The sequence below is a fragment of the Malus domestica genome, chromosome 04 (genome assembly GCF_042453785.1).
Source record: "Malus domestica chromosome 04, GDT2T_hap1".
Lineage (NCBI taxonomy): Eukaryota > Viridiplantae > Streptophyta > Magnoliopsida > Rosales > Rosaceae > Malus > Malus domestica.
This window is the reverse complement of record NC_091664.1, coordinates 9,710,790-9,771,737: the sequence shown is the minus strand read 5'-3', so window position 1 is coordinate 9,771,737 and position 60,948 is coordinate 9,710,790. Positions and strand designations below refer to the sequence as shown.

The 60,948-nt window shown below is 38.4% G+C and overlaps 3 protein-coding genes across 5 annotated transcripts; 1 reads left to right on the top strand and 2 right to left on the bottom strand.

The window, feature by feature from the left end:
* Nucleotides 1-9,259: 9,259 nt before the first annotated feature.
* LOC114824351 (nudix hydrolase 14, chloroplastic) lies at nt 9,260-20,024 on the top strand. Its single transcript, XM_029101038.2, has 7 exons — nt 9,260-9,575; nt 9,771-9,876; nt 9,968-10,045; nt 10,140-10,232; nt 10,374-10,466; nt 11,088-11,186; nt 19,627-20,024. Exons 1-7 carry the CDS (start codon nt 9,322-9,324, stop codon nt 19,861-19,863), a joined length of 960 nt encoding a protein of 319 aa, XP_028956871.1. The 5' UTR covers nt 9,260-9,321; the 3' UTR covers nt 19,864-20,024.
* Nucleotides 20,025-20,332: 308 nt separating this feature from the next.
* On the bottom strand, nt 20,333-30,099 carry LOC103429462 (copper chaperone for superoxide dismutase, chloroplastic/cytosolic-like). Of its 2 annotated transcripts, XM_029101036.2 has the most exons (6): nt 29,674-30,099; nt 29,479-29,505; nt 29,214-29,286; nt 28,969-29,103; nt 28,243-28,460; nt 20,333-20,813 (listed from the first exon to the last, which is right to left on the bottom strand). In XM_029101036.2, exons 1-6 carry the CDS (start codon nt 29,932-29,934, stop codon nt 20,550-20,552), a joined length of 978 nt encoding a protein of 325 aa, XP_028956869.2. In that variant the 5' UTR covers nt 29,935-30,099; the 3' UTR covers nt 20,333-20,549. The 2 variants fall into 2 exon arrangements, with proteins under 2 accessions (XP_028956869.2, XP_028956870.2); XM_029101037.2 differs by lacking the exon at nt 29,479-29,505 and having other exon boundaries at nt 29,674-30,071.
* An 18,567-nt stretch (nt 30,100-48,666) lies between these two features.
* Nucleotides 48,667-50,369, bottom strand: LOC114824552 (uncharacterized). 2 transcript variants are annotated; one of them, XM_070820328.1, is made up of 3 exons: nt 49,963-50,369; nt 49,802-49,894; nt 48,667-49,414 (listed from the first exon to the last, which is right to left on the bottom strand). In XM_070820328.1, the coding sequence occupies exons 2-3, from the start codon at nt 49,874-49,876 to the stop codon at nt 48,959-48,961; spliced, it is 531 nt and encodes a 176-aa protein (XP_070676429.1). In that variant the 5' UTR covers nt 49,877-49,894; nt 49,963-50,369; the 3' UTR covers nt 48,667-48,958. The 2 variants fall into 2 exon arrangements, with proteins under 2 accessions (XP_070676429.1, XP_028957560.1); XM_029101727.2 differs by having other exon boundaries at nt 49,802-50,369.
* Between the last annotated feature and the right edge of the window lie 10,579 nt (nt 50,370-60,948).

Sequence of the window (60,948 nt, the reverse complement as noted above, 5' to 3'; positions counted from 1 at the left end):
TCCTGTTGGGAGTCTGGCTCTCGAGATTCAGAGGGCGGTGCCTCTTTGATTTTTGAGCACGTAATCCTGTTGGGAGTTTGGCTCTCGAGATTCGGAGAGCGGTGCCTCTTCGATTTTTGAGAAAGCAATCTTGTTGGGAGTCTGACTCTGACTTTTGAGATTCTGATAGCAGTGTCTCTTCGATTTTTGAGAAAGTAATCCTGTTGGGAGTCTGGCTCTCGAGATTCTGATGGAGGTGCCTCTTCGATTTTTTAGCACGTAATCCTATTGGGAGTTTGGCTTTCGAGATTAGGAGAGCGGTGCCTCTTCGATTTTTGAGAAAGCAATCCTGTTGGGAGTCTGACTCTGACTTTTGAGATTCGAATAGCAGTATCTCTTCGATTTTCCTGTTGGGAGTCTGGCTTTTGAGATTCAGAGGGCGGTGCCTCTTCGATTTTTGAGCATGTAATCCTGTTGGGAGTCTGGCTCTCGATATTCAGAGAGCTGTGCCTTTTCGATTTTTGAGCAAGCAATCTTGTTGGGAGTGTTTTCTTGAATGTGAGTAAAGGTTGGGCATTTTTGCCAGTCTGCCTTGCCATGGAGCACGGAGGTTGACACACATTGGGACTTTATAGTTATCAAGCAGTGTTACTGTTTCTTTACTCTTGTGGGTAATAGTAGGGTAACTAGACCTTCAAAATTTATGTGTCTAAACTTTGTCAGAGATTTTTGGCAAAGTTATCTGTGGTACCTGAGGAGTTGATGTTGCGTGTGGAAAGTGGTGCCTCTTCGATTTTTGAACCAACGACCCTGTTGCCCTTTCTTTTATAAGGGCACCAATTGTGTGCAAGGAGTACATTCAAAGAGTTATTGCTTGTAGGAATTTTCCCCTTACTTCAGAGATTTATTGCACCTCATTTCTCCTTCATCATTTCTGAGAATGTTTGGCCCATCCGACCGTCGTTTTGACTTGAACTTTGGTGAAGAGGTAACCATGCCTTCTCAAGACAACATATGGTGCCCATCCTTCTTATCCCCTACTAGTCCTCTTACCGTAGGGGACTCTATGATGAAGAATGATATGACCGCTACGGTGGTGGCCAGGAACCTTCTCACTCCCAAAGATGAGTTGGCTATTAAGGATTCTCTGGCTCTCAGTGTTCAGTGTGTAGGTTCTGTGTCTAATATGGCCAAATGCCTATTTGCTCGAACCCGCCAAGTTGAATCATTGGCAGCTGAAGTGATAAGTCTCAAACAGGAAATCATAGGGCTCAAGCATGAGAATAAACAATTGCACAGGCTCGCACATGACTATGTTACAAACATGAAGAGGAAGCTCGACCAGCTACAAGAATCTGATGGTCAGATTTTACTTGATCATCAGAGGTTTGTGGTTTGTTCCAAAGGCATTTATTGCCTTCGTCTTCTGGGGCTGTACCGCGTAATGAAGCTCCAAATAATCAACCTTCAATGCCTCCTCCTTCTGGGGTTCTTCCTAGTACTGAGGCTCCGAATAATCACCATCTGGTGCCTCCTCTTTCTGGGGCTCTGCCGACTGTTGAGACTTCTCTTGAGCAACCTTTGTGAAGGCTCCCTCTTGTTTGTTTATTTTGATTCATGTATATGTACATATTTGTAACTTATCGGAGATATCAATAAACAAGCTTTGCTTCATTTCAACGTATTGTGTTAAATACACCAAGGCCTTCTTCACTAAGTTCTTTGAATTTTTCCTTTTGTTGAAGCTTGTATGTTGAAGCTTTGTAAGTGAAGCATGTAGGTTGAGGTAGTGCTCCCTTAATTTCCCGAGTGAGGAAAATTTCTCGTTTAGAAACTTGAAAAATCCAAGTCACTGAGTGGTCGTGAAACTTCCGAGTATCAAGGTGCAGTAGCATATGGTAGGAGTCCTCCAAGTCTCTAGTCGAGGGAGTTGACGAATGAGGCATTTCCTTTCTAAGTGGTAGCCCAAAACTCCTTCTTCATATATATTTGTTATGAAAGTTGTTAGGCTCAAAGAAGTGGAGGCCTAGACAATTTTTTTTTTTTCGATTTTGTTTCTTTGAATTTTCGAATTTTTGAATTTTCGAATTTTCGAATTTTTGAATTTTTGAATTTTTGAATTTTTGAATTTTTGAATTTCCGAATTTTTGAATTTTCGAATTTTTGAAAAAAAAAAAAATATATATATATATATATATTAAAGCTTTGTAGGTGAAGCTTTGAGGTTGAAGCTTTGTTGGGCACCATGAATTGATTTTGCTTCACACTATCTTGATCAAGATAGTGTGAAGCTTTTGTAGGTGAAGCTTTTGTGTTGAAGTTTTGTAGGTGAAGCTTTTGTGGGTCAAGCTTTTGTGGGTCAAGTTTTTGTGGTTTAAACTTTTGTAGGTGAAGCTTTTGTGGGTCAAGCTTTTGTAGGTGAAGCTTTTGTAGGTGAAGCTTTTGTGGGTCAAGCTTTTGTGGGTCAAGCTTTTGTAGGTGAAGCTTTTGTGGGTCAAGCTTTTGTGGGTCAAGCTTTTGTAGGTGAAGCTTTTGTGGGTGAAGCTTTTGTAGGTCAAGTTTTTGTGGGTGAAGCTTTTGTAGGTCAAGCTTTTGTGGGTGAAACTTTTGTAGGTCAAGCTTTTGTGGGTGAAGCTTTTGTGTTGAAGCTTTTATGGGTGAAGCTTTTGTGTTGAAGCTTTTGTAGGTGAAGCTTTGTAGGTGAAGCTTTGGAGTTGAAGCTTTTGTTGGGTACCATGAATTGATTTTGCTTCACACTATCTTGATCAAGATAGTGTGAAGCTTTTGAGAATTGGTGAAGCTTTTGTGTAGAAACTTTTGTGTAGAAGCTTTTGTGGGTGAAGCTTTTATAGGTGAAGCTATTGTGGGTGAAGCTTTTGTAGGTGAAGCTTCGGAGTTGAGGCTTTGTAGGTGAAGCTTCAGAGTTGAAGCTTTTGTTGGGTACCATGATTTGATTTTGCTTCACACTATCTTGATCAAGATAGTGTGAAGCTTTTGAGAATTTGCAGTTGTCCTTCATTGATGAAGCTTTTGTTGGTGAAGCTTTTATGGGTGAAGCTTTGGAGTTGAAGCTTTGTAGGTGAAGCTTTGGAGTTGAAGCTGACATTGACACTGGTTGGAGGGAAACTCTTTTGGGTCCTTGACGGTATAATGTTGACCGGTGCTCAGTAGTTTCGAGATTGGTCAAGTATGGTACAAACAGATGGTAAACAAGTTTATACGAGGGAATCAATGCTACACCACTGAAGGAGTTAGCAATGCTTTTAAACTAGACAAGAGATAGCTTTTTCAGAGAACTATTGCTAAAAGTATTGGAATTTGGGTTGATTACAACTTTTGTATGCAAATTTGGCTTGAGAGTAGAGGTTGTATGTTTGTTTGTTTGATTGATTGAGTATCCTTATCTTTGGGGCCTTTTCTTCCTTTTATAGGCAAATTAGCCCGACTGCTATGACTTTTGCTCTTGCTCGAAAACACCGGGAGGGTAGTGAGTCATCAGCTTTTTACTTGTAATGCCACTAGAAAGTGTTCTTTGGCTGGTAGTAGGTTAGTCTCCATCACTTGTCACTTCAATGGTAAGCACGTGGCTTGAACCTTGGCTTAGAAGGCTTCAATTTGCCTTTGGGCTCGGTGATGGGCTTCGGGCAAGTCCCCTTTAATTTGGCACCCTTGGACTCTCCTTCATCTAAGTCCAATATTCAAATATTAACCCAAATAACCTTAAATTTAATTTTATAGAAAATTAAAACTTTAACTTCAAAGAACAAACAAAAAGCATCCCTCGAAATGCTTGATTGTTTGTTGTTTTTAGTCGAGCACCATCTTATTTTTTAAGCTTATCTTTTTCTTCTCAGTGTTACAATTATTTATGCTTAAGTGAATGAAGGAATAACCAAACAGATTATGCTGAAGTAGATAATTTTATAGCAAGAAACCTTGGGTACAACCAAGTCCAGGACATTCATATATGCATACTAAATTTACAAACTACACCAGTAAAAAATAAGCACGTTAATTAACACTAAAGTAATAATTCAATCATCAACTTCTATGTCATTTAATTTACAAAATTTAGTCTACAAATTTTATCTCCATAAAGAAAAACTCAGTTATGAATCCAAAATAAAATGTTTTATCATTACTCACTATCCGTCTCATACCCATGTGTATCTTTACTACTCAGAATACCTTTCCAAGCTGAGCGTGGTTCTGTCTAACCTTAGTTTTCGGCAACGAGTCATTCCTTAGATACTTTTGTTGGATAATTTTAACCAACCAACTATACGGATTATTGAGCACCTTCCGAGCCAATTTAGCTAGACAAGCTTTATTGAAATGCTCCAGTTTTCTGACCCCCAATGCCCCCAGCACCCTTCGGTCTACATACATCATTCCAGGCTACTGGGTTAGCCCTAGTGTCCTTTCCCTAAAAGAAATTTATTCATTCCCTATTAATATCCTTCTTGTTATTTTTATCGAATTATGACAATTATTTTAGAGTTTTTATCACAAATGGTCTATGATATTGGCTTAACTCATCATTTTGGTCTCTAACATTCAAAATCAATAAATTTGGTCCCTGACATTCGATGCCACACATCAATATAGTCCTTCTATCAATAATCTGTTAAATCATCCATTAAAAATGCATGTGCTATCTCACGTGACCCTTTAAGAAAGGGCATTTTCGTCAAATCATCTCACTTGTTGAATTCAGCAGCAAACATTTGTTGACTCATGTGCTGACTTGACCTTTTCCCTTTCTTCCTGAATTCGGCGGGCAAACATTTGTGATTGTTTCCTTTCGAAAAAGTTAAAATAAGGCCTTTTCCCACTAAAGAAAATGCCCAGCCATTTTGGTAAATGGTTGTGTGCAAAATGCTAATAGCATATCATTCCAAAAGAAATATACCATTCCAAAATGACATCTATTCAAACACATAAGAAACAACATCTATTAATTTTCATATTTCATTGTCAATAGCATATCGTTCCAAAAGAAATAATTATTATTCATAACAACATACCCATTCAATTCCAAAAGCATTAAACAACAGCAACATATCACGTTTTCGAATACAAAAAACAAAAAGTCTTAAATATTTAGATAGTTTTAAAGACTTTAAAAACATAACTAAGCTGTCAAATTTTCACCAAATCCTTCAAGGCTCCATAGCTTTCCTCTCTTTGCACCAAATCCTTCTTGGCTTCCATGGCTATAAAGGTCCCAAGAAATGGCTTCATTATCAGAAATTTGCCCCAGCAAACCCCATCTCCTCAGGCTCCTCTTCAATTGGGTTGTCGACATGTTTTTCGAACAAATCATCATCCAACTCATTCTCGTGTACATGCTCATTTTCTTGCTCTAAATCTTGGTCATAATCACCATCTTTGATTATTTCCTCCTCATTTTCAGCTTGTTCACTTTCATCTCCCTCAACATCTTCATCATCCCCATTTTTTTCCCTGAGTGTCTATAGTAGAATCTCCTTTTTCTCGTTGCTTTTCTATTGTCAATTCCCCATGTTGCCAAAAGTCATCAAAACCATCATCCCAATTCAAGGATTGTGCTATCTCAAACTCTTGCACCACATTACTTGAAGTTGTGCTCTTGTCACTTTCACTAATTGCCTTATCATTCTTGTCAACCATATATAATTCAACTACCTTATTCTTTGGCATATCATGGATTCAATTTGTCAGTTGTGCATCACATACCATTTCTTCAAATATACCCACTTGCAACTTTTTATAGTGGCTCAGCTTCACCTTGTACCTTAGTTCCTTTGCTATGTTATGACACTCAACCAAGGACTGGCAGCCACTAAAAACACAATCTAAGGATACAATTTCACCTCCACTATAATGTTTCTTATTTCCCTTCTCGAGAATCTGACCCCCATAATAAATTTTATATGTGAATTTATCAGGATTAGCTGCAAAATATTGTTTAATACATTATTAAATCCAATGTCAATTAGTTTTTGAACATCTAAATATAAGTCAATTATTTTTGCCACATTTTATGATCAAAACCCTAAGTCCATGCCATACAATGAAGACTAAAATAATAAAAATACATGACAACAACCATTCCAATGTCATTGAATAACTCCAAATCAATAAAGCTATGCAATCTTTAATACAAAATGACAAAAGAAAGGGAACTAGACCACAACAGTACACATATTCATCACCTACACTAACCCCACACCATCTCAAACTGCACAAACCCCACCACCATATATCAAATGTATGAAGAATGGCTATTGGAACCATCAAAAGTATAAAAAAAATCATGGAAAGAAGCTACATAATACTCACCTTATTTTGGAGGCTTTCCAGATTTAAAAAATTTCTCCAACATGTTTATAGGTCACTAAAATTTTCTCACAATCCACAAAAGTTCAATGATCCTTCACAAAATTCAGAATTTTAGAGTCCTAATCTAAGTAGAACTGAATCGCTCTCGCCAAAATCCCCATTGCCAAGCCCTAGCCTTTTCACCTCTCTAACCAAATAGGGAAAAGGTATCGTCAAAGAGGAAAAAGGTATTGGCGAAAAGGTGGGGCTAGTGACCCAAATAGTGGGTGAGGCAATTTTACAAAAATGTCCTCCATTAAAGGGTCACGTGGGTCAGGCATTTTTAATAAAGAATTTGACAGATTATTAATGGAATGACCATATTGATGTGTAGCATCGAATGTCAGGGACTAAATTTATTGATTTTAAATGTCATGACCAAAATGATGAGTTAAGCCAATGTCAGGGACCATTTGTGATAAATACCCATTATTTTAAGGAAAATGATAATGATTTCAACAATTCAAAAAATGGTCTAGGCCGAAGTAATCTATGAGTTAACTATGTCTTTTTATTGAAGCAAGCGTGCCATACTTGCTACTGAGCTCGGTCCAGCGGGCAAAATGAGTGTGGTGGTGTGGTGATGAAATGTGTTGCAGACTTTTACACCTAGCGACTTTGGCTGAGGAAAGAACGTTCTCAGCCTTGGGTAAAGGTAACTTAGCAGATTTGGAAAGAGACTTACAGAAACATCCAATCAATGTTAAATTTTTGAAGAAATATCACCCCAACTTTGTGGGATGTTAGGGATTGCTATATAAAAGAAAAAGTACAAGCGTTGCATGAAATCTAAAGCCAGCTTTGCACTCGTCATGATTAAGGAAAATGCAAGACAAAGAAATTTAAAGAAATCTTGTTCATTTCAGCAAATGTTGAAAGTTACATCAGATTTAGCTCAATAGTTTTACATCCCTAACTAGGACAGTTACCCTAGAATGGTGGGTCTACATTTTGTCCGACTCTGCCTAAATATTGTTAAATTGGCTAAATAAATTTCAACATATCCAACTTCCATTTGCTGTCTCAATTCCTTTTAATATTCTGCGGCTTTGCCCGAGAGCCCGACCGATAAAGTCGTGGTAGTTTATCCCGAAGCATACACCTATGATGATGAAGTGATTAAGAAAGCAAAAGCTATATGGAAGTCTGGGCTTGTGAATATCAACACGAATGAAATCTACCGGTGTGATTAAGGCTACTCAGTTACTCCTTAATGCCATAGAAGTCCTGAAACAGAAGTAGGGAGTAATGCGCCCTTCTGATGATATTATAAGAACCGATTTCTCCTTAGGCATGCTATCAGAATTGCTTAAAATCTTTGGCCAAGGAATGGAATTGAAGGGAGTTTTATAGATAAGGATTGGGTGACGGTTGGAATTCATGGGTTACTGCAAAGGTCTTAGAAAAGCAACGGCTGTATGAATGGTGCAAGTTCCAAGAGAAGGCGTGCGACAATGGTATGAAAGGCGGCTATTCAATCATTATTAGCGCCTCGGTTTGCAGGCTTAACAACGATTGAAAGGGGCACCGTTTGGGTTAATATTTAACTTTGGACTTAAAAGGAAGGAAGCCCAAAAGAGCTCCATAGAGGAGATTTTGCCCGAGGCCTAAAGTCAAGCCCAGATACCCATCTCGAGACAATATGACGACTTCCCATTAAATGCAAAGGTTAGGTGCTTACAAAGGAAGTGACAACCGATGAAAATCAACTAACTCTCGGCCCAAAAGCACTTTTCCGAATGGCAGAACATGTAAAAATGTTGATGACTCACAACTCTCCAGTTGCTTTCAGGTAAGAGCAGAAACAACATAGTCGGGCTAATTTGCCTATAAATAGGGGAAGAGGGCCTAGAGACAAGGAAACTCAACCAATCAAACAAACAAACATACAACTTGCCTCTCAATCAAGCAAGTATCCAGAAAGTTGTGCTTTGTCCAGATTCTGCACCCTTTTAGCTTTAGACTTCCTTTAGAAAGACATATTTTGTCTTTATATCCCACCAAGAGAAAGAACCAATGGGAAAATATATCCCATAGGCAATAAGGCCCAGATTGACACATACATAGGGGAAAAGGGCCTAGAGACAAGGAAACTCAACCAATCAAACAAACAAACATACAACTTGCCTCTCAATCAAGCAAGTATCCAGAAAGTTGTGCTTTGTCCAGATTCTGCACCCTTTTAGCTTTAGACTTCCTTTAGAAAGACATCTTTTGTCTTTATATCCCACCAAGAGAAAGAACCAATGGGAAAATATATCCCATAGGCAATAAGGCCCAAATTGACACATACATAAGGTGATGATGTGAACACCCGAGTCGAAATTAGACCCAGAACTTTACACACCCTACACTAAAGCCACGAAACACGGCACAAAGGAAAGATTGCAGATTGAAACAATTGCGGAATCAAGAAAGGGCGATACCAAATGGTAGTAAAATTGTTAGACCCACGAAAATTTGCTATAGAATTGCTAGTAAAATTGAATGATAAGAAATTTTAGATACAAATTGAAGTTCATGTATTTTCCTAGTTCAAAAGAAAGCCTAATTAGAGTAATAGTTCCGTGGTGATAGGGTAGTTGGAATATAGCTCATGTGGTAAAAAAATTAGGTTTTTAAATCCCTGGGGTAAAATCTGTTAGAATTTATGCTCAAAATTGAAAATTTCGTTAATTTTCCATTATTTATTAGCACATGAGCTGCATATATTAAACTAAAACGAAACTCTCCATACACATATTAGGCCAAAATGGACCTCTATATTAATTGTTAATATGTGGGGCTGGCTCACGAGCTAATAATTAAAAAAGGTTGACGAAATTTTTAATTTTAGGCATAAATCTTAACAAACTTTACCACATAAGCTTAAATTCTCGTTTTTTTTACAACATAAGTTATCTTCCAACTATCCTATAAACTATTAATCTAATTAAGCCTTCAAAACAAAGCAATCCGGCGCCGTATAAACAAGACGACATGCAGGTGCAGGGAGAGAGCTCGCCCGCGGATTTGTGGAAGATGCTTCAAGCTTGGAAGCCACTGAGTCTGAACATTCTCCCGAAAACACTCCGCCTTTCCTCTTCTTCTCCCACTCGCCTTCCAATCAAATCCTTCTCCTGCAAAATGTCGTCCGACTCGCCGCCCTTAACTCACTCCATCACTCTCCCGAGTCAACTCGCCGAACCCGTCCAGATCGTTGCCGCCCCCAACATCTCCCCTTCCGAGTTCAGGCGAGTCACGCCTTTCATTCACTTTGTATTTGCAGATGTAGTCACAATTTCGATTGTAATTCAAACCCAATTACAATGCTAATTACTCAGTAATAGAAATGTTAATTTAAAACGAAATTACAATTTTGAATCTTTGATTGTAATTAAAACCCAATTGCGATCCTAATTAATTATGCAAAAATGTGAAATTTGCAGGAGCGCCATCGATTCGTCTTTGTTCAAACAATGGCTGAAGAACATGGAAAGTGAAAGTGGGGTTTTAAGTGGCGGTGGCTTGTTTCTTAAACGAGTTTTAATTCAGGTAATTCAAATTGAAAGTTCAATCCTTTGTATTAGCAACGGTTGTTTTAGTCGTGGCTAATTCTAAGTTGGTTAATTTTTTTGGGTAACAGGGTGTTGATATGTTCGAAAAGCGAATCGGGTTTTTGAAATTTGTAGCAGATGTGATTGATAAAGAAACTGGGGAAAAGGTAATCTAATGATAATGTCCTTGTTTTTTGGCTTTCATTGGTAACCGGAATTTTCCGTTTTGATTCTGTTGCTACATTGTGAAGTAAAACTTAGGTTCCAGGTATTGTGTTTGCACGAGGACCGGCTGTAGCCGTGCTAATCCTTTTGGACTCAGAGGGCAAGACCTATGCTGTTCTTACTGAACAGGTAGGTCATGACTTTGGTGTTTTGCGTAGTTTTGGTGATCCATACGTACATGTCCGTAAATTATTGCATTAGGATATGGCGGTGTGTACTTCTCAGTTCTCATGTATTCAAACCCTGTCAAAATTCGTTCTTGTCTCCAAGGTTAGAATCCCGGTTGGAAGGATCATATTGGAATTGCCTGCTGGAATGTTGGATGATGACAAGGGTGATTTTCTCGGCACTGCAATCCGTGAGGTATCTCTCCCTTTTTTCACAAATATAATATGATGTACAATGTATGAGTCCATGTATGTCTATCTCTTTCTTTTTTTCTAAGGGCACGAAATCACCCGGAAATTGATTTAGCTTACTTGCAAACCACAAGCCTGTAGTTTTGGTTTATACTTCAGCTAGTCACCGTATTTTTGCTACATGGATTCATTGCTTTGCTTTTATTAGCATCTCTGCTCCATAAAGAGTAGCTTGCTTAGTGATTGTTCTGTTACTTTCTGTAGAATATTTGGTACGCTTTTATCCCCATTACAGGACCTAGTTTCAAATTACTTACCCTGATATTTCCAAGGTTCTCCGAGATATAGTTGACATTCATTTCTTTTCATATCTTTGACTGGCATACATGTCTATGTGCTAATGCATATTGATGGTGACCAGTATGCGTATTGGTTGCTTATTTGTCTTTTTATTATTTCTTTCAGGCCTGAAAATATTCCTCGTAAAGTACTATGAAATTTTCTTTGGTTTATGTTACTGCTTTTGTTCTGTTCAACTATATTGTGCTCTCACTCTTGCTACTGCAAGTTTTACAGCCGTGCCCAAACTCGAGATGCATGACTTTTGTCTTTATACCTTTGGCAGGTTGAAGAGGAGACTGGTATATGCCTAACACAAAAAGATATGGTGGACCTCACAGCCTTCCTCGACGAATCTACTGGACGCAGAATTTTTCCTTCACCAGTAAGTTGGTGTTAATTCTTTCCTGTAGCCAAAATGCCAAAATGGAGCTTAAAATGTGGGTGGTCTCCCGTTCAACAACAACAACAACAACAACAAAGCCTTTTCCCACTAAGTGGGGTCGGCTATATGAATCCTAGAACGCCATTGCGCTCGGTTTTGTGTCATGTCCTCCGTTAGATCCAAGTACTCTAAGTCTTTTCTTAGAGTCTCTTCCAAAGTTTTCCTAGGTCTTCCTCTACCCCTTCAGCCCTGGACCTCTGTCCCGTAGTCACATCTTCGACCCGGAGCGTCAGTCGGCCTTCTTTGCACATGTCCAAATCACCGGAGCCGATTTTCTCTCATCTTTCCTACAATTTCGGCTACTCCTACTTTACCTCGGATATCCTCATTCCCAATCTTATCCTTTCTCGTGTGCCCACACCTCCCACGAAGCATCCTCATCTCCGCTACACCAATTTTGTGTACGTGTTGATGCTTCACCACCCAACATTCTGTGCCATACAACATCGCTGGCCTTATTGTCGTCCTATAAAATTTTCCTTTGAGCTTCAGTGGCCTACGACGGTCACACAACACGCCGGATGCACTCTTTCCATCCAGCTCGTATTCTATGGTTGAGATCTCCATCTAATTCTCCGTTCTCTTGCAAGATAGATCCTAGGTAGCGAAAACGGTCGCTTTTTGTGATCTTCGCTAGATTGCTCCGGTCATTAGTGTGGATAAGTATATAAATGGATAGAGATAGGAAAGCAAACACAAGATGTATGTGGTTCACCCAGATTGGCTACGTCCACGGAATAGAAGAGTTCTCATTAATTGTGAAGGGTTTACACAAGTACATAGGTTCAAGCTCTCCTTTAGTGAGTACAAGTGAATGATTTAGTACAAATGACATTAGGAAATATTGTGGGAGAATGATCTCGTAATCACGAAACTTCTAAGTATCGGAGTGTGGTGTCGTCTTGACTTGCCTTATCTGTCTCATAGGTAGATGTGGCATCTTCTCTGGAAGTACTCTTCCTCCATCCAGGGGTGGTATCTTTAACTGGTGGATATGCACAAGGTAATGTATCAATTTCACTTGAAGCTTACTTGTAGTTTCAGGCTTGGTCAAGCGCGATACAAACCATGTAGTAGGAGTCCCCCAAGTCGCCGAGTTAGGGGGTCTGCTGAAAGAGGTGACAGACAAGGTAAGCAATCAGAGCTCCGACTGATTGTTCACCTTCTCCCCATCTTGCAGCAGCATGAAGGATAAAGAGAAGAAAAATGAGAAGAGATGATATGAGATACTTTTGCTTTTGAAGAAGTAACTTTCCACAGACTTATTCTTGAACTGGGCTGGAGGGTTTTCTGGTTTCCTCCAGAGTATTAAGGTCGACTGAAGAATTTGAGGGTCAAAACAAGTCCATCAAATCTAGAGTACGTTCCACCCTGCTGATATGGGATACTTTTGCTTTTGACAGAGTAATAGATGTATCGGCACGTGTGCTGTTACGCTTGTCTCCACATGCTTTCTTGTATCCTTCGCACTTGCCCTATCTGTTCCTCAAGCAGATGCGGAATCTTCCCTGGAAACATAAGATGTTGAAGATGAGTACTCGAGAGCAATGCCAGGTAAGTAATCAAGTAAGGGGTTCCAGGCAGTCAGTTCCTGGCTGGAAGCTTGATTCCAAGTGCTGACTGATTGCTCTCTTTCTCCTTGTCTTGCAGGTAAAAACAAGGCCAAAAGAAAAGACAGGGAAAAAGCATGATATGGGATACTCTTGCTTTTAACCCTGATGATATGAGATATTCTTGCTCTAGTATAGCTTGTTTGCAGAGGTATTATCGGGGGGAAAGAAAGCTGAATATTTCGAAAGGCTTCGTTGGGAGTGCCCTCTTAGATATGATGAAGGGTTGAGCATTTTTGCAGGTCTGCCTGTCCGTTGGGGATGGAGGTCGACATATATAGGAGTCTCCCTAACAACAAATAGTAATGCTATTCCTTTACCCTGCTTGGTCATAGCACGGTAGTGGGAGCTGCCAGTTTCACATGTTTTAACTCTGTCAAAGCACTTTGAAAAGGTGGTCTGTGGTATCTGGCTCTCGAGATTCGGAGAACAATGCCTCTTCGATTTTTGAGAAAGCAATCATGCTGGGGGTCTGACTCTCGAGATTCGGAGAGCAGTGTCTTTTCGATTTTTGAGGAAGTAATCATGTTGGGAGTCTGGCTCTCGAGATTCGGAGGGCGGTGCCTCTTCGATTTTGGAGCAAGCAATCTTGTTGGGAGTGTTGTCTCGAATGTGAGTAAAGGTTGGGCATGTTTGCTAGTCTACCTTGCCACGAAGCACAAAGGTTGACACACAGGGACTTTCCAATTATCCAGCAATGGTACTGTTCCTTTACCCTCTCTTCGATTTTGAGAAAGTAGTCATGTTGGGAGTCTGGCTCTCGAGATTCGGAGGACGGTGCCTCTTCGATTTTAGAGCAAGCAATCTTGTTGGGAGTGTTTTCTCGAATGTGAGTAAAGGTTGGGCATGTTTGCTAGTCTACCTTGCTACAAAGCACAGAGGTTGACACACAGGGACTTTCCAATTATCCAGCAGTGGTACTGTTCCTTTACCCTTGTGGGTAATAATATGGTAGCTAGACCTTCAAAATTTATGTGTCTAAACTTTTGTTAGTGCTGTTTCTTTGCTATTCTTTTACCTTTCTTGGTCAGAGCGATGTAGTGGGAGCTGCAAGCTTCACGTGCTCAACTTTGGCAAAGTTATCTGTGGTACCCATGAGCTATTGTTGCGTGTGGGAAGTGGGTGATTGAACAGTAAGATTCATGTGCTTTCTACTTCACCAGAAGTCTTCGACAGAATGCCCATAATTTCTGCAAAGCTGAGTGTGCGTGTGACAGGTGCTGACATGGCTAGAAAAGTAGGTGCCTCTTCGATTTCTGAGATCGGCCCTCGTGGTCTCTGAGTAGCCCAGCTTTTGAGAAAGCGAGCGCCTCTTCGATTGATTCGGAGAACGATGCCTCATCGATTTTGAGAAAGCAATCATGTTGGGGGTCTGGCGTGCCTCTTCGATTTTGGAGCAAGCAATCTTGTTGGGAGTGTTTTCTCGAATGTGAGTAAAGGTTGGGCATGTTTGCTAGTCTACCTTGCCACGAAGCACAGAGGTTGACACACAGGGACTTTCAAATTATCCAGCAATGGTACTGTTCCTTTACCCTCTCTTCGATTTTTAAGAAAGTAGTCATGTTGGGAGTCTGGCTCTCGAGATTCGGAGGACGGTGCCTCTTCGATTTTTGGAGCAAGCAATCTTATTGGGAGTGTTTTCTCGAATGTGAGTAAAGGTTGGGCATGTTTGCTAGTCTACCTTGCCACGAAGCACAGAGGTTGACACACAGGGACTTTCCAATTATCCAGCAGTGGTACTGTTCCTTTACCCTTGTGGGTAATAATATGGTAGCTAGACCTTCAAAATTTATGGGTCTAAACTTTGTTAGTGCTGTTTCTTTGCTATTCTTTTACCCTTCTTGGTCAGAGCGATGTAGTGGGAGCTGCAAGCTTCACGTGCTCAACTTTGGCAGAGAACTTTGGCAAAGTTATCTGTGGTACCCATGAGCTATTGTTGCGTGTGGTAAGTGGGTGATTGAACAGTAAGATTCATGTGTTTTCTACTTCCCCAGAAGTCTTTGACAGAATGCCCATAATTTCCGCAAAGCTGAGTGTGCGTGTGACAGGTGCTGACAAGGCTGGAAAAGTAGGTGCCTCTTCGATTTCTGAGAGCGGCCCTCGTGGTCTCTGGGGAGCCCAGCTTTTGAGAAAGCGAGCGCATCTTCGATTTCTGAGATCGGCCTTCGTGGTCTTTGAGCAGCCCAACTTTTGAGAAAGCAAACGCCTCTTCGATTTCTGAGATCAACCCTCGTGATCTCTAAGCAGCCTAGCTTTTGAGAAAGCAAACGCCTCTTCGATTTCTGAGCAGGCGCCTCTTCGATTTCTGAAGCTCCGTCGAGTGCAGATTTTTATAGGGGCTGGCATTAAGTTCCAAAGCACACTTGAATCTCCACCAGTAGAAGCTTCATTCTTGCACTTCTAAGATCTTGATTTGTCCGACCTCTTCTCTCTTCAACACCTTTGAAAATGTCTGGCCCCTCCGACCGTCGTTTTGACTTGAACCTTGTTGAAGAGGCAGCCCCGCCTTCTCCAGACAACATATGGTGCCCATCCTTCGTCTCCCCTACTGGTCCTCTTACTGTTGGGGATTCCGTGATGAAGAATGATATGACCGCTGTGGTGGTGGCCAGGAACCTTCTCACTCCCAAAGATAACAGACTACTTTCCAAACGGTCTGATGAGTTAGCTGTTAAGGATTCGCTGGCTCTCAGTGTTCAGTGTGCAGGTTCTGTGTCTAATATGGCCCAACGCCTATTTGCTCGAACCCGCCAAGTTGAATCATTGGCGGCTGAAGTTATAAGTCTCAAACAGGAGATTAGAGGGCTCAAGCATGAGAATAAACAGTTGTACCGGCTCGCACATGACTATGCTACAAACATGAAGAGGAAGCTTGACCAGATGAAGGAAACTGATGGTCAGGTTTTACTTGATCATCAGAGATTTGTGGGTTTGTTCCAAATGCATTTATTGCCTTCGTCTTCTGGGGCTGTACCGCGTAATGAAGCTCCAAATGATCAACCTCTGATGCCTCCTCCTTCTAGGGTTCTGTCCAGTACTGAGGCTCCAAATGATCCCCCTCCGGTGCCTTCTCTTTCTGGGGCTCTACCGACTGCTGAGACTTCTCTTAAGCAACCTTTGTGAAGGCTCCCTCTTGTGTGTTTATTTTGACTCATGTATATGTACATATTTGTAGCTTATCGGGGATATCAATAAATAAGCTTTCCTTCATTTCAACGTATTGTGTTAAATACACCAAAGCCTTCTTCGCTAAGTTCTTTGAATTTTCTTTTGTTGAAGCTTGTATGTTGAAGCTTTCAGAGTGGAGCATGTAGGTTGGGGTAGTGTTCCCTTAATTTCCCGAGTGAGGAAAACTTCTCGGTTGGAGACTTGGAAAATCCGAGTCACTGAGTGGGATCGGCTATATGAATCTTAGAACGCCATTGTGCTCGATCCTGTGTCATGTCCTTCGTTAGATCCAAGTACTCTAAGTCTTTTCTTAGAGTCTCTTCCAAAGTTTTCCTAGGTCTTCCTCTACCCCTTCGGCCCTGAACCTCTGTCCCATAGTCGCATCTTCTAATCGGAGCGTCAGTAGGCCTTCTTTGCACATGTCCAAACCACCGTAACCGATTTTCTCTCATCTTTCCTTCAATTTCGGCTACTCCTACTTTACCCCGGATATCCTCATTCCTAATCTTATCCTTTCTCGTGTGCCCACACATCCAACGAAGCATCCTCATCTCCGCTACACCCATTTTGTGTACGTGTTGATGTTTCACCGCCCAACATTCTGTGCCATACAGCATCGCCGGCCTTATTGCCGTCCTATAAAATTTTCCCTTGAGCTTCAGTGGCATACGGCGGTCACACAACACGCCGGATGCACTCTTCCACTTCATCCATCCAGCTTGTATTCTATGGTTGAGATCTCCATCTAATTCTCCGTTCTTTTGCAAGATAGATCCTAGGTAACGAAAACGGTCGCTCTTTGGTATTTCTTGATCTCCGATCCTCACCCCTAACTCGTTTTGGCCTCCATTTGCACTGAACTTGCACTCCATATATTCTGTCTTTGATCGGCTTAGGCGAAGACCTTTAGATTCCAACACTTCTCTCCAAAGGTTAAGCTTTGCATTTACCCCTTCCTGAGTTTCATCTATCAACACTATATCGTCTGCGAAAAGCATACACCAAGGAATATCATCTTGAATATGTCCTGTTAACTCATCCATTACCAACGCAAAAAGGTAAGGACTTAAGGATGAGCCTTGATGTAATCCTACAGATATGGGAAAGCTTTCGGTTTGTCCTTCATGAGTTCTTACGGCAGTCTTTGCTCCTTCATACATATCCTTTATAGCTTGGATATATGCTACTCGTACTCCTTTCTTCTCTAAAATCCTCCAAAGAATGTCTCTTGGGACCCTATCATACGCTTTTTCCAAATCTATAAAGACCATGTGTAAATCCCTTTTCCCATCTCTATATCTTTCCATCAATCTTCGTAAGAGATAGATTGCCTCCATGGTTGAGCGCCCTGGCATGAACCCGAATTGGTTGTCCGAAACCCGTGTCTCTTGCCTCAATCTATGCTCAATGACTCTCTCCCAGAGCTTCATTGTATGACTCATTAGCTTAATACCCCTATAGTTCATGCAATTTTGTACGTCGCCCTTATTCTTGTAGATAGGCACCAAAGTGCTCGTTCGCCACTCATTTGGCATCTTCTTCGTTTTCAAAATCCTATTGAAAATGTCAGTGAGCCATGTTATACCTGTCTCTCCCAAAAGTTTCCACACTTCGATTGGTATATCGTCTGGGCCTATTGCTTTTTTATGCTTCATCTTCTTCAAAGCTACAACCACTTCTTCCTTCCGGATTCGACGATAAAAAGAGTAGTTTCTACACTCTTCTGAGTTACTCAACTCCCCTAAAGAAGCACTCATTTCATGTCATTCATTGAAAAGATTATGAAAATAACCTCTCCATCTGTCTTTAACCGCGTTCTCTGTAGCAAGAACCTTTCCATCCTCATCCTTGATGCACCTCACTTGGTTTAGGTCCCTTGTCTTATTTTCCCTTGCTCTAGATAGTTTATAGATATCCAACTCTCCTTCTTTGGTATCTAGTCGTTTATACATATCGTCGTAAGCCGCTAACTTAGCTTCTCTGACAGCTTTCTTTGCCTCTTGCTTCGCTTTTCTATACCTTTCACCATTTTCATCGGTCCTCTCCTTGTATAAGGCTTTACAACATTCCTTCTTAGCCTTCACCTTTGTTTGTACCTCCTCATTCCACCACCAAGATTCCTTTTGGTGTGGGGCAAAACCCTTGGACTCTCCTAATACCTCTTTTGCTACTTTTCGGATACAACTAGCCATGGAATCCCACATTTGGCTAGCTTCCCCCTCTCTATCCCACACACATTGGGTGATTACCTTCTCTTTGAAAATGGCTTGTTTTTCTTCTTTTAGATTCCACCATCTAGTCCTTGGGCACTTCCAAGTCTTGTTCTTTTGTCTTACTCTTTTGATATGTACATCCATCACCAACAAGCGATGTTGATTAGCCACGCTCTCTCCTGGTATAACTTTGCAATCCTTACAAGTTATACGATCCCCTTTCCTCATTAGGAGAAAATCTATTTGTGTTTTTGACGACCCACTCTTGTAGGTGATCACATGTTCTTCTCTCTTCTTAAAGAAGGTGTTGGCTAAGAAGAGATCATATGCCATTGCAAAATCCAAGATAGCTTCCCCATCCTCGTTTCTCTCCCCAAAACCATGGCCACCATGAAAACCTCCATAGTTGCCTGTCTCCCTGCCCACGTGTCCATTTAAATCTCCTCCTATAAATAACTTCTCCGTCTGAGCAATTCCTTGCACCAAGTCTCCAAGATCTTCCCAAAATTTCTCCTTCGAACTCGTATCCAACCCTACTTGAGGTGCGTACGCACTAATCACATTGATAAGTTCTTGTCCTATTACAATCTTGATTGCCATGATTCTATCTCCTACCCTCTTAACATCTACAACATCTTGTACCAAGGTCTTGTCCACGATGATGCCAACACCGTTTCTCGTTCTATTTGTGCCCGAATACCAAAGTTTAAACCCTGAGTTTTCTAGATCCTTTGCCTTACTACCAACCCACTTAGTTTCTTGTAGGCACATAATATTTATCATTCTCCTCACCATAACTTCCACTACTTCCATAGATTTTCCCGTTAAGGTTCCTATATTCCACGTTCCTAAACGCATTTTGCTCTCTTGAACTCTACCCTTCTGTCCTAGCTTCTTCACCCTCCCCCGTCTAATAGGATCAAAGTACTTCTTTTGTGTGTCCCGGGTAAAGTTGATAGGAGCATATGCTCCCAAACAACTTTGAGTGGAGTCGTTCGAAAAGAAGTTTCTATGGCCCCCTTGCTCATTTAACACTGCATCCGGGTGCCGATGGAGATACAGCGACCCTTGCTCACTTATCACTGTGCTCGGGCCACACAGCGCGCCACTTACGGGTGACGCCCTAGCTTTAGCGCGATTTTGTTCTGGATTCATTTTCATAAGGATTCGACGTGATCATGGAGTGCCGGCTGTCGACTACCTGACGCCCTCCCCCTCCTCCTTGGAAATCACGGATTAGTTAAAATAAAATTACTACTCCCCTGGTCATTGTATTATCGCAAAGTTCGCCTTTTAGGAACTTGAGTAGAAGGCTCCCAACCAAGGAAACTCTCGTTTCTTCCCGGCTGCCAGATAAAGCTCACTAATTTTCTATTTTTTCTTGCATAGGGAGGGTGCGATGAAGAAATAAGCCTATTTTTGTATAGAGGGCCGGTGGATAAAGGGATTATTGAGCAGCTGCAAGGGAAAGAAACAGGTCTTCGTGAACATGGCGAGCTGATTAAGCTCCGCGTGGTTCCGTATGAAAAGCTCTGGTGCACAACAGCTGATGCAAAGGTTTTAGCAGCCCTTACGCTTTATGAAAGGGCCAAAAGAGAAGGGCTCTTGCCTCCGCCAGAAGCCTGAACTGCTAATCTTAACCACTATACCCTAGTTTTGGTCCTCTTGAGTGCCCAGTTTGTATTAGATCCTGACTGGATTCCTTTTATCTGCTATGTAAAGTGTGTTTTCAATTTTTACAATTTCAGTAAATTTGAGAAGAAAATAAAGAGATTGCATCCATCTCATGGTTATGGCTTTTAGGGGTTGCGCCGGGACAAGGAACTTCGGAATGAGTCAAATTTCGGCTAGGGTGTGATCGTTGGAGGTGTCCACATTGGAGTTTTGGACACCGGCGTTTTGCCGGATCATGCTTTGTTTAGGGACGGCTGCTAGAATAGCGCCTTATGCTCACCAGTCGATTTACCAAGTCTGCTCTCTTGACGAATTATCAAATCGGATATTCTTGTAGGGTTTGATGCTGCAGTTGAGGATGGTGACGATGTGATTTCCATCTCCATGGCTTCTCCAAATAGGATGCTGCAGGGTGCAGCGATGATGGAAATTGGTCTCTATATGATGAAACAATGTGTGCGTTCTTACACCAGAGAATGATTTTATGAAGTATACGAGCAAATACAATGACTCTTCGTGTACAAGGTGCCTAAGAAGGTCCAAATCAATCTAAAAACAAATACGATAACTCTTATGGTTGTACAAAACACCTAAGAATTTAACCATACTATAACTTCAAGTATGTTTTGTTGTCGATATCAGACCTCGCTGGCGACGAAGTCGTTGCCAGTTGATTCCCATATGGTGGTTCCATCGCAAGTGCAAAGTTTTTTGTAGTTCTCCCCGACTCCAGCACTTCTAGCAATCACAGCAGCCGCGATACCAGTGTCCGATTTATCGGCAGTTTCATATATCGCTATTGACCGCCCGATAAGATCCGAAACTCTCAGCTTCTCTTTGACCCCAGAGAAGAAGGCATTACCACTCTCATCACTTACCAGTGTTCCCAGGTCACCAAGCGGCTGAAAATCATTAAGCATAAAAACTACTTAGAGAATGCCATTCAAAGTCACTGCGAACGACAAGCCAGTACTATAAAACTAAGCAGAAATTACATGAAATGAAAAACAAGATTATTACCGGTGGCCGAATATCCAACAGAAGATTAGTCTACGAGGTTGAAAGATACAGGGGAATGCAATAATTGGAAGGTTTAGAAGAGCATATTATAACAAGTTTGCAACAGGTACAGATGGGCAAGCAGACAGCTGTAAAGGGTATACTATGGCATTAAAATTTGTAATCAGTAATGAAGACCGTGAAAACTGCAAATACAGGTATCGTACCACTCAATAAATCTTTAAACGTGTGTTGGGAAATATATACAGGTGTGCAAATTTCTCCAAGAGCAATCAATTGACGCGCAGCAGTGAATACAACTATAGTCCTAATTTCTGATCATATTGTTTTTTCCATTTGTGCCTCAAATAGAATAACGAAAACTCTACACCAACAACAACAACAACAACAAAGCCTTTTCCCACTAAGTGGGGTCGGCTATATGAATCCTAGAACGCCATTGCGCTCGGTTTTGTGTCATGTCCTCCGTTAGATCCAAGTACTCTAAGTCTTTTCTTAGAGTCTCTTCCAAAGTTGTCCTAGGTCTTCCTCTACCCCTTCGGCCCTGAACCTCTGTCCCGTAGTCACATCTTCGAACCGGAGCGTCAGTCGGCCTTCTTTGCACATGTTCAAAATCACCGGAGCCGATTTTCTCTCATATTTCCTACAATTTCGGCTACTCCTACTTTACCTCGGATATCCTCATTCCCAATCTTATCCTTTCTCGTGTGCCCACACATCCCACGAAGCATCCTCATCTCCGCTACACCCATTTTGTGTACGTGTTGATGCTTCACCACCCAACATTCTGTGCCATACAACATCGCTAGCCTTATTGCCGTCCTATAAAATTTTCCCTTGAGCTTCAGTGGCCTACGACGGTCACACAACACGCCGGATGCACTCTTTCCATCCAGCTCGTATTCTATGGTTGAGATCTCCATCTAATTCTCCGTTCTCTTGCAAGATAGATCCTAGGTAGCGAAAACGATCGCTTTTTGTGAGCTTCGCTAGATTGCTCCGGTCATTAGTGTGGATAAGTATATAAATGGATAGAGATAGGAAAGCAAACACAAGATGTACGTGGTTCACCCAGATTGGCTACGTCCACGGAATAGAAGAGTTCTCATTAATTGTGAAGGGTTTACACAAGTACATAGGTTCAAGCTCTCATTTAGTGAGTACAAGTGAATGATTTAGTACAAATGACATTAGGAAATATTGTGGGAGAATGATCTCGTAATCACGAAACTTCTAAGTATCGAAGTGTGGTGTCGTCTTGACTTGCCTTATCTGTCTCATAGGTAGATGTGGCATCTTCTCTGGAAGTACTCTTCCTCCATCCAGGGGTGGTATCTTTAACTGGTGGAGATGCACAAGGTAATGTATCAATTTCACTTGAAGCTTACTTGTAGTTTCAGGCTTGGTCAAGCGCGATACAAACCATGTAGTAGGAGTCCCCCAAGTCGCCGAGCTAGGGGGTCTGCTGAAAGAGGTGACAGACAAGGTAAGCAATCAGAGCTCCGACTGATTGTTCACCTTCTCCCCATCTTGCAGCAGCATGAAGGATAAAGAGAAGAAAAATGAGAAGAGATGATATGAGATACTTTTGCTTTTGAAGAAGTAACTTTCCACAGGCTTATTCTTGAACTGAGCTGGAGGGTTTTCTGGTTTCCTCCAGAGTATAAGGCCGACTGAAGAATTTGAGGGTCAAAACAAGTCCATCAAATCTAGAGTACGTTCCACCCTGCTGATATGGGATACTTTTGCTTTTGACAGAGTAATGAATGTATCGGCACGTGTGCTGTTACGCTTGTCTCCACATGCTTCCTTGTATCCTTCGCACTTGCCCTATCTGTTCCTCAAGCAGATGCGGAATCTTCCCTGGAAACATAAGATGTTGAAGATGAGTACTCGAGAGCAATGCCAGGTAAGTAATCAGGTAAGGGGTTCCAGGCAGTCAGTTCCTGGCTGGAAGCTTGATTCCAAGTGCTGACTGATTGCTCTCTTTCTCCTTGTCTTGCAGGTAAAAACAAGGCCAAAAGAAAAGACAGGGAAAACGCATGATATGGGATACTCTTGCTTTTAACCCTGATGATATGAGATATTCTTACTCTAGTATAGCTTGTTTGCAGAGGTATTATCGGGGGGAAAGAAAGCTGAATATTTCGAAAGGCTTCGTTGGGAGTGCCCTCTCAGATATGATGAAGGGTTGAGCATTTTTGCAGGTCTGCCTGTCCGTTGGGGATGGAGGTCGACATATATAGGAGTCTCCCTAACAACAAGTAGTAATGCTATTCCTTTACCCTGCTTGGTCATAGCACGGTAGTGGGAGCTGCCAGTTTCACATGTTTTAACTCTGTCAGAGCACTTTGAAAAAGTGGTCTGTGGTATCTGGCTCTCGAGATTCGGAGAACGATGCCTCTTCGATTTTTGAGAAAGCAATCATGCTGGGGGTATGACTCTCGAGATTCGGAGAGCAGTGTCTTCGATTTTTGAGGAAGTAATCATGTTGGGAGTCTGGCTCTCGAGATTCGGAGGGCGGTGCCTCTTCGATTTTGGAGCAAGCAATCTTGTTGGGAGTGTTGTCTCGAATGTGAGTAAAGGTTGGGCATGTTTGCTAGTCTACCTTGCCACGAAGCACAAAGGTTGACACACAGGGACTTTCCAATTATCCAGCAATGGTACTGTTCCTTTACCCTCTCTTCGATTTTGAGAAAGTAGTCATGTTGGGAGTCTGGCTCTCGAGATTCGGAGGACGGTGCCTCTTCGATTTTGGAGCAAGCAATCTTATTGGGAGTGTTTTCTCGAATGTGAGTAAAGGTTGGGCATGTTTGCTAGTCTACCTTGCCACGAAGCACAGAGGTTGACACACAGGGACTTTCCAATTATCCAGCAGTGGTACTGTTCCTTTACAGTTGTGGGTAATAATATGGTAGCTAGACCTTCAAAATTTATGTGTCTAAACTTTTGTTAGTGCTGTTTCTTTGCTATTCTTTTACCTTTCTTGGTCAGAGCGATGTAGTGGGAGCTGCAAGCTTCACGTGCTCAACTTTGGCAGAGAACTTTGGCAAAGTTATTTGTGGTACCCATGAGCTATTGTTGCGTGTGGGAAGTGGGTGATTGAACAGTAAGATTCATGTGCTTTCTACTTCACCAGAAGTCTTCGACAGAATGCCCATAATTTCTGCAAAGCTGAGTGTGCGTGTGACAGGTGCTGACAAGGCTAGAAAAGTAGGTGCCTCTTCGATTTCTGAGATCGGCCCTCGTGGTCTCTGAGCAGCCCAGCTTTTGAGAAAGCGAGCGCCTCTTCGATTGATTCGGAGAACGATGCCTCATCGATTTTTGAGAAAGCAATCATGCTGGGGGTCTGGCTCTCGAGATTCGGGGAGCAGTGTCTCTACGATTTTTGAGAAAGTAATCATGTTGGGAGTCTGGCTCTCGAGATTCGGAGGGCGGTGCCTCTTCGATTTTGGAGCAAGCAATCTTGTTGGGAGTGTTTTCTCGAATGTGAGTAAAGGTTTGGCATGTTTGCTAGTCTACCTTGCCACGAAGCACAGAGGTTGACACACAGGGACTTTCCAATTATCCAGCAATGGTACTGTTCCTTTACCCTCTCTTCGATTTTTAAGAAAGTAGTCATGTTGGGAGTCTGGCTCTCGAGATTCGGAGGACGGTGCCTCTTCGATTTTGGAGCAAGCAATCTTATTGGGAGTGTTTTCTCGAATGTGAGTAAAGGTTGGGCATGTTTGCTAGTCTACCTTGCCACGAAGCACAGAGGTTGACACACAGGGACTTTCCAATTATCCAGCAGTGGTACTGTTCCTTTACCCTTGTGGGTAATAATATGGTAGCTAGACCTTCAAAATTTATGGGTCTAAACTTTGTTAGTGCTGTTTCTTTGCTATTCTTTTACCCTTCTTGGTCAAAGCGATGTAGTGGGAGCTGCAAGCTTCACGTGCTCAACTTTGGCAGAGAACTTTGGCAAAGTTATCTGTGGTACCCATGAGCTATTGTTGCGTGTGAGAAGTGGGTGATTGAACAGTAAGATTCATGTGTTTTCTACTTCCCCAGAAGTCTTTCACAGAATGCCCATAATTTCCGCAAAACTGAGTGTGCGTGTGACAGGTGCTGACAAGGCTGGAAAAGGCTGGAAAAGTAGGTGCCTCTTCGATTTCTGAGATCGGCCCTCGTGGTCTCTGGGGAGCCCAGCTTTTGAGAAAGCGAGCGCCTCTTCGATTTTTGAGATCGGCCTTCGTGGTCTTTGAGCAGCCCAACTTTTGAGAAAGCAAACGCCTCTTCGATTTCTGAGATCAACCCTCGTGATCTCTAAGCAGCCCAGCTTTTGAGAAAGCAAACGCCTCTTCGATTTCTGAGCAGGCGCCTCTTCGATTTCTGAAGCTTCGTCGAGTGCAGATTTTTATAGGGGCTGGCATTAAGTTCCAAAGCACACTTGAATCTCCACCAGTAGAAGCTTCATTCTTGCACTTCTAAGATCTTGATTTGTCCGACCTCTTCTCTCTTCAACACCTTTGAAAATGTCTGGCCCCTCCGACCGTCGTTTTGACTTGAACCTTGTTGAATAGGCAGCCCCGCCTTCTCCAGACAACATATGGCGCCCATCCTTCGTCTCCCCTACTGGTCCTCTTACCGTTGGGGATTCCGTGATGAAGAATGATATGACCGCTGCGGTGGTGGCCAGGAACCTTCTCACTCCCAAAGATAACAGACTACTTTCCAAACGGTCTGATGAGTTAGCTGTTAAGGATTCGCTGGCTCTCAGTGTTCAGTGTGCAGGTTCTGTGTCTAATATGGCCCAACGCCTATTTGCTCGAACCCGCCAAGTTGAATCATTGGCGGCTGAAGTGATGAGTCTCAAACAGGAGATTAGAGGGCTCAAGCATGAGAATAAACAGTTGCACCGGCTCGCACATGACTATGCTACAAACATGAAGAGGAAGCTTGACCAGATGAAGGAAACTGATGGTCAGGTTTTACTTGATCATCAGAGATTTGTGGGTTTGTTCCAAAGGCATTTATTGCCTTCGTCTTCTGGGGCTGTACCGCGTAATGAAGCTCCAAATGATCAACCTCTGATGCCTCCTCCTTCTAAGGTTCTGTCCAGTACTGAGGCTCCAAATGATCCCCCTCCGGTGCCTTCTCTTTCTGGGGCTCTACCGACTGCTGAGACTTCTCCTAAGCAACCTTTGTGAAGGCTCCCTCTTGTGTGCTTATTTTGACTCATGTATATGTACATATTTGTAGCTTATCGGGGATATCAATAAATAAGCTTTCCTTCATTTCAACGTATTGTGTTAAATACACCAAAGCCTTCTTCGCTAAGTTCTTTGAATTTTCTTTTGTTAAAGCTTGTATGTTGAAGCTTTCTGAGTGGAGCATGTAGGTTGGGGTAGTGTTCCCTTAATTTCCCGAGTGAGGAAAACTTCTCGGTTGGAGACTTGGAAAATCCAAGTCACTGAGTGGGATCGGCTATATAAATCTTAGAACGCCATTGTGCTCGATCCTGTGTCATGTCCTTCGTTAGATCTAAGTACTCTAAGTCTTTTCTTAGAGTCTCTTCCAAAGTTTTCCTAGGTCTTCCTCTACCCCTTCGGCCCTGAACCTCTGTCCCATAGTCGCATCTTCTAATCGGAACGTCAGTAGGCCTTCTTTGCACATGTCCAAACCACCGTAACCGATTTTTTCTCATCTTTCCTTCAATTTCGGCTACTCCTACTTTACCCCGGATATCCTCATTCCTAATCTTATCCTTTCTCGTGTGCCCACACATCCAACGAAGCATCCTCATCTCCGCTACACCCATTTTGTGTACGTGTTGATGTTTCACCGCCCAACATTCTGTGCCATACAGCATCGCCGGCCTTATTGCCGTCCTATAAAATTTTTCCTTGAGCTTCAGTGGCATACGGCGGTCACACAACACGCCGGATGCACTCTTCCACTTCATCCATCCAGCTTGTATTCTATGGTTGAGATCTCCATCTAATTCTCCGTTCTTTTGCAAGATAGATCCTAGGTAACGAAAACGGTCGCTCTTTGGTATTTCTTGATCTCCGATCCTCACCCCTAACTCGTTTTGGCCTCCATTTGCACTGAACTTGCACTCCATATATTCTGTCTTTGATCGGCTTAGGCGAAGACCTTTAGATTCCAACACTTCTCTCCAAAGGTTGAGCTTTGCATTTACCCCTTCCTGAGTTTCATCTATCAACACTATATCGTCTGCGAAAAGCATACACCAAGGAATATCATCTTGAATATGTCGTGTTAACTCATCCATTACCAACGCAAAAAGGTAAGGACTTAAGGATGAGCCTTGATGTAATCCTACAGTTATGGGAAAGCTTTCGGTTTGTCCTTCATGAGTTCTTACGGCAGTCTTTGCTCCTTCATACATATCCTTTATAGCTTGGATATATGCTACTCGTACTCCTTTCTTCTCTAAAATCCTCCAAAGAATGTCTCTTGGGACCCTATCATACGCTTTTTCCAAATCTATAAAGACCATGTGTAAATCCTTTTTCCCATCTCTATATCTTTCCATCAATCTTCGTAAGAGATAGATTGCCTCCATGGTTGAGCGCCCTGGCATGAACCCGAATTGGTTGTCCGAAACCCGTGTCTCTTGCCTCAATCTATGCTCAATGACTCTCTCCCAGAGCTTCATTGTATGACTCATTAGCTTAATACCCCTATAGTTCATGCAATTTTGTACGTCGCCCTTATTCTTGTAGATAGGCACCAAAGTGCTCATTCGCCACTCATTTGGCATCTTCTTCGTTTTCAAAATCCTATTGAAAAGGTCAGTGAGCCATGTTATACCTGTCTCTCCCAAAAGTTTCCACACTTCGATTGGTATATCGTCTGGGCCTATTGCTTTTTTATGCTTCATCTTCTTCAAAGCTACAACCACTTCTTCCTTCCGGATTCGACGATAAAAAGAGTAGTTTCTACACTCTTCTGAGTTACTCAACTCCCCTAAAGAAGCACTCATTTCATGTCCTTCATTGAAAAGATTATGAAAATAACCTCTCCATCTGTCTTTAACCGCGTTCTCTGTAGCAAGAACATTTCCATCCTCATCCTTGATGCACCTCACTTGGTTTAGGTCCCTTGTCTTCTTTTCCCTTGCTCTAGATAGTTTATAGATATCCAACTCTCCTTCTTTGGTATCTAGTCGTTTATACATATCGTCGTAACGAAAACTCTACACCATTGATATAAATTTTACTGGAAAGCGTGTTCCTAACCAGTTACTAGGAAATTTATTAAAAGTCTAAACCACCATAGATATTACAGGAAGAAGCGAACCTCCTTTGCTTCATTTGATGGCTTAAATACTTTTCCAGTGCTTGCAGCACCTTCCGTTAGATCACCAAATTCGTTGATCGACCAACCATGTTTTCCAGGTGTTAATCCACTAAAGTTGGCCTCAATCCTAGCCAATTCCATATTCACCTGAGCAAAACGAACCACACCAAAAATATTTGGACCCTTGAACTCAGAAACAGCCGCAGAAACCAAGAAATCTGTAAGCCATTAAAAAAACAGGAACTATGTCAGCAACGTAAACTTTCATAAAACTCCATTATATTGAGCTATGAACCAAAATATGAATATAACATAAACGGAATTCTTCTGCATAAGAAATAGGATTTAGATCATTCAACCGCTAAAAGCTTAAACTCAGGTAAATTACAGCTCTTCTACATGTAACAAGAAAGACGTCAATATGTTAACTGTTCATTTCAATTGTTCAACTCAAAAAATTTTTACAAACAGCATTTTATCCACCAACCATACTCAAATTACGGTCCCTTTCGTTCACTTTGATTCAGTTATACTTGCTTGAATAATTGGATGAAAAACGATTATTCTTGTTTGAACAAGAATATATTCTATCTACGTCCCAGCGTTGTGCAACAAGAAATAATGACAACAAAGGAGTCACTAGACATGGATACATATCAGCAACAAATTGAGGGGAAAGAACCCCAACATTGCATTCATCGAAAGAGAAGGGAAAAAAGATATAACCTTCAGGAATCCCCTGCCCAATTAATCTTGCTTTTCGACCAGTCTGCTCCAAAGCTTCAGTCATGGTCTTCAAAGGCGTTGAACCCAGAACCCTGACGACTTGACTGTTGAGGTCTACCTCTACACTTTTTACTCCTAGAGGAAACCAATTGAATAACAACATCAGAATACCAAACTGCCAAATACATGAGAAAAAAAAACAAACAAAATTTCCCATTGTAATGCAGTAGCTCAGAAAAACTTACCATCCACAGTTTCTAACTTGCTCTTTACAGACTTGACACATCCATCACATTTCATATCCACCATGTACTCTGTCTGCATACCAAATCAAAACCGAAAATTCTTAACCAGAAAACTCTTCAGCGAAATCCACAAAAATCCTAGCTTTTATTACTAACAATGATTTACATCTGTAATTTTTCCTAACCAGTACTTCAAATCATTGATACATCTAGAACATAAATAATTTAGATCAAAAGAAAATAAAATTCTGAAGACCGGACTTACCAGTAGCTCCGGCAAAGCGCCATCACTCTGCAATTAAAAAAAATGAAAAAAAAAACGTTTCTGTATTCAACTTAAACCGATCAAACAAACGGAACCCATTGAAGAATCAGATTGTTACCCACTATTTTTTTTGAAAAGGGATTACAACCCATTAATAAAAAATAAAACGTTAAACTCAAAACAATTTCAGCGAACCTGAAAGGATTGCTGTTGCTCCGATGTGGGCGCGTCCATCTGGATAGCCGTGGGGGAGCGGGCGAAGCTTGTAGCGAGGAAAGGAGGATTTGGGTTCAGCAGAGAAGGCGCGGAGGAGAGAAAGGAGAGGTTTTGGGGTTTTGGGAATCGAAAAGATACAGAGGAGGAAGAAAAAGAGAAGGAAGAAAGGGCAACGGCCGCAGGAAATGCAGAGGCAGCAGCTATGGCATTAGTCGTGGCCACTGTCCTCAGAAATGCCATATTATTTCGTATTTTTGCATTTGGGTTTTGGGATTTGCATTTCTATTCAATTTGTTTACATCATGAATCTCAATTTGGCTGCTTGTTTGTTGCTGATTGATTTATTTATTTATTTTTGTGGTAAAAGCTTGTTTGTTGTTTCAACCATCAGAAACAAAAATTAGGGAATAAAATGGGATGTGTTGTGAATAATATATGGATGGTCCATATGAATAGTTTGTTACTATTTATACACAGTATTTTTACTATTTATTTGTGGAAATTTTTGTAAAGTGAATAGTATTGCTACAGTAACATTTTTCTATAAAATGAAAATATACGGAGGAAGAAAGGGAGAGAAGTGAGAGACTCACAATAGAGAAGAAGGAAGGAAGAGGAAGAGAGAAAAGAGAGGAAGAAGAGAGAAAGGAATATAGAGAGTTATCTTTGTACTCTTATTATTTCAAATTATAATGAAAGCACCACTGCTGTCCCGTAGACGTACTCCAGTCACACTGACTGTAGAGGAACCTCGTAAATCTTGTGTCTTGTTTCATTTATTCCATTGCACCCACCGTCAATTTTACAACACGTTATCAGCACGAGAAACTCTCATGTTAGCGGAAAGCATAACGCCACAAATCTTGTTCACCTCTGTCACCTAGAATCTCACAGATAAGAAAATCTTCTCATTTCATCTTAATATCTTTGTACTACTGATTTTCCTGAAGCAAAAATATATATGTTGTTGCATGACTGTATATCATCCTTTGCAGAAGCAAAAGAGTACAGACTCAAAATTCGTAAAGAATCTGACTGCCATGTAAACAGCCTCGGAACTCCAACTTGCAGACCTCAGATTGAAATACTTTATTCTTGAAAGTTGTTCATCCGCTCAGTATCTACAACATATCAAAATTTTAGAAAACTTTAACGGTGTGATCGTCACAGATGTCTGAAATACCAAACCAGTTTCCACTTTCCGCATAAAACTGGACAACCACCTTATGAGTACCACAACTCCATTTCGACACTCTTGACTCCAAAACTTAAGGGAACCGTTTCGACTTTTTCGAAACTCACCGGAGGAGGAACACCAATTGGAACCTATTGTTACTATTATTTCCTGAGTAAACCAAAATGACTTCAGAACTGTGAAATAAAAATAAAGGCTAAATTGGATTGTTCATCCCCGTGGTCATAGGACACTTGCATGATGACCCCCGTGGTGAAAAAACTAGGAATTAAACCCCTGTGGTCTAGAATGTTAGCAAATTTAGTCCAAAAGTAAGATTTCTGTTAAAGGACTGTTAAAAGTTGGGGTAAAACTGTATTTTCAGTTCCAATTGACATTGAATTAGGGCTTTTTTTTATTTAAAAAATTAAGCATTATTTTTTTTGTTAATTGTTATAAAAAAATTATTTATTTTAAATGTCAATTGGAACTGAAAATACAGTTTTACCCATACTTTTAACAATCATTTAACAGAAATCTTACTTTTGGACTAAATTTGCTAATATTCTTGACCACAGGCGTTTAATTCCTAGTTTTTTCACCACGGAGGTCATCATGCAAGTTTCCTATGACCACGGGGATAAATAATCCAATTTGGCCAAAAATAAAAATAAAAGGAATCAAACAAAAGAAGTGGCAAACCAAGAAAAAGAAAAAGCAAAAGATGAAGACTTAATCATTGCATTTTCTGTTTTGGCATATTTATGTACATGGTGTTGGTTTTAAAGTCCATGTCACAAGTTCTATTTATTTAAAGCAATTTATTTACAGTGGGTAGAATTATTACCCTTTGCTTTAAAGCTTTGATATTTATGTGCATAGTGTTGGTTTAAATCTCATGTCACAAGTTCTATTTATTTAAAGCAATTTATTTACAATGGGTAGAATTATTACCCTTTACTTTAAAGCTTTGATATTTATGTGAATGGTGCTGAATCAAAGCCCTTGTCACAAACTTTATTTACTTTAAAGCAATTTATTTACCATAGACGGTTTTACCGCCTATTGCTTTAAGTTTTGATGGTGTTACCCTTTGCTTTAAAGCTTTGATATTTATGTGCATAGTGTTGGTTTAAATCTCATGTCACAAGTTCTATTTATTTAAAGCAATTTATTTACAGTGGGTAGAATTATTACCCTTTGCTTTAAAGCTTTGATATTTATGTGCATAGTTTTGGTTTAAATCTCATGTCACAAGTTCTATTTATTTAAAGCAATTTATTTACAATGGGTAGAATTATTACCCTTTACTTTAAAGCTTTGATATTTATGTGAATGGTGCTGAATCAAAGCCCTTGTCACAAGCTTTATTTACTTTAAAGCAATTTATTTACCATGGACGGTTTTACCGCCTATTGCTTTAAGTTTTGATGGTGTTGAATTAAAGCCCTTGTCACAAGATTTATTTACTTAAATGCAATTTATTTACTATGGCTAGAATTACCGCTTATTGCTTTAATTTATTTATTGTACTTACCTTTTGTTACGATAAGTATATATAAGGCCCAAAGTTCTTTGATCAAATCAGAACCTGAAGTTTCTTGATCTTCATCACATAAAATGATTGGACCTGAAGTTCCATCACGCAAAATGATCAGGTATGAAGTCCCTTGATCTTGAAGATCAGGACATGAAGTTCCGAGATGAGTACCGTAAGTTTAAAGTGCCGCAGTACCTTAACTTAATTGTAATAAAAGCCATAAGAGTCTCAGTTTACAGACTATTAAATAAGGACCAGAAGTTCCTTATGTCCATACTCAAAATGGTTTAGCAGAAGCCTTTATTAAGAGGATGAAATTGATTTCCCGCGCTCTGCTCATGAAAACGAAATTGCCAGTTTTCTACATAGGGACATGTAAACTTTATATGATGCATTATTAATTCGGTTGAGACATGTTGCCAACCATTAATACTTCTCAGTACAACTCGTGTCTGGAAACCAGCCAAGCATTGCCACAACGTACTGAAATAAGGCATCATCGCGGATTAGGCATTGATGTTGAACACCATCTATCATTCAATATTTGGAATCCTTAACTGGGGATATGTTTACCACGTGGTTTGCGGACTATCATTTTGATAAGACAATTTTTCCGCCATTAGGGGGAGAAAATAACATCATTCCAGAAGAACGATGAGAAAATATCATTCCAAAAGAATAATAAGAAAATACCTTTCCAGAAGAACGAAGAGAATTTGTCTTATTTTGATTCACGAAGCAATCAATGAGAAAATGAAATAGGAATAATTGAATGATGCAACGAAATTGATGAAATCATATATACTTGCTGCAAATGTGCCTACAAGAATTGATGTCCATGTTGGACAAAATTACGATGCAGTAAATGATTTATCTGTTGCACGCCTGAACCGTGGTAGACCCTTAGACTCAAAAGGTTCATTCATTTGAAAGAAGACGAATATAACACTACTAAACTATTGCATTCCCGAAGCATAACTGTTGTATGCCAGAAGTAAGACAGTCGCCGCATGAATATACGTCCCAGAAAGGACAATCCGCAGACATGGGAATGTTGATGTCTCATGCATGAAGCATGATAGACATATAAGTTCCAATGACTCAATTTCCTGGAAGTGGAGATTAAAATTCAAGCTCCATAACGCTCAATAGGAGGTTATGATCTGCATTCTCTAAACTATGATTATCTTGGAAGAGATAGTATAATGCCCTTGAAGAGGCAATGGATATCCAAAAGAAATGAAAAGTTTTTATGCATGCACATGCACATGAGAATATGGGATTACGGATTGATAATAACCAATGGTAATTTTGGTTTTTATAAGTAGCTACTAAATTCATCAATGAGCTGTGTTGATATTGAGTCCCGTTCTTTTTCGTCAACAAAATTATTGGCCAAAAATGGAGAAAGGCAATTCCATTACAATTTTGTAAGAGCGCGGATAAATGGACCTATATATTTGAATATAATACAAATAGCCAAAAGATGTTGAACCAATGAGGTTACATATGGGCATTTGTAAATACAGTGTAATACGCTCACATGATATGACCCTGAAATTATACTCTAGTAAACAAGTTCATATGAATGGAGAATTATATACGAAGGGTTGTGAGTCGCCCACATCATATCTCCATAAGTAAATCCCTCAAGTATACATAGGAACAAATTGCTCTGTATAAATTCTAAAGAAAAATGTGTCATGAAGTGTAGAAAATCCCTGAAGGATTCAAATTACTTGAAGTAAGCCCCAAAAGGGTAAAACATAAATTATGTACTCAATACCAATGGATGGTATAAATTGCCTTAGTGAGTACTATCATTATGATATTGTTGCAACATACTAAAATCTCTTGCAAGAAGTTGATGATATTAAATCAGTATTTCTGAAGAGTTGATGATATTAAATTGAAACTCCTGAAGAGTCAATAAAGATTATAAAGTGTTGAGAAAAATATTGTCTCGAGTTACAGATCGAACAATTTACCAACACGAATCTTATCCATGATGTCTATGATATTAAAAGAACCATATGGATTGAAGATTATGAGTTGAATAGTCAAATGATGTAGACACTAAGAAAGATCATTTATCTTCGTGAGGGTAAAAATAAATTGATATTTGGTCCAGAAGTACCACATCTTAGTGAAATATATGCTTTATTGTATTTAGCACAATACTCTGAATGAAATAAAGCTTATCTATTAATATCTCCGAGAAATTACAGATATGTGCATACTCATGAGCTAAAATAAACAAATAGGATGAAGCCTTCACAAAGGTTGCTCATGTGAAGCCTCAGTACTCAGACGTACCCCAGAAGGGGGAGGCACTAGAGATTGATCATGTGGCACCCCAGTACTTGACAAAACACCAGAAGGGGAAGGCATAAGTTGCTTTTGGAATCTAGCAACGAACCTCTGATGATCATTTTGAATTAGACTTTCAGATTCCTGCAGCTGATCGAGTTTTTTTTTCATGCTCGTCGAGTAATTATTTGCAAGCACGTGTAACACTCTATTATCGTGCTTGAGCCCTCTGATCTCTTTGTTTAAGACTTGCCACCTTAGCCATCAATGATTCAAGTTGGCAAGTTTGAGCAAGTAAGCGTTAGCCCATATTGGAAACAGAGCCCGCACATTGAACACTGAGAGACAAGGAGTCTTGAACGACCAACTCATCAAACCGTTTTGAAAGGATTCTGTTATCCTTTGGAGTGAGAAGATTCCTAGCTACCATAGTAGCGGTTATGTTATTCTTCTTCACAGAGTCCCCAACTGTAAGAGGACCATTAGAAGATAAGAAGAACGGGCGCCGTATGTTATCCTGACGTTGCTCGTCTGTATCACTCCTAAGACTTAAATCCAAGCAAATGTTAGATGGGCAAGTCGTTTTCAGAAATGATGAAGGAAAAAAGAGGTCAAATAAAATTTCAGAAGTGTAAGAAGGGAAAATTTCAACGTACAGCAACTTTCTAAGCATACTCTTGAACACAATTGATGTCTCTATAAAAGAAGAGGCAACAGAGCCACTCATTCAGAGATCGAAGAGGCACCGCTCTCCGAATTTCAAAAGCCAGATTTTCCTGAATAAAGTTCGTTGGCATTTTTCAGACTCAATCTCAACTTTTTTGGATATTGCGTGCAACTTTGTTAAAGATCTCTGACAAAGTTGAAAATGCGTAAATCTTACTGTTTTATTTACACCACAGTTGCTGACAAGAGTAAAAGCACAGCACCACCACTTGCTATTGGGAAATCTCTATATATGTGGACCTCTGTTCTCCATAACAAGGTAGACCTACAAGAATGTCCAACTCTTCCTCATCTCCGAGAATGCATCTTCAACAAAGCATCTCGAAATACTCAGTTTTCTTCCTCTCCGAGAATACCTCTTCAAACAAGTCACACCAGAGCAAGATTATCTCATATCTTCAGGGACGAGAGCAAGAGTATCTAATATCATGCAATCTCCCTGTCATTTCCTTTGTCTTTGTTCTTACCTGCAAAGACAAGGATAAAGAAAGCAATATGTCGGAACCTCCACTCAAACTCCTGGTAAGGAACCGACTGGAAACTTTCTTGATTGCTTACCTAGTATTGCTCTCGAGTAGCCATCTTCAACTGTTGTTGGAGCTGGGTCTCCAGTCACCAAGAAGTGATGAACCATCCAAATGCAAGGGTTGCATTCCACTTCTGCATCAGAGGGCAAATACTGCAAGAGAAGATGCCACACATACATGGGGAAAAAGCAGGGAAAATACTACTTAAGCAAGGGAAGCAAGTAAGGCAAGTGAAAATGATACATTGAAGCATGTGGAGACAAGCGCAACAAACACGTGTTGATTCATCTCCGACAAAACCAAAAATCACTTGCCAAGTGAAGCTCCTCATGGTTCAATTTCATTCAAGATCAAGCCTCGAAGTCCTTGAAGAAATCACAAGTCCAATTCAAGATCAAGTGTCCACCACTCTTGAGTCAAATTTAGCTCCAGATAAAAGGAGTAAATTCAGATTTTTGAAGAAAGTCTAGCAGAAGGCCTTCTAGCCCAGTTCAAGAACAAGCCCGTGGAAAGTTAACAACAAGTAAAACACCTCTTTCGACAACTCTTCCTACTAAGAGACTGAAGTAGAATGATCAGCGATCAACCTAAATGATTTGAAATCAGGGGGAGATACTTATCAAGGGGAGCATTCAAAACAGATCAAGATTTTAAATAGTTAATCGAAGACTTGTGGCCATCCAAGGGGGAGTGTTGTGAATAATATGTGGATGGGCCACATGAATAGTTTGTTACTATTTATGCACAGTATTTTCACTATTCATTTGTGGAAATTTTTGTAAAGTGAATAGTGTTGCTACAGTAACCTTTTTCTATAAAATGAAAATATACGGAGGAAGAAAGGGAGAGAAGTGAGAGACTCACAATAGAGAAGAAGGAAGGAAAAGGAAGAGAGAAAAGTGAGGAAGAAGAGAGAAAAGAATATAGAGAGTTATCTTTGTACTCCTATTATTTCAAATTATAATGAAAGCACTACTGCTGCCCTGAGGACATACTCCAGTCACACAGACTGTAGAGGAACCTCGTAAATCTTGTGTCTTATTTCATTTATTCCATTGCACCCACCGTCGATTTTACAACAGGATGAAATATTTTGACCATTTTTTACACTAAAAAGTCAATCTTAGTACTATTCATTTTACTATTTATTTTACCCTTATCGTTAAAAAGTTTTAAAACCATTTTCATCTTAGTTTTTCTTGTTTTGATTGGTTATGGAAGATCATCTTGACCAACCCCACACTTTCTTCTAAAAGGTACTTTTCAAATAATCAATGGAAGATCATCTTGACCAACCCCACATTTTCTTTTAAAAAATACTTTTCAAATAATCTATATGTATAAATGGCGTAGACAAAAAAAGTGAAGCTTAGGGGTGGGCACTGTACGGTTCAGTGCAGTTTTATCCTCAAACCGAAATTGAAATTGAAACTGAAAAATATTAATGGTTTGGTTCGGTGTGGTTTCGCTTAAATTTTTTATTAAAATTGTACGATTCAATTCAAACCGGTTTCAATTCGATTCATGTCGGTTTACGGTTTTGAATACTAAATCATTTAAATACCAAATCAAAATGGTAGTTAAAGTTTCCTTGTTTTTTGCATACTTGTATTCAAATACAACTTTTAAAATGGTTATACAAAGTTACAAACAAGATATATCCTTTTCAAATACTAAATTAAAATGTAAATATCCTTAACACCAAGCAACAAAAAAAGAAACACAATTCAAATGTCCACATACATTTATAATACAAATATACATCCACACATACAAATATATTCACTGTGCAGTAAGAATGTTAGTACGAATACAATAATTTAAGTCCAAAAGGGACTTATCAAGAGATTAAAAAAAGGCCCATAAAAAGGGAAAGTAAAAAGCAAAATGTAACTTAAAACTTTAAGATCATTCTATCCAAGAAAAATATAAAATCAAAACCTGAATGTCAAATTTGGAGATTTAGGAGAGAAAATGACCTCTTTTTTTTTTTTTTTTTTTTTTTTTTTAATATGTGTTTTATCTCAATGGGTGAACCGTGCAAGTGAAAAACCTAATTAAGAAATGCTTCCATGCAGTTGCATTAGGCGAAATTAGTTTGATTTTCACCACTCATTTAGTAACACCTGTATACAATTATTAGATTTAGTTAATTATTTATATTCACAGTTCGGTTCAGTTTTAAGCGGTTGGATCAACATGAGAATCGAAGCCAGAACCGATATGAACGGTTCAGTCCTATGCTTGAACCTATGTTGACTTTTTTTGGTCAACACGGTTTTTAACGATTTATTTTGTCGCAGTTCAATTTGGTTTCATAGTTTCACGGTTTCTATGCCCACCCCTAGTGAAGCTTTCGTAATACCCAAAAAAAAAAAAAATAAATAAATAAAATAATAAAAATAAATAAAAGAGAGATTGAAAAAAAAAAGAAAAAGAAAAAAAAACCATGTAGGGTGATTAGTAAGTTCATTATTTTTCAAAATAGATTTTAATCATCAAAGGTTGGAGAAAAAGAATAGAACTGGAGATTGAAGATCTCTTGACCCATATATGATCTAGTTCTACATCTTAACTTTAAACTAATGATTCGAAGCTTTATTCGGTTCTACCCACAAGCTGATTCCCTTGAGTCAACATCCTCGGTACCCTTGAGTGAATGACCTAACCAACGAGTAGAGAGGAGGGTTGATTGATGACCCTTCATTGCATTCCAAAATCCGTTACTGGATACCCCCCCTGACACGACCTCTCACCTCAGCATCCCATCCCTTTCGAGACCCAATGGAGTTCTTCCATTCTTGTCTATTTACTGGTACTGATCGTTGATATCGGATCAATTGTTTTCTTTCTTTCGTCCTAGCCCATGATCTGAATGTGTTGCACATACAACTTACATGTTTCTTGTTGCTGAAGACATCCTCAAAGCGTTTACCAAAAAAAAAAAAAAAAAGACATCCTCAAAAGCCGAGATTTCATGACATTTCGGCTATCTCAAGGCACATCACAACCTACATGTAACACCAGTGAGACCTGGTAGGGCAACCTGATTGGGAGTAAGAAGATCCATGTAGACCTGGCAGTTTCTGACACAACAAGAAAACGACAAGAAAATAACGAGTTTCGGGTTAACACGATAACTAATCGGATCATTATTGGATGACCTGTTAAGAACCCATTAATAATGGGTTCTTAACGAGTATACACGCGGGTAACACGTGGGTAACCCGTTTCGACCCTTTAAGAAAAAAATTATTTTGATAATTTTAAAGTTTAATTACTAAAAGATTTATTATAAAATACAATAGACATATTAATATATACAATATATTCTATATTAAATATATAGTTTTGTATTATTATTCTATATAAGTTAAAAAATAAAATTTTAGTCATTATTTATTTTTATTATGAGAGTTCCTTAGTATCATTACTAGGATAAATTTTACTTAACATGTTGTTATCCAAAATTAAAATAAACTAGTATAGTATTTGTACAGGCAAGAACTAAGAAGACATACATACAAGTATGAAAAATGTGAAAGAATATATAAACACTCATGATTCATCATTATTCCTCCACGAGTAGATAATGGTTACCCTTAAAATCCTCCAAACCCTCATGAATACTGGTTTTTATTTGAGGACAAAATTAATAATAATTATTGTAGAAGTGTAAAAAATGTAAAATATATATATATATACACACACACAATCACTCATAGTGACAAGCTTTACAACTTTCATGAAGGGGTCAGCTTCGAAATCCAACACTATAATCCATAAACCTTAAATTTATATTTAACCGTCAATTGTCATTTACGCTTTATTCTTCTTACTGAATTTCATTTTTTAAATTTTCATTTTTGAAAACATGATCATCTGGCTGATGTAAGAAGATGAGCGGTTCAGATCTTTGATATCACGTTTTAATATTTATGGTTAACTGAAATATGAGTCGTTGTCACATAGTTTGTAGAAACTTTATAAACATCAAGCAATATTATCACTAACCGTAAAACTCTGAACATAATATCAACGATCCAAACCGTTCATCTTCTTACATCCTCTAAAAGATCATGTTTTCAAAAAAACAAAATCTGAAAAAACAAAATTTGATAAGAAAAATGAAGCATAAATGTAAACAACAATCAACGGCTTGTCATTACGAGCATTTATATATTTTTTTCTATATTTTTTACACTCCTACATTAATTAAAAAACTATTAAAGACTTTACTTAAATAACAGCCGTAAAATAAATGAAAGTAAACCTGTATAGTTGGATTCTATTTGACTTATATTATTAAAACTTTTTTGGACAAAAAAAACCCCTTATATTTTCCAATATTTTCCAATTTTACCATCTAATCAAAACAAAAGCCCTAATCCATTTCTCTCTCCCCACTCCGGTAACCCTCTCTCCCGACCTGCCGTCTGTTCTTCCTAGCCCCTCTATCCCACCGTATGTTATTCCGGTAGCCTCTCTCAGTATCTCTTTTCTCCTCCCTCGTGTAGTGGACATAATCATTCTTGTCATCTCTGGTCGTCTCTACATTTCTACATTCTCTAGATTCCACTCCAGGTTCGATTTTGCCTCTTAATTTGGCTATTTACTTGGATGAAAAATATGTAAGACTTTGGCTATTTCGTGAATAAGTTCCGTTATTGCTTTTTCATTTTAAGTTCCGTTACTACTTTAATCGATCTCAGCAAGAACAAAGTTTTTCTATACTTAGAAATGCCTGAAGATGTTGATTTAGATTCATATGTGGGGAGGGAATTTAGAGGTTACAAAGGATGAGGATATGGATTTTGGGAAGCCTAGGATGGAGATGCCTATTTATATATCCTGTAGAATTGGAGAGAAAGAAGGAGGGCGACAAAGAGTTCGATCAGAAAGAGGATACGAAAAGGGAGATCGGGGTTAGATGGGAAGGAAGCTTGCTTTTAATTTGTGGGTTAGACGAGTTTGTTAATACTACTATTTTGTCTCTAAAATGATACGTTATGTTGCTTGTGTCTGGAAGAAAGTTTAGAAGGGTTTAGGTACCCTTTATTTATCTGAATCTTGACTTGTTATTATCTTCTTACAATTTTTTTTGGGTATCCTAATTGCAAGGGACTATTTGTGCTAGTCACGGTTTCTATCGTATGATTCGCCATACTTGGAATACATAATAGGAGATTAAAGTAATAGAGATGACTTATCTTTCATACATTCTAGGTTCTTTTGTAAGTCATTTTTCTGCCTTTGCTTTTATGGTGGTGAAAGATATTGCTCCCACATGTATGTTGATTCTGCTACATTTCTTTGAACTGCTTGTGAATTGCTGATAAAATGGTTCTTGAAATTCATTTTAAGTTAGTAGTAGTTGGTGCCTTGAACTGCTTCCATCCTCAAAATGGTTCCTATATATTGACAAGTATACCAATTGAATTGCACTCAATGCACCACATCGAAAACTTGGTATTATCTTGTCTAATGCTGAATGCTTTATTGATGGCAGAGTAAATTCGAATTTCAGCTGAGACTTTAAGAGTTTATAGAGTTGGTACGAGCTGAAAATAACTTGCGAGCTATCTCATATGCTTAGATTAATCTTTGTGATGGTAGTACCCTTTGGGATATAGTTTTTCACAGATTAATTTTTGTATTTGTTGGTTATCCGGCCTTCAGCATACATATTAAGCAATTCTAAGAGCCTGTTTGGTACTCTACGTGAATCCAACTTTTTAAACTCAAAAACAATTTTCAAGTTTTAGGCCTTAAAAAGTTGTTTGGTAGGACTATTTTAAAAAACTGAACTCAAGATTAACTCAAAAATATAGTCTATTATCTAAAAACACAAAAAGTGAGTTTTTAGAGTTTTTAAACTTAAACTCACTCCTTTCTTTTCTCTCCCTCCTCCCCCCTCACTCCAAATCTATCTCTCTTTTCTTCTTTCTCTCTCCCCCTTCTCTTTTTTCTTTTACCTTTTTCGTCTCTCCACCAATTTGCTCTTCATTCTCTCAATTCTTTCTCTCACTCCTCTTCCTCTCTATCTCCTCCGATCTTCTCACTTCTTTCTCTTTTCTCCAATCATCTCTTACTTTCTTTCCTCTTCTCTCCTCTTTCTCTCTCTTTCTCTCTCGACCACCTTTTTATGGATCTTTTTGTCTAGTTTAAGTTGTAAGATTTAAAATTTTTAAATCGCATACCAAACAAGTTTTTGAGTTTTAAAGAAAATTGTTTTCAAGAAAAAATCTTAAGAAATGTTTTGGGAAATTATAAAAAATTTCAAATAGGATACTAAACAAGCCCTAAGATGTCACTTGAGTTCTTGAACAATTGACATGCAGGACTAGCTTTGATTGGAAGAAAATGTGCAAGGTTCCAATGTTTTAATGTTCCAATATCCTTAATTTTGCAAATCTTTTGAACATTTGATATTTTGTAATGTTCTAATGTTTTTTTTATTATGCTCTTATTTTGGGTATGTAAATATATACTTAAAAGAAAAATGCGTTTTTATGTTTAGGATGTGATAATGTGGTATGTATATACTTATTTAGTATTATGTATTTCATTTGATTATTTATTGGTTTAAAATATATTTTCCTTAATAGGTAACAGGTCGAGTCATATTACCTGTTAATATTATCGGATCGATTTCGGGTCGGGTCATTTTACCCGTTTATTTTAACGGGTGTTACATGACACGACCCGTTAAGATATCGGGTATAACATGAAAACGATACGAACACAGAAAATACGACACGAATGCCAGGTCTAGATCCATGGTACTTACAGCCCCATGAACTCCATATTCATAATTTTTTAAGATGGGGGAAGGGGTGGCGTTAGGCCTGGCATTTTGGACCTAACCCGTTAACCCGACCCGACCCAACCCGTTAATATTTGTATTTGGGTGGATGCTTAACGGGTCGGGTCGCTAACGGGTGAACCTGTTAACAACCTATTAAATAACGAGTTACTTTGGGTCAACCCGTTAGGACCCGTTAACACTCGTTAGCACCCGTTAGTTGATGATATTTTAGTAATTTTAGTAACGTCTTAATAACAAAAAATAAACTTTATGCAAAAAAATAATAATAACAATTGTTAACGGGTGAAACGGGTGACCTGTTAGCTTAACGGGTCGGGTTTGGGTGACTTGTTAACTTAACGGGTCGGGTTGAACCCGACCAAACCCAATAAACCCGACCCGTTTACAGGTCTAGGTGGCGTCAATTAATCTATCACAAGCCACTCTTTCATTGCCTGATTTATGGTTGTCTGATAACACTCGAAATTATGTATCTGAACAAACTTTTTTTTTTTTTTTCCTTCTTGTTAGTTCCATAGCAGGTTTTTTTTCGGACGTTTTATGGAATCAGAAGGAATTTAGACAATGACCACTTGGGGAAATCTGGTTCTTTTTGGAATTTGTACTTTTTATCTTTCTATTTCATCTTTATTCGTTTCGTGTGAAAAATAAGCATGGCTTTTTCCCTGTCTTTGTTATATATATATGTGAGAACTAAAAATTAGGGTTAGCTCTATACAAGGATTACATGCTATTTAGAACAAGATCAATATGTATGTGTGTCGTGTTAACCACATACCATTGCGTCATTTTATACATACATACATACATACATACATACATACATACATATATATATATATATATATATATATATGTACAAGGTTAATGCTATACAATCATGTAAAGTTTTTGAGGATACTTGAAGACGACATTGAGTTGGATGAACGAGAGAACCTTAGTCTACAAGTAATCGTCCAGGGAAAGTCTTCTACTCACTTGAAGCCTTTATGTTCTTATGGTGATAGAACTCTTTTCTTAGAACGTTTTTTCTGTGAGCAGGGAATTCCTACATTTATTGTGGCAATGGCCGCCAACTTCCATATATTGTGGAAGTATGGTTATTGTCCTGTTGTACCAAATCCCGGTTTAAATGGAGTAGTTGTAAAATACCTTAAGTTGTATTTCAAAGCATTCTGAATGTGCTTGCACAAAAATACGATGTTAACTTTTCCACGTATTCAAACTCTATAAAATTATATTATCAACATATAACCTCTCCTTTATCACTACTTATTCAAATAGGGAAATTCACTCCCACAGAACAACAGAATTGAATGAGTCAATGATTCCCATATCCATGACATGATCCTTGAACACTCCAATAGCCAAGGGCTTTATGTGAAGATACTCCTGCCTTCACCTTTTCCTTTATGGAAAAATATTTCATGTCCATCATTCGTACATGTTTATGTTACACATTTGGGCAAGAAACATAAACAACCATCATTTTGAAAATAGATTATGTAACCTTATTGTATAACAATCATATAAAAGATGAATAAAACAACCAAGATTTCAAGTCTTTGGACAAGAAAATAGTCAACTTAATTCTCTTAAAAATATATACCCTGAAAAAATCTCAAACCATTCATACATTCCTCTCTTTGGGAAAGACTATTGACATGTTACAAGTTTTAAAACCATAATTTACATAATCCAGTATGTACACAAGCTTGCACTACAAAATCTTGCTCAGAAGTTTTTCCTGAAGAAGTAAAGGTTAGTGCAAAAAATATTATCGCAAAAGACTTTATTGTTGTGATTGCAACCAGCTAAAAAAGCCAAGAAACATTAGTAACGTGAACCCCAAACCCTAATAATTATTTGGTCAAAACCATTTAAGCAATCTTTAACTCAAAATTGCCTCAAACTGAAGCAGCCCTGAGAACAAGTTCATTTAATCATGCATGTCTATGTCTCACTTTTGAGCAAGAGACATAAATTGCCTTAATTCTTTATTGTATAGCCATCACACAATAGATTAAGATAGAACACAATTCAAAGCATATAAAACAGTGCTACCATTTATGCCTTTGTCTAGTATCCATGCATAATTTTAACATTTCAATTTGATGGTAAGTAGGAGAAATCAACCAAACATCGTATGAAAAAACCAATTTCCTGCACTAATGGTAGAATCTAATTATGGATTATTTTCACATATATCAGGTTCCACCTTGCAACCTACCATCTACTTCAAAAACGGCATTACTCAGTAGAATCTATAAACTCATATCAAAACAGGAAGCAAATACTACACCCATCAAAAGGAATAAAGTTATTGAAATAAAAAGCACTTATGCTCTCATAGAAGAAGTTGTTTAACTTAATTTCACCTCCACAAAAACAAACAAGATGCACCACCCAGAAAGATCAATTAAGTCACTTTCTTTAACCAACATTAATTCTAAGTGTCCCCATTTATTAGCATCCCCTCAACAATAACTTGTATGAAAAATTAGTAGAAACATAAAGAATCACTTTGCAATATGATACATACATCGACTCAAATTGAAGCTAATAAACAAAACCACATCCAGATAAATAAAAAAAAGACATTACTTACTTCCTGAGCCTGAGTTGCAACCTTCCCAGTTCCAATGGCCTACACGAGCTCAAGGGCTAGATGACACCAACTCGCCGTGCTCGTCTTCGTCAAGTCTATCGGAAACTTTGTCGTCTCTGCCACCATGACCAAGACCAACTCCTATAAGATCTTCATGTAGGCACTGCAATTTTGGTTTTGTTTTGCCATCAACCCAAAAGGTTGAAAAATTAAATCACAATTCTATGCATACTTTCCCGAACCAAAATTTTCATAAAATCCCACTTTAGTGAAGATTTAATAAACATTTGTCCAATAGTTAAATAACATGATCATTTGTTCCAATAAGACATATTCAGCCTTAGTTGTTTTAAGTTGACACCATTCCTGGATAAGACATACCAAGAAAAACATTAATGTAAACAATTATAATAATAAATAATTATAATCACAACCAAGGAAAGAATTGGCCAGAAACCATTAAAGACGTGTCCATTAGTCCACCAAGCTGGTGCATCCGTGATATCAAAGGCAACTCAACAATCTTTCAAACCAATATCATTACCACCACTTCCATCACTGGTTAAATGAAAGAGAAAATCATAGCAATTGCATTCACTGAAGACGACAACATTTCATGTTAGCTTATTACATTAACACTTGATTGAAACTCAGTACAATACAACACATTTAAGCAAGAAGTATTTTCTACAAAAACATACAAACAATGCAATTTTACCAAATGGCTATTTAGTTTAACATTAAACAATTTCTTGGTCCAGGTGTTTGGACAAGAATTAGAGCCTGCCAAATACCATGTCCTAACTCATTAGTCGAACCATTAAAAGTATTCCCCTTTTTTGAAGACACTTAAAAGAATTAATCCAAATTATATCCTCTTGAGAAACAAGAGTAATAGAAAAGATAACAGAAAAACAGGACAAGAAATTGAAGCATCTTCCCAACCATCTTAGCATCTCCAAACATAGAGCAATGTGATGATAAATCAAGACATGAACTGATAATGAACAACACAACTTATATGCACCTCCTCACTTTTATTATTATTATTAACCATAAGAAAATCGCGATAGCATAATATTTTTTATTAGAAGATTCACAATGAACACAACCACATGGACGTAGTATTTTCATGTATGCAAACCATGAACCACAATCCAAGGAACCTGATACATCATATATGTCAGCTTTGGATCGAATCGCATGATGGAGAAATAGATGCATGTTATGATCAATGAGTCACAATTTTACACCACTAAGACAATATTTCATTGAGAACCCATTTTTTATGGAATTCTTCGAACACTTGTTCAGTATATTAATTATTTGGACTTCTGTAATTCTTGATTCCTTATCTGCAAACACTCGAGATGGTGGTGAGAGAAAAGTGATAACAAAACAAAACATGAAGCCAAGTGAAACTAACCTTGGCTCTGATACCAACTGTTAGAACTAAAAATTAAGGTGTGAACACGAAAATTCTGTATTGAATAAAACAAGAACACGTGTACAAAGTAAATTTGTATTGATTTGAAGTTGTAGATTACAATCTTTGTTTACAACTTTTCCTTTGATTCCGTCTTCAAATTTGATGTAGATGGTTGATTGTTGATCCTAGGGTCGTGATGACTTGATCTTGGACGAACGGTTGAACAATTGCTTCAAGTTTTGAGCTTGAAAACCACGTGCGGATGATCTTCACCTCAAGGGTGCGGCAAAGGTAGTGTTTGATGCAATATTTCGTTGCTTCAAGGGTCTTAGCGACTTGATCTTGAAATGAATGTTGCTACAAGTTTATAAGCTTGCAACAAAATCTTGAAGGAATCGGCACGAGCGCTTGTTGATTCTTCAAGGAAGTGCTTCGGCTTTGGTCGAGAGAAAGCTTCGACTTTGGTTGAATGTTCTTCGAAGAGAGCTTTGACAACGTATTAGTCTTCAAAGGTTTGGCAAAGATTCTTCTGTGTAGAGATTTTTCGACCCTTATGCTTGTGGGAGGACCTTGTATTTATAGGCTTCTCAAGGCTTGCCTTTGGGTGGATTTGACTTTTATTTATGTCCTAATTCATCCATATGAGAATTTAGGCATGTTTTGTGTCTTAATTTCAGCCACTTTACTCCTTTGGCCAAAATTATGAGGCCTTGTTGCCTATTTTGTGAGCAATCTTCAATTCTTGCTTGTTTTATGAAGATGCTTTAACTTTCTTTCCTGTTTTAGGATCAATTTGGACCCTTTTGCCGAATTTAAAGGAGATTTCTCCCCTTTGCCGCATTTTGGGGAAGTTTTCTACTTTTTTTGCTTGACTTGTCCATTTCTTCTTCTTCATAACCAAATTCGAGACCATTCAACACCTTTTGCGCACTTTTATGATCTTTCGACAAACTATTGTCCTTCAAAAGAATTCTCTTGAAAACCCTCAAAAAGTAATTAAAACATTGATTCAACATACGATACTCTGTTTTGCCATGCATCAACTCCACAATTGGTCGTGAGCACCAAAAAGTCTTTGCATCCAGGTATAATTTTTGGTCGGCACTTTTTAATAGTTTATCATATTGTTCTAAAGCTTCACTATCCATGATGGAGGCATGTCATCATCCCCTTCCTGGCTGGTGTTCATTGAGGGAAATGGAAAAGCATCATTTAGAATATCCATAACATGTTCGTTATGATCTACATTAGGTTCAACATTGTCCACTTTTCACTACAAGAAAACATGGCTTAGGTGGCGACAGACATTCATCACATAAACAAGAAATTTGTCACATTTGACTATATGTGACTGAATTCTAGCGTCACCAATTTCGTCACCTATATAGCGTCACCTATAGTCCATGTGATGCGTGACACAACATTCGTCACTTAATAACAATATGTGTGACGAATTATATGTCACTTAATAACAATATGTGCGACGAATTATACATCATCAAATACCAAATTATGTGACCTATTTTTTCATCTCATATCAGGTTTATAAGTGATGATTTTGTAGTCATCCAATATGATACCAGATGATATAGTTTACACTAAGTGACGCTGAAAATGTCAAATATTCCTTTGATATGTGGTGCATCTTACATCACATATGTTTAAATCAAATACCTTTTTAGAAATAATAATGACAAACTAATTATTTTTCTTGTTTCGTAATCTAGAATTGCAGTTCATAACAATTATAAGGTAATACTTCACATTTTCATTAATCAACAATTAAAACACATAAGTTGAATACATTCACCAAATGTACATCCCAAAAGTTAAAGTCATGGTGACTTATCTCAAAAGAGAAGTTTAAAAGAGCTTGAGATGCCTAACAAAAGATAGCTTGAGGTGCCTAACAAATGATAGCTTGAGGTACCAACAAAAGAGAAGTCTAAGCTAGAATAATGAAGTGTAGTAACACCTATATATAGACATCTTGGGTACTAAAAAATGACAAGTCCAAGGCACATTCAGGTGCTAATTAACAAAATAGGTGTTCCATGTGCTAACAAAAGAGGTGTACCATGTGCATACTTGAAACTAACCGCAAAAGACACAATATGGACATCATTCCTCTTCCAAATCATGTTCTTCCAGCTCAGGATAAGTATTTTCACCCTCTGAAATATCACCATCAGATTTTGTAGAGTTGTTGGTCTTCTCTTGACTTGCAGCAATAAATGCCTTGAATTTTGTGAATAGATTTTCATCATCATTACGTAAATCCAATCGAGCTCTCAATTGTGCATTCTCTTGTTGCAATTTTAGGAAACCATCTGATAGAAGCTTGATCTGAGATCTTATATCAGTTAACTCGGAACTTGATGCCATAGAAGAAATGCAACCAGAGGTACGAGGAAAAACACCTACACCATTAACTAATTTTCCCTTCCTCCCAAGGTTTTCAACCATGATTCCAAACTCATCATCCAATGGCACATGTATGGAGTCTGATGGTGTACCTTCAGGTGCTTCTTGGATCAGCTTCTCCCTCATTTCATCCTTCATTTTCTTCATGTTATCCTTTCATAATTAAATAGAAACAATTTAGTTTCTTTCATTCCAAACATTTTAGCTATAATATGCTTAAGAAAACACAACTTGACCACTTGTATATTTTCCTTATCTGATGCAGAAGCAAATCACCATGCAAAACCTGTATGTAAACATGATTGTAGTTTCTATTTTACTACGGATTAAATTGGACTAGGCACATAAAATGTTTTTCTCAACAAGTAACAGATGCAAAGTTAGCATAAGATATATTGGGGGTGGACAAACATATAGTATCATGTCAAATTTTCATGTTCATTTCAACTATGTTTCTTAAGTTGTATCTTGTCAATTGTAAAATTTTAATCTACAATGCATTTGAAATGACAAAAAATGAGTGCCCCATGAATGACTTACATATTTGTCTCGAGCAACATCATTGATCCACTGGCTGTTCTTGTCTTTGTGAAGAGCACCCCAATTGTCAATCATTGATAATGAATCTCCTTTCTATTTAATAATGAAGATACAAACGTGAGAGTGCATAATGAGTATTATAAGTACTTTAGTTTCATTACCTTGTGAGCTATCCTAGCATGTTGAATGAATGGCTTCGCTCCTCCCTTGTGGTGATACTTCAGTTTCTTCCTATTATTACCATTTTGCTTTGAAAGCTCCTACATTACACAAGTGGTACATAACAAGTAAAAGAAGAGTTAGTATTGTAAAGGTGTACAATTTGGGAAGCTCCTACCTCCCAGACTTATACATATTCATATATTTGAGTTTTACATATTTGTTCAAATGCAATAGAATACCACCATCTAACATCTTCTCCAATCAATTAGAATCTAATTTTCATAAACACTATATCCAATGATTTTTGCTCTCGTTCTCTTGTAGACATTCTCAAATTTTACCAACTTGAAATGTAGAACTAAAAGCAATGAATAGCCTAATAAATGCAAACAAGCTTTGCATTCGATTATGCCTAATACCAATAAAATACATGTAAAAGCTTGTGAAGAAGCAGAGCTTATTTATCAGTGAAGAAGCTCTGCATTATATACATGTAAAAGCTTGTGAAGAAGCAAAACTTATTTATCAATAAAATACATGTACAAGCTCTTCATTATATATATATATATATAAGCTCACCAGTGAAGAAGCATAGCTTATTTATCACAAGCCCTGCATTCGATTATTTATCACAAGCTTATATATATTAATACCAACAAATACATGTAAAAGTTAATATATGCTTATATATTAACTTTTAATAAAATAAAATAATTAAAAAAAAGCATTGTGCTATGCTCATTCCATTTATTACAAAATCAACTTGTGATAAAAAAAAATTGTTGTTCAACAATATAAGAAAACGTTGGCATCTAACTTGGACATATATTAGAAAATGATATATATATATAATGCATACCAAAAAGTGGGTAGTAGTGTAAACATTATCACATAGCCAGTTCCAGTGACTCTTAGGTCTTCCATTCCATATCCGATCATTTGGCAGATTAGCTCGTCCTCTTGCAGGTGTTCCACATGACAAGTAGTACTTATACAATAAATGCCTAAACATAGAGTACAACTTCACCATCTTCTTATCAACATATTCAATTATCTTTGGATGAGATAAGTACACCACAAATAATACCTATATTATCAAACATAAATATATAAAAGTGAGTGCTTGAAATTATTATGAATAAACTAAATTAAAATCAAACTCACAAGCAACTTATTCTGCAGTGTCCTCTTTTCTGAAGATGGGACCTTCATCCATTTCTTGTAGTAAACTAGCGAGTGAGTCTGAACAATATTCCCTATCTCGGTAGGGAAAAAACCTGATACTACCAAATCACTTGGAACTTGGAATTTGAAATCAAACATGACTAGCATCTTTTTCCCATTATTTGCCTCCAAAATATCGTGGAGGCCTTTCCCACATGACTTTCCATGTGTCATCTTTTTGGCATTAAAGTTAAAATATGTCTCTAAAAATTAAAAAAGAATATATGTGGTTGATTAATTTTATAACTTGTTTAAAGCAGCATTAAAAGATCAAGTCCTAAATAAAAATGTTGAATGAATTGTAAGTAGTCTTTCTCAAATACCTAAGTTCATGTCTGTTGGCTCTTCTGGTGAAGAAGCAGGTGGTGGAGGAGGTGGTGGTGGCGGAGGTGGCGGAGGAAGTGGTGGTGGTGGAGGTGGGGCATCCCTCACCCTTTTCACCCTCTTTCCTCGTTGAGTAGGAGTTGTCATCTAATAAATTTTAAAAAATAATAATAATAAGTAACAAACGAACATCATAGATAAATCATTATAACCATATAATAATAAACATTTATTTGTATTAGACAATATGGGGTGACTGATGCTACATATGGATATTAGACGATATGGGGTGACTGATGTTGCATATGGAGTATTAGATGATATGAGGTGACTGATGCTGCATATGACTGATGTTACATACTGATATTAGACGATATAGGGTGACTGATGCTGCATATGGAGTATTAGACGATATGGGGTGACTGATGTTGCACGATATGGGTTCCTTGTAACCTTCTACCTCATTATATATCCCCCTTATACATTCAATCTATCTATGAAAAATACATTCAAACAAACTTAAAATTTCCATAATTTGTTATAAATAATATGACTATTAGTATATATATATATATAAGTAAATAGACTATTGGAGAATATAAATATTGATTTATAATGTACAGATCTCACCATAATCATCAATCACTATCTGTATCACAAGTTGCAACCCCTTCCTCCATCTCCTCCTCCTCTTCTTCCTCCTCCTCCTTCTTCTCTTGCTCTTCCTCCTCCTCATCCCCTTCCTCCTCCTTCTCTAGCCCTAACATTTTTCGCACCTCTTTGTCATTAACATCAAAAGATTCAGAATCAACATCATCCTCATTCAGGATTGGTCTCATGAAAATTTCATTTTATCTACATAATCATCATCGTCTTCATCATTATCATGGTCCACACTATCATCATCTTTCTCAGGGACATCCCAAATGTGCTTATGTTGAATCTTCTGCACAACTTTGCAAGGATGGCCCAACTTTAAGTCATCAATGTAAAATACTTGATGTGCTTGTCTAGCTAGCACATATGGATCACGATCGTACCACCGGTTATTTACATTGACTGATGTAAGATGATATTCCTGAATAAATCTTTTTCCCTTGGCATCTATATTGTACCATTGACATTTGAAAAGAATCACCTTATAACCTCTTATAAATTGTACTTTAATGACATTCATTAATCTACCATAGAAGTTACATGGTTCACCATTGTGCGACCCTGGCATCATTACCCCACTATTCTGCGTTGTACGATTTTGATCAACTTGTGTGACCAAATAGCGAATGTCGTTCACAATATAACCTGTGTATTGGACAATACATCAATCCGGACCTTGGACTAACAAAAAAATTTCTTCACTCACCAATCTAGGTTCTTGATAATACAATGACGTGGCCCATTGCCTAAACCATTCAAGAAACAACTGTTTATGTCTCAGTTGTACATTGACATGATTATCTCTTTCCAAAATCTGGATATGCTCACTGCATACATAAAAAAAAAAATATAAGTTAAAGTTGTAGAATTATAAATATTTCAATATATGTAAAACAATTACTATCACATACCTCTTGAAGTCTTCTATTTCTTCACAATTGTCTAAGATATACCAATATGCCACTTCTATTTCTTCCCTGAAAAGTTCAACCAATACATGAGCTCCAAATGGACGTGCTTTTTGTGCAAACATTGAGAGCAACACATTGGGATCACCACCTTCATCGTTTCTTTATGGTTGAGTGAATGGAGTCTCAACATCACACAAATACATTGAGCAAAAAGTTGAGGATATGCAGCATCAGTAGTGCAACATGGCAACAATTCAATAAACATTGACAAATAAAATAAACAAATACAGATGCCATCCCAAGCATGAAAGCAATTCCACAAACACAGACACATAAACACAAGAACAAAAGCTAAAGAAGAAAGTAACCATTCTTCGAACAATGAAACGAGATATTTCAAATTTTTTGCAAGACACAAAAGAAACTAAACAGGTGTTTCCCTGCATTTCTATAAACTGATGATATTTGTGTTTTCACATAATGCTCTTACAGATTCTATAAGTTCTTATTAGACAATATGGGTGATTGATGATGCATACTGATGCTGCATATGGATACTAGACGATATGCAGCATCAGTATGCAACATCAGTCATATGCAGACGATATGGGGTGACTGATGTTGCCAAATTTTATGTTTCCTCTTTCCATAGGATTCTCTATTAAGTCTAATCCCTTAATTTGAGGAAGATTGACATCTAGATGACTTGTTGATAGTTGTGTACTAGCTACTTGCTGCACTCTCTTAATTTAAGGAGTGACAGCTTTAGGGTTTACCGGGTTAGTAGGATTTGCCAAGGTAGGGTTGCTTGTAACCTTTTACCTCATTATATATCCCCTCTTGTACATTCAATCAATCTATGAAAAATACATACTCCACTCCCATCCCTATATTAACTTTAAAAGACAAATGTGTACTAATTAGTCGATAGAAATCATGCTCCATGTGCTAAATGCTCTCATAAATATGATTTTACATTTCAAGAACATATCATCAGACTCTTCCCCAGCAAAAAGTTCATCAACTGGCAATCCCTCTTACTTAAATAGCACTTGAATAAGAAGATTCTGGTCCGTCCCACACTAAGCGAAAAACCTACTCCATAACAATGCAAAAAAAAAAACCTCTATGACAATGCACCTAATATCAAGTAAGGACCTATATATATAGTACTTCTTAAAAATTAAACTTGCGTTATGCTGATATTTCAAAAATTTGTTCATCGTAACTTATAAACATAGATAGAGTATCATTGTCAACTTAACTAAAAGGCAAATCGATTCAAGAACTACTAAATATATGACCCTGTATCGCAGAACTCGCTTTGATTGATTCATCCTTAATACCATATGGCAAAGGCCATCCCAAGCATGAAAGTAATTCCATAAACACAGACACATAAGCACAAGAACAAGAGCTAAATTATCAAATGTAGGAGAAAACAAGAGAGACCCATCTGGGAAAACAATGAATAACATAGACCCATTTAAGCAAAAATTCAAATTTTCGCAGTTGAGACAAATTTACAAGAGAGAAATCAAGAAAAGTGCAGTAATTGACAGAGAGAGATTTGAGTACCTTTTGAGAAGAAATTGGGAGAAAGGACAGCTGAGAAACTAGGTCTTCTTAAATCAAAGAGAGTAGAGTACGAGAGCAAGCATCTGAGGTTTGAGGAAGATGAAAGCGAGATGCAGTCATGGCCACCAACAATCCGTCATTGGCAACATTGAGAGACTAAGAGACGAAGTGGGGTGGAAGTAGAATAGATGAGTTATAATTGGGGCTTTGTTTTATGATTTTTTATTTTATTTTTCCCTCTGCCTTTAGTAAATCAAATGGTGATGAATTGACTTTTCTCACATACCTAGGTCACCTAATCTTAGAGTATGTGAAGAATCCAATCTTTTCGTCACCCAGTGAAAACAATTAAGCGGCAAAATTTGGCGCCTAAAAATTTGTAAGGAATTTAGGCTTGCTATGTGACGAACAACATTCCAAAATTATTTTGTATCCCACAATAGTATGTATGTGAACCTTTTTTAAAATTCCTCACCCATTTATAGGCGTCACATAAAATGTTGTCACTTAATCCATGTTTTCTTGTAGTGTTTATCATGTTTGAAGGCAAAGCATGGTCTAATTGTTCTCCATGATGAATCCAAGTAGTATAGGTCTCTATCATCCCATTTCTTAGTATAAGAATCGAACATTTTCAAATGTCTCCCTTAACATGTTGTCACATATCTTACACGACCGTCAGATTCTAGTTGCACCTAGGTTATGTCTAATTGCAAACTCAATAAAATCATTTATTCCATCCAAGTATTCATCTTCACATTTGTTTGGATTCTATATCCACTGTTTGTCCATAGTGTTTGCAAGCACAATAAAAATACAATGATTACCATAACTTTAACAATATATAGTTACATTATGCCCCCGGTAAGGGCTCTATCCCATTCAGGAATGCACAATTATGGGACGTCGTTTAAGTATTAATCAGATTAGATTTTGATGTGGGAAAATTCAGCAACATCTCCCTATAGTTCTTCAAGTGCACGACGTAGCAATAAAATACATATCTGGCACCCGAAGAACGTAAAGAGATGGCGCCAAAATTCCCACAACCAAAACCTAATCTGTGAACCTTATACTACACTCCATAATTATGCATTCCCAAACTGTCCAAATAATGGGACAATTCAAGAATTAATTGGACCATAGTCATGCTTTCGCATCCATGCGTGAAATCCAACTAATCCTTGAATGGTAATAATTTTTCGCGCGCTAATAATTTCGCATCCATACTACACTCCATAATTTGCGCGCTAATAATTTTTCGTGCAAAGTTTTTCCCATCGAATCTTTTGCCCAACAAATAAGACATTCGTCGCGCAACTTTCGTCCCTAAATTTTTTTTGTGGGGCTACTTCGTCGCGCAATTTGTTATTTATTTTTTTTATGTAATTTCCTTTACTTTAAAATTTATCAAAATTATAATAACCAAATAAATAATTCAACTCAAAATTAAACAATATTTTAAAATACCAACCACAAAATACTTAAAATAAAACTATTATTCGTCCATAACAATTAAAAAACAAAATAATAACCTTTCTATTTTGCTGGTCCTTCAGGGTTTCCCTGTTGTTCTGCATCTTGTGCGACATCTTCCACTAGCAAAAGTGCCCCTTGAAGATGTTATCAATGAATATCAACAACTTTTGATCGGTTTCATCATTAATCACTTATGCTATTTCACTGATTTGAACTTACAGATAACTCTTGCATCATATACTTCTTCACCTCATCCAGTACCTTTCTCTAAGACGCACACTCTGCAGAACAATTATTCCACACTAGCGGCACAATGTCGTGCCAAAGCATGGTGTGTGACTCTGCCTCCTCAAATCTTCTTATTGCACCATAGTTGATTCGCTTACAGTGACATTCAACCAGCCCTAATCGGATCACCACCTCAGCTTTCCTTCTTTTTTTTTCCTACTAAAAAACTTAGTAAATAATCCAAAATTTTTATTCAACACAAAAAATAAAACAATTAATTCCATATAAAATTTAGTAGGGTAAATTGCCAAAATGGTCCCTGAAATTTGCATAACTCATCACTTTGGTCCCTGAGATTCCAAATCAATAAAAGTGGTCCTTGAGATTGTCCACCATCCATCATTTTGGTCATTCCGTTAAAAACTCCGTTAAGTGTCCTGGAGCTCTTGGTTGGAAGTTTGGGCAATTTTCAAAGTTTCGTAACTCAATCGTTTCTTAATCAAATTCGACCCATAATATATCAAAATGAAGATAGGAAAGTGTAGAATAAGATTACACCTATTTCAAAACCCAATGGTTGTCGGAGATGGCCGAAAAATAGCCTCAAAGTTGACTGGTCTGAGCGAAAACTAGAAAACTCGCCGGAAACTAGGTAAACTTTAAACGTTCATAACTTCTTCAATACTCAACGAAATCAAGTGATTCAAACATGAAAATCATACTTCTCGATGATAAAAAGAGAATGGTACCTTTTTTTTACGGCTAAATTGTCATGGTTTTGCAGGAAAACGGCTCGAAAGTGGCTAACTTGAGACCAAGACAGCCACTTTCGAGCCGTTTTTTGGCCAAACCACGGTGAGTTAGCCATTGAAAAAGGTACCATTCTCTTAGTCTCATTGAGAAGTATGATTTTTTGTTTTGAATCACTTGATTTCGTTGAGTATTGAAGAAGTTATGAACGTTTAAAGTTTACCCAGTTTCCGGCGAGTTTTCAAGTTTTCACTCGTACCAGCCAATTTTGAGGCTATTTTCCGGTCATCTCCATCAACCATTGGGCTTCGAAATAGGTATAATATTATTCTACACTTTCCCATCTTCATTTGGATATATTATGGGTCAAATTTGGCTAAGAAATGATTGAGTTACGAAGCTTTGAAAATTGCCCAAACTTCCGGCCAAGAGCTCCGGGACACTTAATGGAGTTTTTAACGGAATGACCAAAATGATGGATGGTGGACAATCTTAGGAACCACTTTTATCGATTTGGAATCTCAAGGACCAAAGTGATGAGTTATGCAAATCTTAGGGACCATTTTGGCGATTTATCCAATTTAGTATTACCTTTCTGAGAGCCTTTGCCCTCGCATCCTTTACTTGGAAAAGGTTCGGAATTGGCCATCCTCTCAAAAATTAAAACAAGACCTTGAGATATGAAGGGGAGGGGGGTGGGTGTACAGGAGGAAATCTAGGGTTGTGAGTAAACCAATGTAAGAAAAAGTTACAGTGAAATTGTGATTTAAAAGAACCTACAGAACTTTGTGCGACAAACATTTGGTCGTGCAATTTGGTCCCAAAACCTTGTGCGACGAACCCTTTGTAGCGTAAAGTATACAATAAATACGACGACTTCAATGCCCACTGTCCATTTGTGCGACGAAGTATTTGTGGTGCAATCTTTATGCAAGAAATTCTTCTTCACCATTTCTTTTGCACCAAAAAACTCCTTACTCACGTTTACTTGAAGGCCTTTGCGCGAGGAATGGTTTGATTCATCAAGCAAAAAATACCTTGCACGACAAAATCCTTTGTTGCGTAAAGTTTTCAACATTTGCGCGATGGATTCCTAGTTTCGTTGCGCAATCGCACTTTAAGCGACAAAATTGTCATCGTTGCGCAAGTTGTTTTTTCTACTAGCATCACCCTTTAAGAGGCAGAGAATCAAAATTCAAGTTCTTCGAATTATCATGCATGCACTCTTAGTTGCTTAAGCCTTGTAAAGTAGAGAAGATTCCGTACTCGATAAGATATGGTTAACTTGTGCAGGCTTATAATTCGCGCCTTAACTTGAATATTTGTTTTGCGTGGCAAAAAGAATATTCGTTTTGTCATTATCCAGTTATATTTTATAGGGAGCTGAGTTAAAAATAGAAAAATATATTTCATAAAACTTCACTTCAAAAGGATTTCAGATTTGTAAAAATTAATTTATACAAGATCAGTTTCAAAATTATAACAATTCTGCAAGATCAATTTTAAAATTCCTGCACTTATGGAAGATCAATTTCAAAAATTTTAGCACTTCATGATCAGTTTCAAAATTCATGCACTTCTACAATACCAGTTTTAGAATTTCAACAATTCTGCAAGATTAGCTTCAAAACTTAAGCAATTCTGAAAGATTAGCTTCAAAATTTATGCATCCAAATCATTAAAATCTCAAAATCAAACACTTAAAAAAAACTAAAATTAAAAAATTAAAAATTTTCAATTGTTATCATAAAAGAAAAAAAAAAGCACCCTCAACGAATAGTATGAAAAAGCAGAGGATGAAAGAGAGAGGGGTAGGAACAATATGAGAAAAAAGAGGGAAGTACCCAAAAAAAAGAAAAAAAAAAGGTGACAAAAAGTGAAAGATCCATCTTTTAAACATAGATAAGTTTCATTTTCTTGTCACTTAGTATTACGGTCTAATGGTATTTTACTTCACTTGTAAGTGAGAGGTCTTAGGTAGTTAGGTTTGATTCTTACAAAAGTCGAATTTGAACCACATTATTGTGGCTAGCTCAGTGTGAGCTTAGCCATCTTCCACCCCCTTAGTGTAGATAATATTGTTTGTTAAAAAAAAAAAAGGTTTCATTTTTCTATGAAATAAATAAAAAAATCTATCTCCATAATATAGTCTTATAATTGTTTCATTTTTGGGTAAATTACATAAAACTACCTCAACTATGGGTCGCACCACAATTTCATACCTCATGTTTTAAATGTCATACCTTAACTTATGAATTCGTTGCAATGTCATACCTCCGTTAGTGATTCTGTCAAATTGGTCATTAAGTGATGATTTGGAAAATGGAGGAGCCATATATTCGTTGACGTGGCAGTCCACTTGTGCCATTAAGAAATTATATATACAATAATCATTAATTTTTTTTATGCCAAAAATTAAATTTAAAAAAATGGGTCCACCCTCTTCAAAGCACTAAATCCACCTTCTTCTCCGACCTTCCTCCGCCCTTGTCACATCCCGGCCCGAGGACCCACCACATCCCGGGCTCGACTCTGTCGTAACACGATATTGTCCACTTTGGGCCCCGACCATGCCCTCACGGTTTTGTTTCTGGGAACTCACACGAGAACTTTCCAGTAGGTCACCCATCATGAGATTGCTCTCGCGCGAACTCGCTTAACTTCGGAGTTCCGATGGAACCCGAAACCAGTGAGCTCTTAAAAGGTCTCGTGCTAGGTAGAGATGGGAATATACATATAAGGCTTACAGGATCCACTCCCCTGGGCAATGTGGGATGTTACAATCAACCGCCCATAGGGGCCCGACGTCCTCATCGACACACTTCTAGCCAGTGATTGGCTCTGATACCAAATTGTCACATCCCGGCCCAGGCCCTCACCACATACCGGGCTCGACTCTGCCGTAGTACGATATTGTTCGCTTTGGGCCCCAACCACGCCCTCACGGTTTTGTTTCTGGGAACTCACACAAAAACTTCCCAGTGGGTCACCCATCATGAGATTGCTCTCGTGGGAACTCGTTTAACTTCGGAGTTCCAATAGAACCCGAAGCCAGTAAGCCTCCCAAAAGACCTCGTGCTAGGTAGAGATGGGAATATACATATAAGGCTTACATGATCCACTCCCCTGGGTGATGTGGGATGTTACAGCCCTCGCCAACCTCCTCATCAATATGAATTCAAACCCTGAAACCAATTCCCATATCTTCCAATCTTCCCTCAACCCGATTCCCAAACACCCACTCATGTATTCCTTCAATCCTAATTCCCATGCATAAATTCCCAAACAGTTGAATTTGCACCGATCGATTGGTCTCGAATCACGAAGGACATTCTCCTCCAAACTGGCCTAATCCTCATCGTCGTCGTATTCCTCTCCATCAACAACATCTTTCGAAAGCTCCTAGCCAACCTTTATTATCGCTTCCGCAACAAACCTGCCGCCCAAGCCAAGCGTCCTCAGTGCCCAGCTCCTCGTCCAGTCCCTATCCGTCGATTCCCACTCCTTATCTGCCTCCCTTTCCCAGCAGGCCCTTGATGAGGCCAAGAAGGCCATCATCCTTGACCCTAAGGACGCCACCACCCATATCCTCGAAGCCGTTATCTTCGACGCTTAGGGATTCAAGACCTCCGCCCTCGATGCCATTGACGTTGCGTTGTCCCCTCTCTGCTAAAAAGCCTGACCAAAGAGGATTACAGAGATGCGCTCATCAAGAGGGCAGAGATTAAGCTGTCTATGAACTGGAAAGCCCAGGTTGACTCGGTGATTGAGGATTTGAATTCAAGCTGTGGAGTTAAATTAGGAGAACAGCGTTTTGTACATTGGGAGAGTAAG

Bases quoted from the DNA above. Each gene is read 5' to 3' on its own strand.
- LOC114824351 (XM_029101038.2), top strand. From the start codon at position 9,322: ATGCAGGTGCAGGGAGAGAGCTCGCCCGCGGATTTGTGGAAGATGCTT. The intron at 10,233-10,373 runs GTAGGTCATGAC...CTTGTCTCCAAG, and splicing joins ATGCTGTTCTTACTGAACAG to GTTAGAATCCCGGTTGGAAG. The intron at 10,467-11,087 runs GTATCTCTCCCT...TACCTTTGGCAG, and splicing joins TCGGCACTGCAATCCGTGAG to GTTGAAGAGGAGACTGGTAT.
- LOC103429462 (XM_029101036.2), bottom strand. From the start codon at position 29,934: ATGGCATTTCTGAGGACAGTGGCCACGACTAATGCCATAGCTGCTGCC. The intron at 29,506-29,673 runs GTTCGCTGAAAT...TTTTAATTGCAG, and splicing joins AGCAACAGCAATCCTTTCAG to AGTGATGGCGCTTTGCCGGA. The intron at 29,104-29,213 runs GTAAGTTTTTCT...GGTTTCCTCTAG, and splicing joins CAAGTTAGAAACTGTGGATG to GAGTAAAAAGTGTAGAGGTA.
- LOC114824552 (XM_029101727.2), bottom strand. From the start codon at position 49,876: ATGATTGACAATTGGGGTGCTCTTCACAAAGACAAGAACAGCCAGTGG. The intron at 49,415-49,801 runs GTAAGTCATTCA...TAATTATGAAAG, and splicing joins ATGTTGCTCGAGACAAATAT to GATAACATGAAGAAAATGAA.